We start from the raw sequence: 70893 nt of genomic DNA on the forward strand, positions 1-70893 counted from the left end.
ATGAGTGCCCTCATGGACATGGGAGTCAAGTAGGTTTTTCTTCTTTTAGTGATATTCTTCACCTTCTAGTGTGGGAGGGAGAAGGGATGAGAGAGAGAATGGGAATGGTGGGAGGGAAGGGTCCTGTATCCTGCATCTTGTGTGGACTCAGGGACTTGATTCTCCAACCAACCTAATTTCTTTCTTCTTGTCACCTATTTCTGCCCTCCTGCAGCCCATTAGTTCTCAGAATCATAGAACTGTAGAATATGGGGTGTGTGAAGGTGCCCATCAGGACCATGGAGTCCAGCTCCTGGCCTTGCACAGAACAGCCCAAGGGTCACACCAAGTGCCTGAGATTGTTGTGCAAATGCTTCGTCAACTGTGTCAGGCTTGGTGCTGTGACCACTGCCCAGGGGAGCCTGTTCCAGTGCCCAAGCACCCTCTGGGTGAAAAACCTTTCCCTGATATCCAAACTAAAGCTCCTCTGACTCAGCTTCCTGCCGCTTCCTGGAGTTCTCCCAGTCTGGCAGATTTTCCTAGATGTGGTGACCAGTGGGGAAGTGAAAGTGCCTGCAAAGGCTGAGGGTAGAGCCTTGTGCTTTTGTGGGAAGAGGGACAATTGCAATTGCAGCTGTGAGCAGTGTTTGGTATTTCACAGCACTAACCACAGAGGCCCTGGGAAAACCACGTCTCCTCATGATGCCATGAACCTGAGAAATGAGGAGGGTCCTTGCTGGGGCGTGGAGCACATGGGGGGCAATCTGCTGGCTGTGGCACAGCCTGCACAGAAGGTGCAGCTCCTGCCAAAAGGAGTCCTGTATGACTGTCCTGGCCACTGAACTCTACTGCTTTACTTACCTCAGTTATTATTAGAATTTGCAGTCGTCCCATGGTTGGTGTCACCACAAACGGCAACAAATACACACATTTCCTTTCTGTGCCAGACACGAAACACCGCTTTGTATTTCAAAGGAGCCCTTGCAGGGAGATCAGGAAGCTCTAACTGGGCTCTTTAGGGCCCGGGCCATGGCAGGAGTTTTAGGCGCAGGACTGTGTTCTGAGGGGCTCTGGGGCTGCGGGGGATGAGAGGAGATGAATTCCCAGAAGTGGCTGTGCCGGGCATCTGTGGAGTTGGGAGCACTCAGGGGATCCGGGAACGCTTTTGGGGGGTCCCGAATGGGCGCTGAGGGGGCGCTGAGGGATCCTGGGGGGTCTGGGGGAAACTTATGGGACAGATGGGGGCGGATCCCGGAGGGGGTTCTGTGGAGCGCAGGGCATGACGGGCATTGTAGTCCCGCCTCCAATGGGGCTCAATCTGGCCGCGGGGCATGACGGGAGTTGTAGGCAAAAAGAAAAGATGGCGCTGACCCTAGGCACAGCCTCCAAGTCTCCGGTCTCCAGCGTTAATTGGCTGCGGGCAGTGATGGGCGGGGCATCGGCAAATGGGAGGTGCTGGAGGTGGGAACAGCCCATTCAACCTGTCCAGTCACTCCCAGTACAGCCCAGTTCATCCCCAGTAGAGACCAGTACAACCCCAGTACAGCCCAGTTCATCCCAAGTGGAACCCAATTACAACCCCAGTGCCCCTCCAATCCTTCCCAGTACGGCCCAGTCCCTCCCAGTACACCTGAGTTCATTCCCAGTTCCCCCCCAATGTCATCCACAGGGTGCCCCAGTGTCCCCAGCCTTCTCCGCAATGTCCCCAGTGTCCCCATTGTCCCCAGTTTGTCCCAGTATCCCCCAGTATCACTCATGGCTGAGGTTTTGCAGGCCCAGGCAGGCTCAGCCCTGCTCCACCATGGGATCCCATGGGACAGGGCACGCTGGGATTTGCCCCTACAGCTTCCAAGTGTGTCCAGGGAAACTGCAAGGAGAGGGTGACCTCTGTCAGTGGGACCCCTCTGTGCACAGGTACCCCCACTTCTGGGGTGGCTGTGCCACCTCCCCCAGGCACCCCCAGCCCTGGGAACCTGGAGCAAGTGGAAACCACAAATTTGCAAATGGTGCCTGTGCCTGTAATGCAAAGAGAACTGCAGTGTGAAAAAGGAATATTGTTTATTTTCAGAGAACAGCAACAGGAATGCAGAACATTTTTACATTGTAAGAATATTTGTAACAACAACAATCCATTGAACATATATACATTTTGTAACAACAACAATCCAGAGAACCTATATACGTAAGAACATATCTAGCAAAAATATATGAAATATATTTGCAGAAGTTGAAAAAAAGCCCTAAATCCTCTATCCTGAAGAAGACAAAAAACTGTAAAGCGTATGTACAAAAGGGTGGCATCTCTATCTGGGACTTCCATCGGTCCTGGAAGAAAAGCAAGTGCCATGGTCACGGCAGTCAGGCACAGAGGGCTCTTCCATGTGTCCCCAGGCTGGCACACGCTGGCCCAGCAGGACTCTGCTACCAGAACTGAGCCTTGCTGGGTCTGGGATGGAGCTTGTGCGGCCCAAAGCGAGCACAGGACCAGCTGGGGATGGCCTCCGGAATCCAGTGCACAGGGTGCCACGTCCCTGAGCAGGGACCAGCCCAGCCCCAGCCTGGCAGCAGGGGACCCACTTTGCCTCTGGGGACCACATGCCTGTCCTGCTGCTGGCATTGGTCTCTATCCCAAGATCATGGCTTCTTCCTCATCTTTTTCATCAATGTCCATGTCCTCTACGTAGTCTTCCATTTCCACTTCCATCTCTTCTTCCACATCCACATCGACCTCCATCTCCTCCTCTCCAGTCTCTTCTTCCTCCATTACCACATCTTCCACTGTATAAGTCTGCATATCCACCTCCATCTCCTCCTCTCCAGTCTCTTCTTCCTCCATTTCCACATCCTCCACTGTATAAGTCTGCATTTCCACCTCAATCTCCTCCTCTCTGTCGGTGACAGCCTGCAGAGGTGGCAGAACCTCAGAGTGGAGTCCCTGTCCCACACCATGCCCACAGAGCTCCAGCCCACCTGGGCAGTTGGGGGTCTCCACCTCCATGCAATGCCACCATACCTTCCTCAGGACAAATGGGAGCATCCTGTAGGGATGGGTGTCAAAATCCAGGCACTAGTGAGCTTTCAGGACTGATGGGGGTGGCAGGGGGCAGGTGACAAGGAGGGTGACAGCAGTGGGCAGGAGCAGAGCGAAGGGTGCGCTGACACAACGGCCAAGGGCTGTCTTGTGCTCTTTGCCGGGTGCTGGCAGTTCCATTTGGAACGGGGGAGGTGACATCACAGTTCCCAGGAGTCCAGGGCCAACCTGAAGTGGACAATGGAGATCATAGAATGATGGGATCCCTGAATGGTTGGGCTTGGAAGGGACTCTGAAGACCATCTTGTTCCAAGCTGAGCAATCTTTCCCCAGACCTTGGGGGAGCCCTGTTCCCAAGGATGGGGCATCCACAGCCTCTGTGCACAGCCTGGGCCAGTGCCTCCCCACCCTCAGTGTCAAACAGCAGCTTCCTTAGATCCAGCTTCAATCAACCTCCTGCAGTTGAAAGCCGCCCCCCTTGTCCTGTCCCCACAGGCCCTTTTGAACACTCTGTCCCCTTCTTCCCTGTGGGACCCTTCCAGTCCTGCACAGCCACAGTGAGGCCCCCCCCAGTGTCTCCTCTTTCCAGGCTGAGCATCCCCAGCCCCACTTGGACAGCAGTCAGTTATATCAGGGGCAGTAAAGGCTGAAGGGTAGCAAAGAGCATCAGGAACTGAGAGATGGAAGCTTTAGGCCCAGGTTTGCCTCTAAATGTACAAAATTAATAGCAGTGGAGGGGAAGATGCTGAGACACTGGCTCTGTTCTAACTGGGGATTATGTTTTTTTTTTCTTTTCTGTCATGCTGACCCAGGTTTTTCTGTTTGAAAGGAAGCTTGGCACAATGTCCACTGTCTTCTCCATTTGTGAAACACTGAGCAGAGTCTGGGCAGGCTGATGATGCAGAACAAAACCTGCAAATATACTGGTGATCCTGGGCCTAAGGATGCAGCTAAACCCAGCCAAAAGTAATTTCTGGAAAGTCGAGCCTGGTTTACATTTTCTTCAGTTTGGCTATGCCATCTTAACCAGTCATTTATAAAAAAGCAAATAAAAAGCTGAAACAAAATGGACAAAATCCCAAACAAACAAACCCACGCAAACCAATCAAACTGATCAAAAACCACAAATCCCAAATAAAAACCAAAGGGAATGAGGAATTAGTAGAGTTGTGAGGATATCACAGCAGGCAAATGGCTGCTTCCCACAGGATCACCATAAAAAGCCACATATAACAGCTGCTCCAAAATATACCCAACAGGAGAGCTATAAAAAGTGATACATGGCAACTTTGGGGGCAGCTCCACATTAAAGTGAACGATGAGCAGTGGTACAGATCCAGCATTCCCCACCCTCCAGGCTGCTGTTGGCTCCCGTTGAAAGACCCTTGCAGGACTGTGGCCCCTCTCAGTGCTGTGTAATTTGCACAAGGATAGATCTTGTCTGCTATGCAGGAGTGTTCCCAATAAACCATGCTTCTCCTGACCTTAACTTTTCTGGATTTCTACCATATGATACAAGAAACTTTGAAAAAACCAAAACACCTTGTTGGGAGGCATTTTTTCCTTTCTTCAGAGCGCCTCTTTCTTTTGTTCCCTCCAGAGCCTCTCACTTAATTTCTGCTGGTTTTTGGAGCATGTGCTTACCTCTTTCCTGACCCCCCTGGGCTTGTTTTGGCTCTGGCTGTCATGGACACTATTAATTGTGGGGTTTTTCCCTCCATCTATTTCTGTCTCTTCAAGTGGTTTACCTTCATTTACCTGTTGGAGTGATGGATTTTTCTCACCCTTTATTACTTAGTGCTTTTTCTTCATTCTCTAAAACCAACTTCTCACTTGCCCTGTGGCTGTTAGATGCCATTATTAGGAGCAATAATTCTTTCTCTCCTGCTTGTCTGAGCTCTCACAGGGAGCTGAGAGCTCTTTGGGGTTAAACCTGACTCACTTCAGCGCCTTCCTTGGTGCTGCCTGTGTACTTGGACACTTGAAGGGAAAAAAGTCTCGGTGTGGAGATTACAGCTGGGAAATGATGGCTCTTTTGAAGAAGACAAGAATGCTGTTGCCAATCTTTTCCAGGATAATCTGAGCACCTTGTTTTGGGGAGAAACAGGCTCTGATCAGCAAAGAGGTGGCTGTTGCAGGTACCCAGGTTTGGAGGGAAGGGTGCAGCTCCTGGGAGTGTGTTTGTGGGGGGCTATAAGGTTTGTGTGGGCTCCCTGGAGCAGTGGGAACACCCCACTGGGAAATGCACATCAGGAAATGGGTGCACAAAGGGCCTGAAGTGTGACCAGCTTTGGTGAAGGTTTCCATAGGAAAAAAATATTTTTAGTGGATTTTGGACAATTTGAGGCTCCTTCTCATGTCCTTTGCCTGATGAACATTCCCCCTTTGCAAGAGCATGGGGAATCCTGAGCTCACACAATAAAACTCCCTGATAATTATATTTTTTTCTATTTTTCAATGTTGTCATCCCAGCAGGAATCAGAGTAAGAGAAGATGTGTGACCTGGCTGTTTTTAACTTTGTGACAGGATTAATGCCATGGGGAAGCTGGTGAGAAGAGCATCACTGCTCTGTCCTTAATTTTCCAGCACAACTGAGGATGATTTAAGAACTGAGGCACAGTCAAGACCTTTCCTCCTCTTGTGCTCATCAAGCAATCACTGCCTCATCACACCTCAGCTTCAAACACCTGGTTTGCATCTGGCTGACCTTGAATGCCCTGCCTGGATGGCAAGAGGAAGAGGTGGAAGTGTAAAAGATTGGGATTTGATGGGTGAGCTGTGAAATAGTGGCTGGTGCAGGCTGGTTTTGGGTAAATATTGTATGCTGTGCCATGGAGGATGAGAGTAAATAGATTAAAGAGGAGATGAAAAGGGCAAGGCACCTGGTTAGCTGCTGTTAAAGAAAATGTTGGAAAAATAGACATGTAAGAAATATGTCAGAGATGGTCATTAACTGCACTGCAGGGTCAGAGCTCCTTTAAGAATTGGCCATGTAGTGAATACCAGAAATGATTTAAAAAGTCCTTAACGGCTGAGGGCTTTTACTGAATGATTGGGAGAAACAAAGGAATACTGTTTCTGGCAGAACTTTTATTATCATTTAAGCATGATCCTCTTTCTCACATAACAGCTGCTTGGAATAAACTGAAGAATCTTCTCCATTACCCCTGGCAGGAGCTGGATAAAGCTTTCATTCAGGTAAATTTTCATCCAACATATGTCTCTAGAATAATAAATTTAATGGGAGACATCAAACCTATTGTCTGAGTAAGGATTCTGCTTAGGGCAAGAAAAAAGAGTAATTAGGAGTGGACAAGCCATGAATTAGAGTGGGGAAATTATAATTGATGCTGGTTTAGGGGAATGTTTAACTAAGCTAAGATAGAAGTCTACCTTCATTGCAGGCTAAGCTTTATAACAGAATTCTACTAGAGGAAATTTAGTAGTCCTGGGCTCCAAACAGACCTTTAGATACAAGTTTACATCTGGTTTGAGAAAACTCAGGGCTTGAGCAGGATTTTATGGCTTTGCTCTTGACCCTTGGGCTATAAATGCTCCTGTAAAATTCATGCCAAAGTTAGAGCTTCTACAAATTTCTAAGAGTTTCAATGGAGAAAGGTCCACCTGGACTTTGGGGACAGTTTCTCAGAGCAGAACATTTCAAGTGCTATTAAACTGCATTCAAACTCCCTTTTATTGGGGCATAAATTTCACACCCTGCTCCATCAGTCTGACACGTCCTTTGAGAAGAGACAAACTTTACAAGCCACTTTAAAAATAATTTCACTGACAGGTTTGCAGCTCTGAGAATGTTAATAAACTGAAATGGCTTTTCACCCTGCAGTAGCTCCCAAGTAATTATGATTGTCTGTAGGCAGACTAATGAAAGCAGCTGTTAACAACCTAATGACAATTTGAACCAGCCCTCTGCTCCACAGACACATCCCTTTTCTGTCCCTGCTTTTCCTGCATCCAGTGCTTCCCAGAGAAGTTTAGTGTTGCTTGATGGTCAGGTAAAAACAGCTTTCTTTTGTAGGAGTGGTGCTGCTCTTCTCTGAGGTGGAGCTTCACCTGGGCTGCTGCCATGCTGGGCTCACCCCACAAAGTCCAGTTCTGCAGGAGCTGGGCAGCATGGAGAGCTTTGATAGCAGAGCATGGCAAAACTGGAGTGGGGGGATTCTGGCTCAGTGTGCCCCTCAGTACCAGACAGCATTAGTTATTGAAAAATCTTGAGTTCAAAGAGAAGATGTTGCTGTTTTGGCTCTAATTTTAGCTTGCTTTCAATACAGTTTTCCCTGGCACTTCAGATACTGTTTTTCTCTTGCTTTCAATAGTCTGTCATTCCAGGTGACCTTTAAAGGTCCCTTCCAACCCAAACCATTCTGTAATTCTTTGGATACATGATGAATAGCAACATGTGTTTTACTCTCATTACGGATGATATTACATCATGTCTGGCCTTTTGGGGCTCTTCTCCAGGACCTTGGGACTACACTCACTCCTATTTGCTCTTCATTGTGTTTTTTTTGCTTACCAGTGAGCATTTTCAGTTCTGCCACCCATGTTTAGAGCAAGGTTTCTGTGACTCACTGCACCAAACACCAGGTCAGTCCAAAAGAGCATTAGGAAGTATCCAGATATATTTCCCCTTCTTCCTTCTGGGTACATGCTACTGTTTTGAGCACACTGGCTTTCTGAGCTCCCTCACATGTCTTGATCCTTTTCTGGATAACCAGAGGGGTATGAGGATTAAATCCTGTCTCAGCTCTGAGGTCTGGCTTTTCAAAAGTCCCAGTCATCCTCTCCTACTCATCTCATCCTGGCCTTGCTGGAAATATTATCCCTTCATGGCACTGTTGTTCAGCTTTGGGGCATTCTGGCACTGCTTTTCAGTGAAAGTTTTGGAGACTTTAAAAGGTTTCCTGATGTGGGAATGACAATCCTCAATGCTAATGCTTGTTGGGGGTTGCAGTTGCCTGAGTTGTGAAACCTCCTGAAAAACATTGTTTGTTCTTTTTTGCTTGACTTTTCCTTGACTGTTTTCATCAACAGATTAGGAGGTTTGGGATGTCTTTTCAAAGTGAATTTCAATTATTCTCCTGTCTGGCATTTCAAGTAGTTTGGGGTTATTTTCACCAGCAGCTGCTTACAGTCCAATGAGCTGACTGCCTTTAATTAACCATAATATATTCCAGGAGAGCAGAATAACAAGGGAACAAAATCAAATGGGCACAACTCTGTGACTGAACCTGGACTTGCCCTTTCCCAGGTGCAGGATCCTGGGCAGCCCTGTAACCCTTTGCTGGCCACTTTGAGCTCTGCCATGCAGTGCCTTGGGTTTCTGGGGAGGGCAAAGCATCCAATCCCTCAGCTCCAGGTTCACACTTGTACAGTCACCTGCAAACCCAGAGGCCAGTGGCTATTTCTGTCTGTGGGATTTGCACACTGGAGCTTTGCTTTTGAAGGTTTGGGCAGCCTGGCTGCTCAGGGAGGGATCTCTCTGCCTTAAGGGTCTCTGAGCTCTCTCCTCTGTGTGAGGGGCTTGAATCTGTTCTTTCCTCACCTCCTGATCTGCAGGTTTCTTGGTGGAGGCTTTTGCAGACAGGAGAACATGGCAGGAGTGCTGGAATGAAACAGTTATGTCTGGAGTCTAGCTTTAGGTAGTTGATTCATCCCTTAGCTGCTGGGCCTTAAAATTCTTTAAACTCCACATGTCATCTCCTCATACCAGCGTGGGACTGAGACAACACTGAGCTTCTGGGCTTTTCCTGTGTTAGCAGAACAAACTATTGCACTTCTAAACTGTGCACATCAGCACTAACTGTTATAAATGAGAAGCTTGACTAGGCCAATATTCAAGCAACAATCAATTTATTAATAAATATGGTAAAGTATGAGCAAAACAGAGATGGGTACAATGGGGGAAGTTTTCCCTCCAACTGCTCGCCGATATTTGGGGCTTACAGGTATTTATAGGGGTACTCAGAAGCTTTCTCAGCAGTTTGTGTTCCAATTTTTTACTCATCAGCAGTTTCTATTGCCAATTTTTACATCACAATTCTATACACTATTGTGATTTAGTTTTTCTTCAGGATGCATCCCAAAAAGGAGGATCCCCAGATGGTGTTGGTAGTTTCCGAGATGTTGGTCCAGTTTCTGCAAGAATAAAGACGAATCCCATCTGGTGAAGTCCAGCTCCCCAGATGTGGGCCCACCTTTTCAATTACAATGACTATAAATCTCATAACAGTGATGTCCAGCTTCCGTTGGTGACAATTATGAATCCTTGAGATGATGTTCATCTTCCTTTCTCAAGCTGTTTTTCTCGGTTTTTGTTAAGATGTGAGATAAGCATCTTTCCTTTATATATATTCCAAAGGTATAGTTTCAAGGATACAAGCAATCTTCTAAAATTATACTTCAAAGGTTATTATTGCAGCACTCTTTAAGGCCTGACTACAAGCAAAAAGCAACATCCTTAATGCTTTAATTCAAGTGCTCCTAAATCAATCAAGGTTAATTGAAAACAAAAGACAGGTTCAAAGGCCTTCTTCCATGCTTGACTTTCCTCAGTTATTGTTAGAATTCGCAGCTGTCCCATGGTCGGTGTGCACACACATCGCAATCCCAAATACACACATTGCCTGTCTGTACCTGACACCAAACACAGCTTTGTATTTCACATACCCTGAGGCTTCACCCCACTCATTACAGACATCAGGGGGAGCTGCTTATACTGCTCATCTCTGCCCCTGGAAGAGAGGCATTCAAAGAATGAGATGCCCCATAGGATTCTGGTTGTGTGCTTTCCTCAAAAACATGGTGAGATGAGGTGTGTAGGACTCATTTCTTCAGAAGGGCAGGAGAAACCTCTGAAGGCCTCCCATAAAGGGCCTCCTTACCCAGCAGTCTGACACAGATTTGCTTCTGAAGAGCTTTGTAATTTGTCCTTATTATGCTCTATCTGTGATTTAATGAAAGCCTCTTTCTCTACTGTAATTGAGCTCTTAATCTCATCTGAAAAGCAGAGCACAATCCCTTCAGAGATGGTGTTTGAGTAACAGCCTGTTTGTGTTTCCTCTGCTGTGCTGCTGCTCATGGAGCTGCTCACTCCTCATTTAGAAGCAGAAAATAAACAGATTTCTCTGAGTCAAATACACCAGTGATGCTACACAGAGTAGGTTTGAATAGAAAACTCTTCCACTGCCCAGCTGAGCAAGCAAGATCTTCCCTGGTTCTGCAAAGAATATGAAGAAGGGAGTTTTCCTTAGTGAGCACCTGAGGCCTCATGCAGGTGATGCTCAGCAAGAGGCACCTGGGCATGGCAGCTGTCAGCTAAACAATTGGCTCTGGGCAGGTAAGAGTTGGCAGGAGGTAACAGTGGAAAGTCAAAACAACAGGATGCTGAGAAACATGTAAGAGGAATAATGACCATGTTAAAGATTCAAAAAGCATTTTTACAAAAATCCACCAAAATGTCCTGATTTTGCTCAGTCTGACCTTCCTAAAAAGCATTTTGCAATCAGAATTAGGAGTTGAGAGACACTCAAGAAGGCTCAGCAGAAGATTTTTCATTGGGACCTTAGTACATGTCTTTTACTGTGCTGTAGTTTGGAAGGAGGCCCCGAGCTCCAGCTGCAGCCTGGGGAGACCCTGTAGACAGAAACACTCCCCAGAGCTGCTGTGGGACTGACCCAGAACCAGAATCTGGAGGGAACTGTGTCCAATACTTCCCACTAGAAAACACTTGAAGCTTGATCCACACTTCTCAGTTCAGAGCACAGGCAGTGCCAGGAGTCACCAGTTTGCTGCTGCTCTGTTCAGAACTGGTGGCTGTGAGTGGCAGAGCTGTGGGGTGAACAAGCTGATGGCTTTTTGAGGCACACAGAACCTTCCATCTCTACTGCCCTGTCCCCAGGAGAGAGTAGATTTTCCTAGAGAAATACCTGGAGAGTGGGAAGGATGCAGAGAAAATCATTCCCTGCCAGTGGATGCTGTGCTTGTTGCAAACACAGGAGTTGCATCTGGTATGAGTCCTTGCTGCCAATTCACAGGGATCCCAGGCTGAGATCAGCTCAGCTCTGTCATTTGCCAGGAGATTGAGGATCACACATTCTGTGATGTTCTTGTTAGCTAGCAAGGGCCTCCTGAAGATAAAGGGAAACTCCATATCTCTCCTGAGGAAGACACCAAGGCTGTCACCATGGAGACGCGATGAAGGAGAGAAAGTTAAAAGATATGGACTCTGGCTGGCTCACAGAGTGACGTGGCTCCCTGATCACCTACTGAGAATTTTTTTTCTTTCTTATAACCAATGGGCAATGAAGGTGTATTTTCAATGAATGTAAATATCTTGAAAAAGTATAAAAGCAGCATGTTGCTATAATAAATCTCTCTTGCTCCCTTCTGATGGAGTTGTACTTTGTGCTGTGTCGTGCTCTATAACGACACATCCCTGCCCTCCTCACCTGACTGAAAGGCTGAAGTTTTGCAGGAATTGTGGTGTAAGGCCACCAGAGGTGCTGTTGTGGACCCGAGACCTTCCTAGGGTCAGGTGCTGCCTTCCTTCCATTTGAGGAATGAACAACATGAAGAGTTTTTGCAGGTGTTGGGCAGGGCGTATGCCTGGCCCCAGGACACTGCAACACTTCCGCTGGGCACCGGGATCCAGGGTGCTGCCTTGGTGGCTCCTGCCCGCTGCCGGTGCTGGTGGCAGGATCAACTGGTACCCGTGAGTTTGCAAAAGGAGCGATTTCCCCTCCTCCCTCCTGTCCAAGGCCGCCATGGCCCCTGAGGGGATGGAGCTCGACCTGGGCGCCCCCTGCTGGCCGGGAGTGCTCCCTGCAGCGCCCCCTGCTGGCCACGGTTATAACTGCCACAAAAACCAACAGCCCTGAGCGGGAGGGAAAGTTCTGGTTTTGTGTTGATTATTCTGTTCTGGTTTATAAATTTCCCAGTAAAGAGCTGTTATTCCTTTTCCTATGCTTCTGCCTGAAAGCTCCATAATCTTTGAAATTTAAAAAAGTTTTAGGCATAGGTCTTCTTTCCACTCCAGGAAGATTCCTACTTTCCTTGGCAGATATTTCTCCTTTCAAGGAGTTGCCAGCTGCTGGGTTCCAGTGTGGATGTGACAGACACCCCAAGAGGAGACGGGGTCAGACACTTGGCCACTACATGCTCTGCCTTTTAAGCCAGTTGGGCTACCAAGGGCCCTCTCCCCAGCTGGCACTTCTGGTCACCCGGCCACTCAGGAGCTGGCTTTAGCAGAGCGTCACTCTGTCCCCAGTGTGCCACAGCTGACAGACTGATGGACAGACAGGGACCTGTCTCCAACAAAGCAAGGCCAGACCCACCCTGCCACACACAGGTGTTCCAAAATGTTTCCAGACATCAAACTTTTCCGGTCGCTGACACCCTGCCCTGTGCCATGGGCTGATCCCTCTGCCCTGGCAAAGGGGGAGAATCTGGAACCCCCACCGGGCCTTTGTGACATCCTTGTGTGGGGAACACAGCAGAGGAGGAGTTTGGGGCAGGGGAGAAGAGAATCCAGAGCCTCCTGAAGGCTGCTGTGGCCATCAGAGCAAGGAAGGTCCAGGGCCCTACCAGGTCCCTCTGGTGGAGGAAACATGCTGGGGGAAATATCTGGGGTTTTTTCCTTTTTGGGGGATTTCCCAGGAAATCGTTCCTTTTGTAATAATTTGGATCCTGACCCATGTTGCTGTTGCTGTTGGTTTTATTTTCTTTCATTGCTGTTTCAGGAAATTTTTCTTTTCCCAGTCCTTTGAAATCCTGGTGCCCCCACAGGGAGGAAGAGGGGCAGTTTTGGTGGCAACACACACACAAGAGGGTACCCATGGGTGGGAACACCCAGTTCCCCCAGTGTCACAGCACATTCCCATAGATATCATTGGGCTCCCGCAGTCGCCCCTGGGGTCCCTGCAGTTCCACGTAGGTCACCTGGGGCTCCTGGAGTGTGGTGGCACAGGGGAACGCTGCGAGAGACACGGGCTATGGGATCTGGGTGGGGTGACACTCGTGGGTGACGTGTCCCTCTGCATGTGTCCCCTCCATACTCACCCGCTGCCCTCTTGGTGTCCACGACGCGGGTGTACAGCACCTCCCCCTCATCTGGGGGGGCTGGGGGATCCAGGGGGGCCCTGAGGGAATAAAGGGGATGTGGGGGAGGGAATGGGACATCTTGGGAGTTTGGGTAAAATGGGAGAGTGTGGTTAGAGCCCCCACTCACCTTTCCTGATTCTTCCTGGCAGCTGAAAAGGAAAGAGGGGAGGGGTGTCTGTGGGATCCCCAGGGCTCTGACCCCTCTCAGGACTCCTGAACCCCCACAGGACCCTCAATTTCCCACAGGAACCCACAATCATCCCTGAAGTGTCCCAGAATTCATGAACATCCCCAGTGCCCCCAACCAACTCAGCCTCAAGGACCCACAGCCCAGCAGGGACAGAGAGCCCAAACAACACCAGGGCCCCTGAAAGAAACCCCAAAATCCCTGCAGGACCCTCCAGCACTCCCCAAACCCTACAGCACCAAGTCAAGGTCAGAATTCTAGGGCTGTGGGAGCCACGTTATGGTTCCCCAACTCTGGGAACCTCTACAGCACCCTAGGACCCATTCCCTCTATTGTCACCCACCCCCACGGTGCCACCAGTGCCAGGCCACAATGACACCCACGAGCAGGAGCAGGAACAAAAGGGCCCCACCGACCCCTGCGGCCACTGTAAGAAACAGAGGGAGACACATCAGGGTCACCCATCACCCCGGGGGTCCTGCAGTCCCTGGTGACCACGTGTGACCCCACCTGTGCTCCTGTGTGTCCCTGTGTCCTGTGGTGTCACCTCCAGGACACCATGGGTGATGGTGGCATTGGCCACAGGCACTGTGGGGACAGAGACAGGGCTGAGGCCACAGGGACGGGCTGGCAGCCTGTAGGGGGGTCTAGAGACAGGGGGAAGATGGGTGTGATGGGGATTTCGGGGATGGGATCACACCAGAGAGGGATGAGAGGACACAGGGCAGAGGAGAGGAGACCCAAGAAATGTGTCAGAGGGACATGGAGGTCCCCAGGCAGGGGACCCCAGGAGGCTGTGGGTGCTTCCCGTACCCATCCCCGCACTCACTGCGCTCTGTGATGCGGAGCCGGGTGCTGCTCTTCTGCACAGACCGCCCGCCCTAAGAGGGCACCTCGCAGCTGTACTTCCCTGAGTGGGAGACCCCCATGGCAGGCACCAACAGCTACAGGGATCCCTGCAAGCCCCCCACCACCTGCCCATCCTGATAGAACAGGAGGGAGAGTGCAAGTGGGAGCTTGGAGCTGCATGGGGCTGGGGGTGCAGAGGCAACTGAGAGTCAGGGAGGACCCTCTTGGTGGGCTTGGGGGACCCTCCAGCACCGGCATCAGAAAGAGTTCAGGGAAGGAGAGGAGAGGTGAGGAGTGTGAGTCAGAGGGCACTGGGAAGTGGCTTTGGGTTGTCAGGAGATGGGAGTTCCAGCCGTGGGGGTGCTCACCGTGCACTGTCACTGTCACTGCTGCTGAGCCTGACGACCAAGACCTCACCCAGCCCTTGCAGCAGTAACTGCCGCTGTGTTTCAGCTGGAGAGGGGACAGGGACAGCTCGGTCACATTAAGGGACCTCATCAGAATATTCTCATCCTTGAAAAATTGCACGTTGGTGACCGGGCTGTTCCACCGGGCTCGGCAGCGCACTGTCACCGTGTCCCCCTCCAGCAGCGCCCGTGCTGGCACCTGCAGCACCAGCTCATCTGTGGGACAGGAGGGTCCCATCTTACTGAGGGGCTCGAGATAGGTCAGAGGTGGGTCCCCATGGCACTGGGGACATCTGGGTGCACTGGGATGCACTGGGATGTCCCTGTGTGCATGGCACAGGCTCCTGCCACCTGAGCGGTGTGAAGCCACCCAAGGAGTGGAGCCCACCCAGACCTGCCAGGGGCCACCCAGATCATTTAAGATCCCCTCTCACCATCTAAGACTGTCACAGGGGGGCTGAGCCCACTGCCGGGTCTGTCACACGTGTAGGTGCCACTCTCTCTGACATTGAGGCAGTTGTGTTTCTCCTGCCACCAGCGCCACCCGTCCTTGTACCAGGTGGTGTCACCGACGCTGCCCGTGCCCTGGCAGGTCAGTGTCACCTGGTCCCACAGCACTGGCGGTGTCCAGGGGGGCTCCACAAGGAGCTGGGTGGTCTGGATGCCTGCAGGTGACAGGGGACACCAGCCTGGCAGGGCCGCCATGGTATGGGGACAGCGGGGTGTGACCATGGCATTCCCCGAGGACTCACCAGCGAGGCCGAGGGTCTGTGCTGAAAGGGAGAAGGGACAGGGCTCAGTAGGGGTCGCACCATAGCGGCAGTGGCACCCAGGTTAGGGTGTCTCCAAACTAACAGTTCTTGTGGGAGAGTGTGTCTGGGTCGTCCTCAATACATTTGAAGAGGCCAGGGGACATGTCTGTGTCACAGCCACCCGTGCACCACATCTCTTTGGCACAGACACCTTGGGAACAGGGACACCAAGGCCACCCTGGGCTGAGGCAGAACACGGGGACACTCTGGGGATGAGGACACCACAGACACAGCCCATGCTGGCCCAGGTCGCCCCCAGGAGCTCATGATCCCATCCCCATGATCCCATCCCCATGGCCACATTCTTACGGTTCTTTTCCCCTTCTGTCCCTGCATCCCAGTTCCCTTGTCCCTATCCCCAGAGCTACCTGAGCCCAAAAGTGCTAGTCCCCTCATTCCTGTCCCCACATCCCCATCCCCAAATTCCTGCCCCTTGTTCCTGTCCCCAAAGCCACCCTACATCCCCAGTCCCACCAAGGTCCACTGTAGGTAACATGGACTGGCTCTGCTGGCATTGGGGACCTCAGGAGACCCCGCAGCCCCCCTGTGCTCCCTCCCCTCCCCATCCCCAGGGTTTCAGGCCTGTGCCTGGGGCACTCACCCCACAGGAGCAGTGCCACCTTCCCGGCCATCCCGGTGTCCCCAGCCATGTGGACTGGCTGTCACTTGCTGCTGTGGCCACCGCTCCCCTGGCTGGCGGCTCTTCGGATGAAGGGGAAGGAAGCGAGGTCACATCCGTCCCCACGTGGAGGTGGCCCTTGGTGGGGGCAGGGTGACCACAAGATCGGGAAAAGGCTGGGTGGGACATGGGATTCCCAGGAGTGGGGGGCTCAGTGGGTTTGGCAAGGCAGGGTTGTGGTCCCTGGAGAATGGGAGTGCTGCGTAGGGGGACTCACTGGGAATGGGAGTGCCATGGGAATGTGGGTCCCCAGAGCTGGGGGGGGGTCACAGAGATAGGAGTCCCAGGGGAACATGGGCTCCAGAGATTTGGGGTCATGGCATGGGGGAATGTTGGGTGCTGGGAGAATCAAGGTCCTGGGGGAAGGAGGATTTCAGGAGATGGAATGAACAGGAGAGGCTTCCTTGGAATGGGCTCCTGGGCCATGGTGATCCGTGGGGAATGTTGGTATTGGATGGGCTTGCAGAGAGGGTGGGACATAAGGAATGGGGCTCTCATGGTTGGGTTCCCAGGGCAATGGGGGTGTCAGGGATGGGCAGTTGCTGGGTGGGCTGATGGGTCACAGCTCCTTCCCTGGCTGCTTCAGATTTTGGGGTTACCCAGGGCCCAGCACAGACCCCACAAGGCGCCTGTAACCAGAGGGTCACCCCAGACTGATTCCGAGGGGCTCTGGGTGTCTATCCCACCAACCCTCAGTGACTTTTCCTCTCTTCATTTCCATTTCCATCAATTTACCCCTCAATTTCTCAAGCCCCCAGTTCATACATTGATGAACCTGGAGAGGCCCTGAGCAGGGAAGCGTTTGGGGGAAGCCCAGGGTGGAGGAAGCAGGGGTGAGGGGTCTGCAGGGAGGGCTGGGGAGGCTGTGCAGGATGGGGGTATCTGGCTGTGCCTCCCCTAAAATTGCACTTTGTCTCTCCTGCAGCAGAAGGAAGAAAGGAAGAGGCCATTTGTCACCTTTGTCACACGGGGGATGGGTTCTTTCCTGGGGGGGCACAACCAGGGTGCTCCGGTCCTGGGGGGATCCTGTCCCAGGGGGAACACATGGTGGCCAAGGGGGTCCTGTCCTGTGGCTTGGCAGGACCCTCTGGGAGGGTCCAGACTTCTCCATTCTTGCTTGTCCCCTGCAGGATCTGAGCTGGCAAGAGCAGCCAGGGAATGGAGCCCAGGGCAAGAAGGAGATCCCAAACTCCTGCTCCTTGAATCCAGTGGCCATCCAAGGGTGGGGCCCAGCCATGGCCCAGCCCCACTGCACAGGGATGGCCATTGCCCAGCCCTGCTCTGGCCAGCCAGGACCTCAGGGTTCCCCCACCCCCTTGGCTTTGATTCTGGCAGCTTTAGAGCTGCTGCAGAGGTGAGAATTCTGTGGGGGAAAAGGCCTGCCTGTGGTTTACTCAGCCCTGCAAGAAGCACAAAACCCAAAGGAAGGCCAAACAGTGGCTCTGTGAGGGCCTTTGATGGTTTTCAGAGCAGGGCTGGCTGGAAACCCCCCCTGCAGGGGCAGCTGCAAGGGAACCAGTCCGGAAATGCAGCAGCTGATTATATGTTCCTCTAGGTAAGAGACTGAGAGAGCCTCAGAACTACTGCAAATCCCACATCAATCTGCTCAACAACTTGACCTGGACCCTCCTTCTTAAACAAAAAGCTGCAGCCTTCTGGAACCTCATGGAAAAAAGGTTTGGTTTCAGACCATAGCTGCCAAATAAGAGGGAAAAGTGTGGAAATATCAAGCAGTGGATCTGCCCCATGGCTGTCGTGGAGCTCTGGGGAGTGAACCAGTCTGGATTCCAGGTGTCCCCAAAGCTGCTCCATCCCCGTCCTCCTCACCTGAGTGACAGGCTGAGGGTTTGCAGGAATTGTGGTGCTGTTGTGGACCCGAGACCTGCCTGTGGTCAGGCGTTGCCTTTCTACCATTGGGGATCATGGACAGCGGTCGTGGGTGATGGACAGGGTGTGTGCCTGGCCCTGGGACACTGCTACACTGCCACTGGGCACTGGGATCCAACCTGCTGCCTTGGCGGCTTCTGCCCACTGCCGGTGGTGGTGCTGGGATGGATTGGTGCCTGTGAGTTTGCAAAAGGAGCGATTTCCCCTCCTCCATCCTGTCCGAGGCCGCCATGGGCCCTTAGGGGATGGAGCTCGACCGGGGCACCCCCTGCTGGCCGGGAGTGCTCCCTGCAGCGCCCCCTGCTGGCCACAGTTATAACTGCCACAAAAACCAACAGCGCTGAGCGGGAGGGAAAGTTCTGGTTTTGTGTTGTTTGTTCTTTCCTGGTTTATAAATTTCCCAGTAGAGAGCTGTTATTCTTTTTCCTGAACTTCTGCCTGGAAGCTCCATCATCTTTGAAATGAAAAAAAGTTTTAGGCATGGGTCTTCTTTCCATTCCAGAAACGTTCCCACATTCCTTGGCAGATATTTCTCATTTCAATGAGTTGCCAGATCCTGTGTTCCAGCATGGATGGAGCAGACACCCCAAGAGGAGACAGGGTCAGTGACTTCGCCACCTCATGCTCTTCCTTTGAACCCTGTTGGGCCACCAAGGGCCCTCTCCTCAGCTGGCACTTCTGGTCACCCGGCCACTCAGGAGCTGGCTTTGGCAGAGCGTCACACTGTCCCCAGTGTGCCACAGCTGACAGACTGATGGACAGATGAGGCCCAGTCTCACATAAAGCAAGGCCTGACCCACCCTGCCACACACAGGTGTTCCAAAATGTCTCCAGCCATCAAATGTTTCCTGTCTCTGACACCCAGTCCTGTGCCATGGCCTGATCCTGACTGCCCTGGCAAAGGGGGAAGCTCTGAAACACCCACAGGGCCTTTGTGACATCTTTGTGTGGGGAACACGGCAGAGGAGGGGTTTGGGACAGGGGACAGGAGAATCCAGAGCCTCCTGAAGGCCGCTTTGGCCATCAGAGCAAAGAAAGATCGAGGGCACTGCCAGGTTCCTCTGGTGGATGAAATGTACTGGGGGAAACATCTGGGGACGGTTTCTTTTTCTGGGCTTTCCCTGGAAATTGTTCCTTTTGTGACCCTTTGGACTCTGAACCTTGTTGCTGTTGTTGTTGGTTTTATTCTCTCTCGTTGCTGTTTCAGGAAATTTTTCTTCTCTCAGCCCTTTGCGATCTTTGTGCCCCCATGGGGAGGGAGAGGGGCAGTTCTTAGCAGCAGCACACACATGAGTGGGTGCCCATGGGTGGGGACCCCCAGTGCCCCCCAGTTCCCCCTAGTCTCACAGCACATTCCCGTAGATGTCACCGGGTTCCTGTGGTCGTCCCCGCAGTTCCGCGTAGGTCACCTGGGGCTCCTGGAGTGTGGCGGCACGGGGGGACGCTGCGAGAGACACGGGCTGTGGGTTCTGGGTGGGGTGACACTCATGGGTGACGTGTCCCTCTGCATGTGTCCCCCCCATACTCACCCACTGCCCTCTTGGTGACAACGACGTGGGTGTACAGCACCTGCCCCTCATTTGAGGGGGGGCAGGGGATCTGAGGGGGTCCTGAGAGAATAAAGGGGATGAGGGGGAGGGAATGGGAGGTCTTGGGAGTTGGGGTAAAAAGGGAGAGTGTGGTTTGAGCCCCCCACTCACCTTTCTTGATTCTTCCTGGCAGCTGCAAAGGAAAGACAGGAGGTGTGACTGTGAGGTCACCTCGATTTCTCACAGGACCCCTAATCATCCCTTCCAGATTCATGAACATCCCCAGTGCTCTCGACCAAATCCGCCTCAAGAACCCAAAACCCAGAAGGGACAGAGACGCCCCTAAACACCCCAAGGGCCTCAGAAAGTACCCCCAACATCCCTGCAGGACCCGCCAGCACCTCCCCACACTCTACAGCAACCCCAGACACTTTCACAGTTTTGGGGCTCTGGGTGCTACCCTAGCACTGCCCAATTCTGGGGGCCGCTACCACACCCTGGGACCCCTGTCCCCCCATTGTCACCCACCCACACAGTGCCACTGGTGCCAGTCCACAATGACACCCACGAGCAGGAGCAGGAACAAAAAGGCCCCACCAACCCCTGCAGCCACTGCAAGGAACAGAGGGGGACACATCAGGGTCACCAATCACCTTAGTGATCCTGCAGTCCCTGATGAACTTGTGTGTCCCCACCTGTGTCTCTGTGTGTCCCTGTGTCCCTCGGTGTCACCTCCAGTGCCAGCTCTGGGCTGAGTGCCCGGAACACGTGATGCTCCTCTGCCTGGTTGGTGGCCATGCACTGGTAGGTGCCTGAATGTCCCACATTGGTGGCCCTGAACTCCAGAAGGGGACCCCGAGCCACCTCCTTCCTGTTGTGCAGCCAGGTGAAGGTGACAGGGGCTGAGCCCACCTGCACCGAGCAGCACAGGGTCACAGGGTCACCTGCATGCACCGGGTGTGACAGGGGACCAGGGGTGATGGTGGCATTGGCCACAGCACTGTGGGGACAGAGACAGGGCTGAGGCCACAGGGAGGGGCTGGCAGGTGGTGGGGGGGGATAGGGATGGGGGGATGGATGTGATGGGGGATTTCAGGGATGGGGTCACACCACAGAGGGGTGAGGGTGTCCGGCTCGGCTGTTGTCTGTCTCTGCCCAAACACGCGTGAGATGGGTTCGCTCCAATCTGGCTTCAAAAGACGAGGCTGGACTCTCAGGTTTTTGGTCTTCAAGGTTGTTTATTATTTCTTATCTACAAAGTTTTCCCTCTGCCCAGCCATGATCGGACCACCAAGGCAGCCAAAGGCACTCTGACTGCCCATGAGGCAGTCGTGTCTTTTTATAACAAAACCTATGTAAATCTTATTTACCTTTTGTCCCCAGTACTTATCATTCTTATTAGTAAGTGTACCTTCACCAAGAACCTATCAAAAAATATCTGCGTCACACATAAAATGGAAGACATGAAGAAGTAAGAAGAACCACAAGGTAGGCCCAAATTCCTCCATCTTGTCTCCATAACCCCCCTGTACCAAAATCTTAAAACCTTTGTTTTACCCTGTAATTATACTATTTCTATACCATTTAAACCGCAGTGATTCTCATATCCTCATATGCAGGTGGCACTTCGCTAGAGGGATCAAAGTCAATCCACCAGGCACTTTGGCAACATTCCAAGACCTGCAAGCCCCCCCAAGGGTTCTCTCGGTAGGTCTGGACATCCGGAGCAATGTGCTGAATTCCCACATGAGGGGACACAGGGCAGTGGAGAGGAGACCCAAGAAATGTGTCTGGGGGACATGGAGGTCCCCAGGCAGGGCACCCCAGGAGGCTGTGGGCGCTCCCCATGCCCATCCCCGCACTCACTGTGCACCGTGACGCGGAGCCGGGTGCTGCTCTTCTGCACAGCCCCCCCTGTCAGAGGGCAACACGCACCAGTAATTGCCTGAGTGGGAGACTCCCATAGCAGGCACCAACAGCTGCTGAGACCCCTGCGGGCCCTCCACCACCTGCCCATCTTGGTAGAACAGGAGGGGGAGTGCAAGTGGGAGCTTGGAGCCGCAGGGGTTTGGAGGTGCTGAGGCAGCTGAGAGTCAGAGAGGACCCCCTTGGTGGGCTTGGGGGACCCTCCAGCACCGGCACCAGAAAGAGTTCAGGAAAGGAGAGGGGAGGTGAGGACTGTGACTCAGAGGGCACCGGGAAGTGGCTTTCAGGTTGTCAGGAGATGGGAGTTCCAGCCATGGGGGTGCTCACCATGCACTGTCACTGTCACTGCTGATGAGCCTGACGACCAGGACCTCACCCAGCCCTTTCAGCGGTAGCTGCTGCTGTGTTTCAGCTGGAGGGGGGACAGGGACAGCTCGGTCACATTAAGGGACCTCGTCAGATTATTCTCATCCTTGAAAAATTGCACCTTGGTGACCGTGTCCCCCTCCAGCAGCGCCCGTGCTGGCACCTGCAGCACCAGCTCATCTGTGGGACAGAAGGGTCTCATCTTACCGAGGGGCTCGAGATAGGTCAGAGGTGGGTCCCCATGGCACTGAGGACATCTGGGTGCACTGGGATGCACTGGGATGTCCCTGTGTGCATGGCACAGGCACCTGCCACACCAGCAGTGTGAAGCCACCCATGGAGTGGGGCCCACCCAGACCTGTCAGGGGCCACCCAGATCATTTAAGATGCCCCCTCACCATCTAAGACTGTCACAGGGGGGCTGAGCCCACTGCCGGGTCTGTCACACTCATAGGTGCCACTCAGGGCAACAATGAGGCGGTCGCGTCCCTGTTGCCACCAGCGCCTCATGTCCTTGTACCTGGTGGTGGCACCAGTGGTCCCCAAGCCCTGGCAGGTCAGTGTCACCATGTCCCACAGCACCGGCAGTGTCCAGGGGGGCTCTATGAGGAGCTGGGTAGTCTGGGCACCTGCAGGTTACAGGGAACACCAGCCTACCAGAGCCAGCATAGGCTGGGGACAGCAGGGTGGGGACATGGCATTCCTTGAGGACTCACCAGAGAGGCCGAGGGTCTGGGCTGGAAGGGAGAAGGGACAGGGCTGGGAGGGGGTGGCACCGTGGGGACAGAGGCAAACGGGGTACTGGGTGTGGGGGCTGTGCCCAAACTGTCCCTACTTGGGACATCAGTTCTTGTGGGAAAGTGTGTCTGGGTAGTCCCCAAAAGATTTGGTGAGGCAGGGGGACATGTCTGTGTCACAGCCATCCATGCACCACATCCGTGTGGCACAGACACCTTGGGAACAGGGACTCCGAGGCCACCCTGGGCTGAGGCAGAACATGGGGACACTGTGGACACCCCAGGCACAAGGACACCATGGACACAGCCCATGCTGGCCCAGGTCACCCCCACCAGCTCATGATCCCATCCCCATGATCCCATCCCCATGACCACATTCTTACGGTTCTTGTCCCCTTCTGTCCCTGCATCCCAGTTCCCTTGTCCCTACCCCAGACCTACCTGAGCCCAAAGGTGCAAGTCCCCACATTCCTGCCCCCAAATCCCCATCCCCAAATTCCTGCCCCCTGTTCCTGTCCCCAAAGCCACCCTACATCAGTCACCATCCCATCAAGGTCCACTGTAGGTCACATGGACTGGCTCTGCTGGCATTGGGGACCTCAGGGGCTCCTGCAGCCCCCTGTGCACCCTCCCCTCCCTATCCCAGGGTGTCAGGCCTGTGCCCAGGGAAGTGACCCCACAGGAGCAGTGCCACCTTCCCAGCCATCCCAGTGTCCCCAGCCATGTGGACTGGCTGTCACTCGCTGCTGTGGCCACCGCTCCCCTGGCTGGCGGCTCTTCAGATGAAGGGGAAGGAAGTGAGGTCACGTCTGTCCCCATGTGGAGATGGGGTCCTCAGGATGAGGGTGCCGGGGGAATGGGGAGTCCTGGGAGAATAAAGGCTCTAGAGAATGGGAGATTTCAGGGGATGGAATGAACAGAAGGTTCCTTGGGAATGGGGTGCTGGGCCATGGAGATGCTGGATACTGGCAGTAATGGGATGGGGGTCCCAGGGATGGGGGGATATAAGGAATGGGGCTCCCATGTTTGGGTTCCAAGGGGAAGGGGGGTACCAGGGATGGGCAGTTGCTGGATGGGCACAGGCATCTCATCTCCTTCCCTGGGTGCCTCAGATTTTGGGGTGACCCAGGGAACAGCACTGCCCCCATGGGCTGCTGGTTTCCTGTGCAGGCATCACATGGAGGTCCTCTGCTTCTGTTCCCTCCTCTGCCTTTGATGTCTTCTCTCTTTATTTCTCTTTTTTCCTTATTTTCCTCACTTTTGTACCAGGTCCCCTCACCCCCAGTTCCTGGCTCAGCAATCCAAGGGAGCACCTGACCAGGGAAGGGGTTGGGGGGACGAAGGGGAATGGGAAAATGGGGAGCGGGGAGTGCAGGGAAGGGCCGGAAAGCTGTGGAAGATGGAGGTGTGGGGCTGTGCCCCCTCAACACTTTCATTTTCTTTTTCCTGGACAAGAAGGAAGAGGCTGTTTGTGCTCAGTTTCAGATGGGGAAGGGGGGGGGGGGGTGTCTGTCCTGGGGGGGCACATCCAGGGGGCTCCTGTTCTGGGAGGATCCTGTCCCAGGGGGTGACACATCCTGGAATGGGGTAACCTTTACCAGAGGGTGGCGGTTCCAGAAATGTCCCTGCACATTCCTGGCCGGGAGCCTGTCCCAGGGGTGGCACATCCTGGGGACCCCTGTCAATCCAAGGGTGGGGCCCAGCCATGGCCCAGCCCCACTGCACAGGGATGGCCATTGCCCAGCCCTGCTCTGGCCAGCCCCAGGTGGCAGCCAGGACCTCAGGGTCCCCTCTGCCCCCTTGGCTTTGATTCTGGCAGCTTTAGAGCTGCTGCAGAGGTGAGAATTCTGTGGGGGAAAAGGCCTGCCTGTGGTTTGCTCAGCCCTGCAAGAAGCACAAAACCCAAAGGGAGCCCAAGCAGTGGCTCTGCAAGGGTCTTTGATGGTTTTCAGAGCAGGGCTGGCTGGAAACCACCCCTGCAGGGGCAGCTGGGAGGGAACCAGTCCGGAAATGCAGGAATTGATCATTTTGTCCCTGTCCCCAAGGGACTGACAGACCTCCAGAACTACTGCAAATCCCACACCAATCTGCTCAGTAACCTGACCCAGACCCTCCTCCTTCCTGCCTTGCCATGGGTGGACAGTGGTCGGATGCCCTGCACCCACCACAGCCGCTCCCTCACTGCCCTCTGCACCTGGATGGGGAGAGAAAATTGAGCAAAGGGTTCCTGGGTTGAGACAAGCACCAGGAGAGATCACTCATCAAATCCTGTCATGGGCCAAACTGCCTCAGATTTAGAGATATGAATTGAATTTATTGCTGTCAAAATCAGAGCAGGATAAGGAGAAACCAAATAAAACCTTCAATACACCTTCTCCCTGTTATTCATAACTATGTAGTCATTGGCTTTCTCTATTATATCGCTTTTTGCCAAACATTTTGATACAATATAGTTTGTAATCACTTTTTTACAGCTTTTGATACACTACAGTTTGTCAGCCTTTCTACCCTAATCACTGTGCAGAATATATATTTCAGTGTGATAAATATAGTTTAGGCTCTCACAAAATATCAAGATAGAGACAATGTGTTGTGTATTACAACATTAACTGTTGCAGAAGTAGCTAATGCCTTTACTTGTGTAACTAAGTGACAATGGTGAGAATAACTCAGATAATTTCATTGAAATAACTAATTTTGATTGAATGTACTTGTGGAATATCTCATCTGTATGATAAGAACACACTGAAAACTAGCAAGTAAAAAAACATCAAAAGAAAGACTGCAAAGAGGAATTTACCACTGACCCTTTGCTTATCGAGAACTGTCAAACCACAAAACAGGGGGGCCTTGTGAGAACATAAAAGATATACATTTACTCTGCAGTATGGCATGTACTTTATGAAAATGAATCAAGGGCCAAACCAAGCAAAAGAATTCTTGGAACATGTAAACTGGAAAGAAAATTTGAATATGTGTAACCCTCCTGATTATGTATTTAACCAATAAAATGAAAAGTTATGTAAGACGAATTGTTGTAGTTAACGGTGTGCCTCTGGCAGTTGTCAAGCACCCAGCATGCTGTTTACTGATCCTTGTATCTGTTATTAATAATTAACAAATTTTAAAGTGTGAGCCTTGTTTCTCACATGGTTTAATCAAAAGCTGCATTTTGTGTACAATAAGAGTTAAAGGGGTCGTGTGGCCCCCTGGCACTGGGAGGGGGAATGAGGAGCCCCATGGGGTGCTGTGAAGAGGAAGAAGAGACCCCTGAGGAGAATCAATGCTCCCCAGTGCCCCCCAGTGCCCCCAGTGCCCCCAGTGTCACAGCACATCATTGTAGTGACAGGGGTCTCACTGTCCCTCATAGGTTCCCAACAGCTTCACGTTGTCACATGTGAATCCTGAGGTGGGGCAGGGCCAGGGGACACCTGTGGGGGCCATGAGAGTGACACCAGTTGTGGGGACCTGGGTGGGCGGTGACACCCGTGGGTGATGTGTCCCTGTCCCCTCCCTGAATTCTCCCACTGCCTTCTTGATGGCAACATTCACTTTCTTTTTCCTGCAGCAGAAGGAAGAGGTCATTGGTCTGGTTTATAGAATCCTTCTAACCGTTGTTCTCCCAACAACTCCCTTACAAGAAAAACACAAACAAATCCCAAAGAAATGAGACTTTTTGATTCCTTTTAGGATTCCATTGGTGCATCCCACACAGCATTTCCTTTGGATAACAGAGAGGGGGGAATCTCCCTGAGTGTCCAACAGCTCCATGGGATTGTTCCCTGCCTGCTGGGCAGCAACCCAGCCCATAAGGCAGCCTTTTGTTGGGTCATCTTTAGGAACTCTCCCCATTCTGCTGATTCCCACCCTAAAACTTGATTGACTTCCCATGCAGGAAGGGCAGAAGCTCTGTCCATCCTTGGGACAGTGCAGTGTAATAAATGGGCAAGAGACCGTTCTCCTTTTGATGCCTTTATTAAAAGTGATCAGCTCAGGATAGGGGCATTCGGCAGGTCTGCAGCTCCTGTCGCTGTTTCCAGGGTGACTCAGAGGAGGAGGAAAGTGGAGCAGCTTTGTCCCTTGAGGGGCAGAGCTGTGGGTCCCGTCCTCACGAGAGTGCTAGGGTAATACCCGTGCTTTCTGCCGGCCAGTCCCGGGGTCCTCACTCGCGCTGTGGTCTTCTCCAGCTAGGGTGAGGGGCGACCGAGGCTTCCAGCATTCCTGCAGGCTCGGAACTCTGTTCTTGATACCCAGACCCCGCTCTACTCTTAATTGAGTTGGCTCGTTGTTTTTGGGGGTTTATTAGATGAGTTTGGGGGTTTTCACCCCCGTTGCACCTTGGGTCTAGGATTCATTTACATGTTTTGATATCGCGCTCCCATCCCATCCAGAAACAGTCGTTTACCTGTCTCAGGCAAGGTGATACTGGTACAATACAGCGTTAACAACTACATTAGCATATCAATCTGTTGGGGCTGCCAGCACTTGGGAGACAGTGGGCTACGCCCAGCAGCTCTCCCTGCAGGGAAGGGACTCGGGGCCAGTCTCTTCCCCCCCGCTTTGTCACCCCCGGAGTGCCCCCTCCCCCTTGGTACCCGTGCCCCATGGTGGGGGCAGCCCGCTGCTCCCAGGACACTCCCGGATGGGCTGCTGCCCGCTGACACGACCCTCGGGGGCTCCCCCGGCCCCACCGGGACCCGTGCTGGGGAGGGGCCGCTTCACATCATCCCCGGCCTCGGCGGGGTAAACTTCGCAATCTAAGAAAATGGATAACCTTTTTCTTGTTCATAACACACAGCAATCTCTGGGAATGCCCGTGTGTGCCTCAGGGTCTGATTCCCTGGTAAATCCACTCCAGCTTGCCCTGAATTTCCCTGCCTGGCCACTCCCTGCTCTGCTGTGACACCCCTGTTCCCCTGCCCCTCATGTGCAGCCCCTGCTCAATATTTCCACACTTTTCCGTCTCTTCTGGTGTGCACATCCAGACCCCAAACCTTCCTTCCTGGAGGTTCCAGAAGGCTGCAGGTTTTGTTGAAGGAGGGCCCAGGTCATGTTGTTGAGCAGATTGCTGTTTTCTTTGCAGTAATTTTGTGGTTTTCTCAGTCCCTTGGGCAAAGGGACAAAATGAGCAATTGCTGCATTTCCGGGCTGGTTCCCTCCCAGCTGCCCTTGCAGGGGGCTTTCCAGCCAGCCCTGCTCTGAAAACCATCAAAGGCCCTCGCAGAGCCACTGCTTGGACTTCCTTTGGGTTTTGTGCTTCTTGCAGGGCTGAGCAAACCACAGGCAGGCCTTTTTCTCCCCCAAAGAATTCTCACCTCTGCAGCTGCTCTAAAGCTGCCAGAATCAAAGCCAAGGGGGCAGGAGGGACCCTCAGGTCCTGGCTGCCACCTGGGGCTGGCCAGAGCGGGGCTGGGCAATGGCCATCCCTGTGCAGTGGGGCTGGGCCATGGCTGGGCCCCACCCTTGCATGGCCACTGGCTTCAAGGAGCAGGAGTTTGGGAGCTCCTTCCTTGCCTGGGCTCCATTCCGAAGCTGCTCTTGCCGGTTCAGATCCAGCAGGGGACAAGCAAGAATGGAGAAATATACACACCACCTGGAGTTGCCATACCCCAGGACAGGACCCCGTTGCCCAGCACATGCTTCCCCCCCTGGGACAGGATCCCCCGTGGAAAGAACCCACCCACCCCCGTGTAACAAACATGTCAAACAGCCTCTTCTTTCTTCTGCAGGACAGAGAAAGTAAATATGCGGGGGGGGGGGGGAGGGGGGTGAAGCTGGACACCCCCATCCTGCACAGCCTCCCCAGCCCTCCCTGCAGACCCCTCACCCCTGTTTTCCTCACCCTGGGCTTCCCCCAACTGGTTCCCTGCTCAGGGCCTCAGCAGGATCATCAAGACACAAACTGGGGGTTGTGAAACTGAGGGGTAAAATGATGGAAATGGAAATAAGGAGGAGAAAAAGCCCCTGGGGGCTATAGGGACCCAGGCCCAGACCTTGGAACCTACCTGGGATGACCCTCTCAAAAATACAAGCGCCCTGGGGGGAATTTGCTGGGCCCTGGGTCACCCAAAAATCTGAGGCACCCAGGGAAGGAGCTTTGACCCATGAGCTCACCAAGACACTGCCCATCCCTGGTGCCCCCATTCCCTAGGGATCCCAATCATGGGAGCCCCATTCCTTCCATCCTCCCTTTCCTGGGACCTGCATCCCAGTACGGCCATTCCCCAGGATCTCCATGGCCCATCACCCCATTCCCAAGGAACCTTCTCCCATTCATTCTATCCCCTGAAATGCTCCTTCCCCCAGGACATGGATTCTGCCAGGACCCCCATTCCCATGAGAGCTACAATTTTCCAGCATCCCCATCCCATGACTCCAAATCCCTGGAGGCCACATTCCCCTGAGATTCCCATCCCTGACTCCCCGTCAGCTCTGGGAACCCCCATTCCAATGGCACTGCCATTCCCACTGACTCCCCCTCTTCAGCCCCCCCCATTCCCCAGTCACCCCATCCCTGGGACCCCCCCATTCTCCCAGACACCCAGCTCTGGGTCAAAAAACCCACTGAGCCCCCACTCCTGGGAACCTCATGTCCCACTTTTTCCCATCCAGCCTTGTCCCCAGCCTGTGCCCAGCTTGTAGCCACCCTGCCTCCACCAAAGGCCACCTCCACGTGGGGACGGGTGTGACCTCGCTTCCTTCCCCTTCATCCGAAGAGCCGCCAGCCAGGGGAGCGGTGGCCACAGCAGCAAGTGACAGCCAGTCCACATGGCTGGGGACACCAGGAGGGCCGGGAAGGTGGCACTGCTCCTTTGGGGTAAGTGCCCTGGGCACAGGCCTGACCCCCCTGGGGATAGGGAGGGGAGGGAGCACCGGGGGGCTGCTGGGACCCCTGAGGTCCCCAATGCCAGCAGAGCCAGTCCATGTTACCCAAAGTAGACTTTGGTGGGACTGGGAATATAGGGTGGCTTTGGGGACAGGAATAGGGGCAGGAATTTGGGGATGATGATGTGGGGGCAGGAATGGGGGAACTGGCACCTTTGGGCTCAGGTAGTTCTGGGCTTAAGGGAGGGGACAAAGGAAAGACATGCAGCAACAGAAGGAGATAAGACCCGTGAGGATGTGGCCAAGGGGGTGGGATCATGGGAATGGGATCATGAGCTGGTGGGGGTGACCTGTGCCAGCACAGAGTCCCCACGCCTGAGCATGTGTTGGCTGCTGTGTCCCTGTCCTGGAGACCTCTGTGACACACAAATGCCCCCACTGAGATTTTTTGGAGAAATCCCACATCCAGTGCCCCTGAGCCTCTGTTCCTGCCCTGAAACCCCCTCCCAGCCCTGTCCCTTCTCCCTTTCAGCACTGACCCTCGGCCTCGCTGGTGAGTCCTCGGCAGATGCCATGTCCCCACCCTGCTGTCCCCAGCCCCGCGATGGCCCTGGCAGCCTGGTGTCCCGTGTAACCCGCAGGTGCCCAGACCACCCAGCTCCTCGTGGAGCCCCCCTGGACACCGCCGGTGCTGTGGGACCGGGTGACACTGACCTGCCAGGGCTCAGGGAGCGCCGGTGCCACCACCTGGTACAGGAACAGGCAGCGCTGGTGGCAACAGAGACCACAGGACTGCCTCATTGTCACCTATAAGGGCACCTATGAGTGTGACAGACCCGGGAGTGGGCTCAGCCTCCCCATCAATGTCTCAGATGGTGAGGGATGTTTGGTTCTCCCCAGCCTGGCACCCACAGGGACCCCGAGGGCTCTGGGTGGGCTCTGCTCCATGGGTCCCCTCCTGGTGTGACCAGAGCCTGTCCCCTGCTCTGGGGATATCCCAGAGTCTCCCAGTGTGAGCAAAACCCTGGGGGTAATGGGGACCACTGCTGCACTGGGTGTGACCCATGGGGAGATCCTGGTGACATGGGGACCCTCCAGATCCCTGAGATGTGACAGGACCCCCCTGTCCCCCAGGCTCTCTGGTGCTGCAGGTGCCGGCACGGGTGCTGCTGGAGGGGGACACAGTGACACTGCGCTGCCGGAGCTGGAAAGACAAACCGATCACCTCGGTGTCCTTCTACCATGAGGAGGAGGAACTGGGAGTGTTCCCCAATGGCACCCAGCTGTCCCTGTCCCCTCTGCAGCTGAACCACAGTGGCCGCTACAGCTGCAAGGGCCAGGTGGGATCCTGGGGGTGGCAGGAGTCAGCGCCAGTCACAGTGACAGTGCACGGTGAGTTTCCCAAAGCAGCCACCCCAACACCCCCACAGCCCTTCCTCAGGGACTAAGGGCCAAAAATCCCCCTTCCCTCTCCTGTCCTGAGCTCTCCCCTGTGCCAGTGCTGGAGGGTCCCCCCGAGCCCACCGAGGGCCGCCTCTGACTCTCAGCTGCCTCACCACCCACGAGACCCCTGAAGCCCCAAGCCCCACTCCTGCATGTGTTCTACCGGGATGGGCAGGTGGTAGGGAGCCCACAGGGGTCCCCACAGTTGCTTGGTGCCCACCATGGGAGTCTCCCACTTGGGGAATTACAGCTGCCAGGTGCGCCTTGAGGGGCGCCCGTGCGGAAGAGCAGCACCAGGCTCCGCGTCACGGTGAGCAGTGAGTGAGGGGATGGGCACGGGAACCCCCCATTGCCTGCTCAGGCCACCTTGGGTACCTCTTTGCCCCCCATCACATCTTTCTTGTGTCCTTCTACCTCTCCCCTAGTCACCTCACCCCTCTCTGGTGTGACCCCAATTCTGACATCCCCCATCACACCCATTCCCACCCATCCCTATCCCCCCACACCGGCTGCCAGCCCCTCCCTGTGACCTCAGCCCTGTCTCTGTCCCCACAGTGCCTGTGGCCAATGCCACCATCACCCCTGGTGTCCTGGATGTGACACCGCAGCACACAGGGATGCACAAGGACACAGGTGGGGTCACACATGGTCACCAGGGAGTGCAGGATCCCTGGGGTGATGGGTGACCCTGATGTGTCCCCCTCTGTTTCTTGCAGTGGCTGCCGGGGTCGGTGGGGCCCTTTTGTTCCTGCTCCTGCTCGTGGGTGTCATCGTGGCCTGCCACCGGTGGCACTGTGTGGGTGGGTGACAATGGGGGACAGGGGTCCCAAGGAGCTGGGACCTCAGAATTGGGGAACAATAGGGCAGCACACACAGCCCCGGAATTATGACCTTTTCTGTGGGTCCTGTAGGGTTTGGGGAGGTGCTGGAGGATCCTGCAGGGATGTTGGGGCTTCTTTCAGGGGCCCTGGGGGTATTTGAGGGGGCTCTGTCCCTGCCGGGCTTTGGGTTCTTGAGGCTGAATTGGTTGGGGGCACTGTGGAGGTTCATGAATTCTGGGAGACTTCAAGGATGCTTGGGGATCCTGTGGTAAATTGAGGGTCTTGTGGGCACTCAGGATTCTTGAGAGGCCTCAGGGCCCAGGAACCCCACAGTCACCCCTCCCCTCTTTCCTTTGCAGCTGCCAGGAAGAATCAGGAAAGGTGAGTGGGGGCTCAAATCACCCTCTAACCTTCACCCCAAACCCCAAGACCTCCCATTCCCTCCCCCACATCCCCTTTTTTCCCTCAGGTCCCTCCCGGATCACCCAAGCCCCCCAGAGGAGGAGGAGGTGCTGTACACCCACGTCGTGGTCACCAACAGGGCAGCAGGTGAGTATGGGGGAGACACACACAGAAGGACATGTCACCCATGAGTGTCACCCCACCCAGATCCCACAGCCCATGTCTCTCACAGCGGCCCCCCATGCCACCACACTCCAGGATCCCCAGGTGACCTATGCAGAACTGCGGGGACTCCAGGGACGACCACAGGAACCCGGTGACATCTACGGGAATGTGCTGTGACACTGGGGGCAACTGGGGGGAACTGGGGGGAACTGGGGGGAACTGGGGGTCCCCACCCATGGGCACCCACAAGTGTGTGTGCTGCCGCTAAGAACTGCCCCTCTTCCTCCCCGTGGGGGCACAAAGATTGCAAAGGGCTGAGAGAAGAACAATTTCCTGCAACAGCAACGAGAGAGAATAAAACCAATAACAACAGCAACAAGGTTCAGAGTCCAAAGGGTCACAAAAAGAACAATTTCTACGGAAAGCCCAGAAAAAGAAACAAACCCCAGACATTTTCCACAGCACGTTTCATTCACCAGAGGAACCTGGCAGAGCGCTTGATCTTCCTTCCTCTGATGGCCACATCAGCCTTCAGGAGGCTCTGGATTCTCTTCTCCCCTGCCCCAACCCCCTCCTCTGCCATGTTCCCCAAACAAGGATGTCATAAAGGCCCTGTGGGGGATCCAGAGCCTCCCTCTTTTCCAGGGTGGGTGGGATCAGGCCATGGCACAGGACAGGGTGCCAGAGACAGGAAACATTTGATGTCTGGAGACATTTTGGAACACCTGTGTGTGGCAGGGGTGGGCCAGGCCTTGCTTTTGGTGAGACAGGGCCCATCTGTCCATCAGTGTGTCAGCTGTGGCACACTAAGGACAGTGTGACATTCTGCCAAAGCCAGCTCCTGAGTGGCCGGGTGACCAGAAGTGGCAGCTGGGGAGAGGGCCCCTGGTGTCCCAACAGGGTTCAAAGGCAGAGCATGAGGTGGCCAAGTCTCTGACCCTGTCTCCTGTTGGGGTGTCTGTCCCATCCACACTGGAACCCAGGAGTTGGCAACTCATTGAAATGAGAAATTTCTGACAAGGAAAGTGGGAATGTTTCTGGAATGGAAAGAAGACCCATGCCTAAACCATTTTTTTTCATTTCAACGATTATGGGGCTTTCAGGCAGAAGTGTATTAAAAGGAATAACAGCTCTTTAATGGGAAATTTATAAACCAGGACACAATAATCAACACAAAATCAGAACTTACTCTCCCGCTCATCACTGTTGGTTTTTGTGGCAGTTATAACCGCTGCCAGCAGGGGGCGCTGCAGGGAGCCCTCCCGGCCAGCAGGGGGCGGCGCAGGGAGCACTCCCGGCCAGTAGGGGGCGCTGCAGGGAGCCCTCCCGGCCAGCAGGGGGCGCTGCAGAGAGCACTCCCGGCCAGCAGGGGGCGCCCCGGTCGAGCTCCATCCCCTCAGGGCCCATGGCGGCCTCGGACGGGAGGGAGGAGGGGAAATCGCTCCTTTTGCAAACTCACGGGCACCAATCGGTCCCGGCACCACCACCAGCAGCGGGTAGACGCCACAAAAGCAGCAGGTTGCATCCTAGTGCCCAGTGGCCGCATAGCAATATCCTGGGACCAGGCACACGTCCTGCCCATTGCCTGTGACCTCTTTCCATAATCCCGAATGGAAGGAAGGCAGCGCCTGACCCCAGGCAGGTCTCGAGTCCACAGCAGCACCTTTGGTGGCTTTACACCACAATTCCTGCAAACCCTCAGCCTTTCACTCAGGTGAGGAGTACAGGGATGGAGCAGCCTTGGGGACACCTGGAATCCAGACAGGGTCACTCCCCAGAGCTCCACGACAGCCATGGGGCAGAGCCACTGCTCGATATTTCTATACTTTTCTCTCTTATTTGTCAGCTGTAGTCTGAAACCAAACATTCTTTCCATGAGGTTCCAGAAGGCTGTAGGTTTTGTTCAAGCAGGAGGGTCCCGATCATGTTGCTGAACAGATTGTTGTGGGATTTGCAGTACTTCCGGGGCTCTCTCAGTCCATTACCTAGAGGAACAAAGGATCAATTGCTGCATTTCTAGACTGGTTCCCTCCCAGCTGCCCCTGTACGACAAGTTTCCAGCCAGCCCTGCTCTGAAAACCATCAAAGGCCCTTGCAGAGCCACTGCTTGGGCTCCCATCGGGGTTTGTGCTTCTTGCAGGGCTGAGCAAACCACAGGCAGGCCTTTTCCCCCCACAGAATTCTCACCTCTGCAGCAGCTCTAAAGCTGCCAGAATCAAAGCCAAGGGGGCAGGGGGGACCCTGAGGTCCTGGCTGCCACCTGGGGCTGGCCAGAGCAGGGCTGGGCAATGGCCATCCCTGTGCAGTGGGGCTGGGCCATGGCCGGGCCCCATCCTTGGATGGCCACTGGCTTCAAGGAGCAGGAGTTTGGGAGCTCCTTCCTGCGCCGGGCTCCATGCCCTGGCTGCTCTTGTAGGCTCAGATCCTGCAGGGGGTGGGCTAGAAGGGAGAAGTCTGGACCCTCCCAGAGGGTCCTGCCCAGCCACAGGACAGGGCCCCCCTTGGCCACCAGGTGTCCTCCCTGGGACAGGATCCCCCCAGCACAGGAGCACCCTGGATGTGCCCCCCCAAGAAAGAACCCATCCCCCATGTGACAAAGGTGTCAAATGGCCTCTTCCTTCTGCTGCGGGAGAGACAAAGTGAAAGTGTTGGGGAGGCAGAGCCAGACACCCCCATCCTGCACAGCCTCCCCATCCCTCCCTGCAGACCCCTCACCCCTGCTTCCCCCACCCTGGGCTTCCCCCAACCCCTTTCCTGCTCAGGGCCTCTCCGGGATCATCAACATCTGAACTGGGGGCTTGTGAAATTGAGGGGTAAAATGATGGAAATGGAAATGAAGAGACAAAAAATTCACTGGGGGTTGGTGGGACAGAGACCTAGAGCCCCTTGGAATAAGGCTGGGGTGACCCCCTTGTGGGGGGATTACTTGTGGGGTTACTTGTGGGGTCTGTGCTGGGCTCTGGGTAATCCCAAAATCTGAAGCACCCAAGGAAGGAGCTGTGACCCATCAGCCCACCCAGCAACTGCTCTGTGATAGTCTGTCTGAAATTTCTCTCATTTGTCTCATGATTTTCATCATAAAAAAGGACAGAAACTGAGACCACCCCAAGATCCTTTTTGATATCCGGGTTTGACGAAAGTCTGCCAAGCTTACAAGGCCAAGACGTAACTCCCAGCCTGCCAAGTAATTGTGCAAACGAGCACCTTGACCCGTTTTGCAACAATAAGCCTTGGAATTTCCCTGCCTCTCAGCTTGGATGGACTCTTTTCTGGAATAACCTTTAAGTGGTCCCCACAGAAGACCCTTCATCTGTTCTGCAACCACCGTGACTGACTGACTGAGATGGGAGAAGTCTCTTCTCCAAGGACTGAGACATGAAACCCTCACATAAAGAAAACTCATTTTCTTCCCAAGGATTGAGACTGAAACCTGGGGGGAACTGGTGGGGGGAACAGAACAGACTGGGATGTTTGCTTGCGGGTGCAGACCATGATGTTTGCTTGTGGGTAGTGATTATTGGGACTATTGGACCAAGAAGGAAACTATTGCATTATTCCCCCCCCCCCCCCCCCCGCCCCGACTTTTGCAATCTTCCATAGGATAAAAACCCCCAGGTTAGCTAGTGCAATTCGAAGATCTTCCCCGCTCTTGGAACAACTCCTCGACTGATGGAACCTTGACTGGACTCTGAAGGACCCCGTCGCTTCCACGGGTGGTAGCTATAGCCTCCTCTTTTCTCTTTATCCCCCTATTTTTCCAGATGCTTTCCCCACTTTCCCTCTTTTCCCTCACACGCATTTTTGCTGTAATCATTCAATAAAGTACACTGTTTTGATGGTTACTGCAAACCCCCTTTGCCGTGTTGGTATTTTGTACTGAGAAATGCTTTGGAAACAAATCATCACGAAATCCGTCAATAAGGACAGTTTGTGACATGCCCATCCCTGACACTCCCATTACCCTGGGAACCCGACTGTGGGAGCCCCATTCCTTATGTCCCACCCTCTCTGCAAGCCCATCCCAGTGCTGACATTCCCCACTGATCTCCATGGCCCAAGATCCCATTCCAAGGCACCCTCTCCTGTTCATTCCATCCTCTGAAATCCTCCTTCCCCCAGGACCTTGATTCTCCCAGCACCTACCATTCCCCAATGCCATGACCCCAAATCTCTGGAGCCCAGGTTCCCCTGGGACTCCCATCCCTTTGTCCCCCCAGCTCTGGGGACCCCCATTCCCATGGCACCCTCATTCCCAGTGACTCCCCCTACTCAAAACCCCCATTCCCCAGGGACTGAACCCTGCCTCCCCAAACCCACTGAGCCCCCCACTCCTGGGAATCCCATGTCTCACTTTGTCCCACCCAGCCTTGTCCCCAGCCTGTGCCCAGCTTGTGGCCACCCTGCCCCCACCAAAGGCCACCTACATATGGGGACAGACGTGACCTCGCTTCCTTCCCCTTCATCCGAAGAGCCGCCAGCCAGGGGAGCGGTGGCCACAGCAGCGAGTGACAGCCAGTCCACATGGCTGGGGACACTGGGATGGCCGGGAAGGTGGCACTGCTCCTGTGGGGTGAGTGCCCTGGGCACAGGCATGACACCCTGGGGATGGAGGGGAGGGTGCACAGGATAGCTGCGGGGTCCCCTGAGGTCCCCAATGCCAGCAGAGCCAGTCCATGTTACCCACAGTGGACCCAGGTGGGACTGTGACTGATGTAGGGTTGCTTTGGGGACAGGAACAGGGGGCAGGAATTTGGGGATGGGGTTTTGGGAGCAGGAATGTGGGGACTGGCACCTTTGGGCTCAGGTAGCTCTGGGGATAGGGACAAGGGAACTGGGATGCAGGGACAGAAGGGGACAAGAACCATGAGGATGTGGCCATGGGGGTGGGATCATGAGCTGGTGGGGGTGACCTGGGCCAGCATGGGCTGTGTCTGTGTTGTCCTTGTGCCTGGGGTGTCCACAGTGTCCCCGTGTTCTGCCTCAGCCCAGGGTGGCCTCGGAGTCCCTGTTCCCAAGGTGTCTGTTCCACACGGATGTGGTGCACGGGTAGCTGAGACACAGACATGACCCCTGGCCTCTTCCAATCTTTTGGGGCCACCCACATGCACTTTCCCACAAGAACTGATGTCCCCATAGGGACAGTTTGGAGACACCCTAACCTGGGTGCCACTCTCCCTATGTTGCCACCACTACTGAGCCCTGTCCCTTCTCCCTTCCAGCCCAAACCCTCGGCCTCTCTGGTGAGTACTCGGGGGATACCATGGCCCCACTCTGCTCTCCTCACCCCTGCGCTGTGGCCCTGGAAGGCTGGTGTTCCCTGTCACCTGCAGGTGCCCAGACCACCCAGATCCTAGTGGGGCCCCCCTGGACACCAGCGGTGCTGTGGGATACTTACCTGTGAGACAGAGTAGAAATTTTCCAGGGTAGAAATACATTTTGATTTAGGTGAAATGTCCATCCTTGAATTGTCTGTAGCTTGCTGTTTAGTCTCACTGCCTGTTCTCTTGAAGGGCCTGTGATTAGAGAGACTGCTTCAGCCGAAGGACAAGAGATAAAGGGGGGAAGAAGAGAGCAGACAGAGCAAGGCAACCTGACCCAAGAGTTCCTTCTGAAGAATTAGTAGCAAATGTCACATGAAATCAGTAGAATGAATATGTATGAACCTGTTGTGAAATTATATGCATATGTATTTGAGAGAGCCATAAAAAGAGACCTGAAGTTCACAGAGGTACACTTGCCTTTTGAGGGGAGTAATCCCCGCATGCGTCCAGCGCTGCAATAAACATACCGACTTTACAACTTTCACAAATTGTGGAGCTTTTTTGATCTCTTCCACAAAACAGTAGAGACACCTGTGATCTTACTGATGACCTCAGTGGGAATCTGATGCCATCTATCTTGCAACTTTTCTCCCAGGAAGTGGATCTCTCGGGCAAGTCCTTTGACTTTGCTCTTCTGGATGCTGAAGACAGCTTCCAGCAGACTCTGGATGAATTTCTCTCCTTTCTCAAATACTTCCATTGTCGTGTTCCCCCACACAATGATATCATCGATGTGCTGCAGATGTTCTGGAGCTTCACCCTTTTCCAGTGCAGCCTGGATCAGTCCATGGCAGATGGTGGGGCTGTGCTTCCACCCCTGGGGCAGTCGGTTCCAGTTGTACTGCATGGCCCTCCAGGTGAAAGCAAACTGAGGCCTGCATTCTGCTGCCAGAGGAATGAAGAAAAATGCATTGGCAATGTCAATAGTGGCAGAGCACTTTGCTGCCTTGGACTCCAGCTCGTACTGGAGTTCCAGCATGTCTGGCACAGCAGATGCTGGTAATTGGCACTTGTTGCTCTTTCACCTTCTGGAGTCCTACTGCAGATGGTTTTCTGATAGTCCAGGCAAGGTGTTCAATGGCTTCATGTTCTCATCCTCTGCAGCAGCTATGCCAAAAGCCCATCTGAGTCCATTTGGGTCTTTGTAATAGCCATTCTGGAGGAAGTCTATGCCCAGAATACATGGGGCCTCTGGGCCAGTCACAATAGGATGTTTCTGCTCTTCCTTTCCAGTCAGGCTCACCTGGGCTCCCAACAGGGTCAATTGCTCTAATCCCCCCATCACCCCAGCAATGGAAACAGGTTCCGCCCCCACATCTCCCAATGGCATTAGGGTACACTGCACACCAGCATCAACTAAGGCATTGTATTTTTTGTGGCTCTGATGTGTCAGGCCATCGGATCCACACCGTCCAGAAAATCCGGTTTTCCCGTGCCTCTTCCTGGCTAGAGGCAGTGCCCTCCTAGCCTTGGTTATTATTTCTTTCCTGGGCATACACAGTAGAGGTTTCTTCAAGGGGATCTGACAGATCATACCCAGCAGCTCGGTCATGGGAGGTTGAGGCTGCCTTCACTTTAGGGGAACTCTCTCGGTTAGTGTTTCCCTCCTTGAGCTGATGCACCCGTGCTGCCAGGACAGAAGTGTATTTCCCATGCCACATTCCCATGTCTTCCCCATGGTCATGAAAGAAGAACCACAGGTCAGCCCTTGGGGTGTACCTCTCTCTCTAGCTGGGGGATGCTGGGCTCTGACTTTGGGGCCTGTGACTGGCACAAGTGCTGCACTGATCTTCCTCTCCTCCTCCTCCATCTCCCTCATCTCCTCTTTGATCAGGTCCTTGATCACAGCAGAGACATGAGCCTGCATTGGGCTATTGATCATACTCTCACAATTTCTAAGCTTGTTGGTGACAGAATCAACTGTCTCTCAGTAGTTTTCAGCATTAATCTTTGCAATGAAGGTGGTGTATTGGGATGGCCCCAGATTTGCCAGACTCCACAGCATTTGCCCTGTGCACCTGAGCTCATCAGGGTCATTATCATGCTGTCCATCCCTCCCAAAGAGTACCTCCAATACTGCCACTTCTCTCAGCTGTTGGATCCTTTCCTTAAGGGTCTTCCAGCACATTCTATGGTGGTGCTCCTGCATTCCCTCCCTGTGGACAAACCCCTCTCTGACAGTCATTAAAAGCTGCTCTCAGAGGGAAAGGGACCATGACTCTCTTACAAATACCTGATTCACACCTGAGACCTGGGTCAATAGTTCCAAATTCCTTGCCTCACCACCATCCAGTTGCACTCCTGTACCCATAAGGTCCCAGACCCGGATTAACCAGGTTGTATAAGCCTCACGTCCCCATCATACAATGTCTTTGTGCAGTTCACCCACAGGGACTTTCGTACATCAGGGACTCAGTGATGATCTCAACCATTGGTTCTCCTTTGGGTTGTGAGGGCCCTCCTTTCATGTCCTTGTCTGGGTGCTCTGATTTCTTCTTAGGTCTCCTTGTTTCCACAGGGGCGAATGCTGCTGGCTGTGACTGCCTTTGCAGTTCAGCTGGAACCTGGACAGTTGTAACATCTGTGGGCTCCACTGCTGCACCATCAGACTCTCTCTCTTTGAGGCAGGGGGAGGGTTTCTCAACACGTGGGGAAATGTACTCCTTCAGCATCTGGCCCATCTCTTTCACCAGAACCCCCACCCAGTCTGGGTGGTTCGTTTCTGAGGTGGGCTGTGGGGCAGGGTCAATCTCGGGGGCAGCAGCATCCCTTGTCTCTGGGGTAGGTGTCAGTGTGGTTATCCATGTTAAACTTCCCTTATCTCTGAATGCTAAATAGAACAGGCTTACCAGCAACACCAGCAACTGTATATCATTAGCATTTTGAGTTGATCTGGACCCTTTGAAAACTGGTGGGGCAAACTCAAAGAGCTGTGTGAAGGGTTGGGAGAAAATTTCCCCCAGTGTCATTTCCTCAGCAAGTACCATTATTAAAGAAACCCCAAACCCACACATTGTGTGATAGCTCTGAATCCATGTGCCTGCCTTCCAAAGGAAGTTAAAGATCCATGAATTCCTCACCTCATTAAGCCATAAAGCAAACTGGATAATGGCCACAGCAGCCCTATTTATGGTTAGCCTGTGTTCCCAGGGATTGCCGGGGTGCTCCTGATGGGGCAGAAGGAAGAGCTCCAGGCCCTCCCTGAGGGTGAGTGAGGGCAGTGGGCTGTCAGTGGGGGTTGGCCAGGGAGCTGCAATCCCTGCCCAAGCTGCGGTGGGCTTCACTCCTTGTGGGGACAAGGGGTGGCGTGGGCAGAGCTTTCAGGGACATAGGTGAGGGGATTCATGGTCAGCACCTTGCAGCTGATCCCCTTGGCCACTCCTCTCCTGTGGCCATGGCAAGAGCTGGGTGGGATGGCCCTGGCAGGAAGGTCTCCTTGGATTCCTGCACATCCAGGTTCTGACTGTGGCTCTGCTCCTCTCTCTTCCAGCCCTTCAAGGCCTGAGTGAAGACAACAGCCCCTCTCACATAAGCACATTGATACAGATGATGTTTGAGGGAAGAGCTGCAGAACTACTTTCATCTGCTGGCTCAGAAGAACCAGTATCTCTTGAAGACCTCCAGATCCCTTGGAAGGTGAGACCACATGGAGACCAGAGGAGACCAGCTGGAGCTCCAGGGCATAGCTGATGATTAGCACAGTTGAACTTGTGGGAATCTCCCATAGCTCCTGCCTTCTCCCTCCCTGTTGACAGCTTCCTGCCTCCAGCCCTCAGACCCTGCCCATCCCCTTTCTTCTCTCCCAGCTCATCCCTTTGCTTCACCTTCCATTAATAAACAGTTTGGCTTCTTCGCTTTACCTGCATCTCTCTGGAGCTGGAGCGATGCAAATCCGGAGCCCTGGGACACACAGGCCCTTCTTGCCATTCTCTTCCATGCTGTGTTTTGTGCACAGACACAGAGGAACAAGGGCAGATCAGGCTGGAAAGGTCCCTGTGCTGGAGGTCCAGTTCCACAACACTGTGGAGCTACAGATCTTGCTGTGCACCCTGGAGTCCCTGGGCTTTGGAAGAGCCAACCTGAGGATGCTCTGAACCCAGCGGTGAGGGACTCCATGGCAAGCATCCACAGAGGGCAAAGAGCTTGGAATGCTGGAGGGTTTCAAGAACAGCTTCCTGAAAGCACAGCAGTGCTCCATCTCTGCACAGGATCAGGAAGAGGGCAGAACCAAAGACCATCTGGGCTTAACAGAGAGCTTTGGGAGTGCCTAAGAGCAAATGAAGCAGCTGCACAGTGCCTGAGACTCAGACAAACAACTGTGCCAGTGCCTGGAGCGCTGTCAGGCAGTGCTGGGATCCCGGGTGTGGTTCTGGTCCCTACAAGTGAGGAATGGCAGCCCCAGGCTCAGACCCAGTCAGAAAGCCAACCAAGTGAGACCACAGGTGTAGCGGACACTGAGATGGCTAGGGCCCTGTGGAGGATGTAAGCCTGAGATAAGCAATTGCTGAGTCAGAATAGCTAAGCCTGGAGTCCTCACTTAGGTCCTCTGGCCTAGCTTATCGCTCTGTGACCCTATAGGCTAGTTTCCCTAACCCTTACAATTGGTCAGTTTTCAATCTCTCCTAACCCTATATAAGTAGCCATCCTGGCCCATTCTGGTAGAAGAGCTGCTCGTCGGAACCCTTCGCGAACTCCCTGCAAATTAACCATCATGGAATCTCTGAGGCTGCCTTCTCCTCTCTCTCCATCTGCTCTGTGGATGCCACTGAGGCCAGCATCTTAGCAAGCAAAGAGCTGAAATTATAAAAGAGCTGAAAATCACTAAGAGCTGATAATCACTGAGCTTGCTAAGATGTCAGGCTAAAGGGCACTTAGGCCTCGGACACTCGGCCTGCTGAAGGCTGAGCTGCCCGGCCTGAGACTGCTCGCCTGAAGGAACCCTGGACCCGTCTCGCTGTCTGGCTAGAAGAGACCCAGTGGCAGTACACAGACAGGGAGGGCAGCCTTCCAGTTTCTCGTGGGCATGGCCGCAAAACAAACCCTGCTGCTTCTTCCTCCACCTGTGTTTGGGGTGTGCTGGTGGCAGAGCCAGCCAGGTTGTGCTCTGCGTTCCAGAGCCTGTTGGGAGCGGGCATGAAAAGCACTGTGTGCACAGCAGAGAGTGCTGGAAGGTTCTGGCAAGAGCGTCCTGTGGGGACAGGGCTCTGGGCTCTGGCTGGGAACAGCCTGGTTTTGCTGCTGTGACCGCAGACAGAAGCTGAGGCAGGTGAAGAGGGAGCGGGCAGCTTGTGTTTGTAGAGGGCCTGGGGCTGCACCTCTGAACCTCCACCTGGAAACACACTTGGGGGAATACCAGCTAGAGCTAGAGTGCCTGTCCTGAAAGGACCTGGAGTCATTCAGCCTTGCCAGCTTTTCTCAATAGTGTGTTGGTGTTCCCCAGGAAAGCTACACATTTGGGAAAATGCCCTTGGAGGAAAGGGGCTTGCTTCTCAAGGAAAGTGCTTCCCAGGGAGCTTCCAGTGATGTGGGAAGGATGATCCAGGAGCCCTACGCCTGGCAGCCTGAGCTTGCCACCAGGGAAGGCCTTGGAGCAGATCCTCCTGAGTGCCATCCCACGGCACGTGCAGGGAACCAGGGCATCTGCTGGAGGGTGGGAAAGCTCTGCGGAGGGACAGGGACAGCTGGGGGTCCTGGTGGGGTGTTGAGGGCTTCTGGGCAGGAGTTTGTGGGTGGGGTTGGTGTTGATGGGGTGTTGGGGAAGGAGTTGTCTGGAAGGTGAGAGGTCTAGGCTGGAATTTGAGTCACTTTGAAGGCAGCATCTGTGGTTTGGCACAGCTTTGGTTACAGAGGGCATAAAGAATATCTGTGACTCTTCCTGTTCAAGGTCCTGATTCTCCTGCAGGGAACAAGAGGGGAGAGCTGTACTTTACTGGCCACTTGGATATCTGTACCAGGGGGAGGATTAGCCATTTGCCATCTACTTGTTTGTTTGGGCTACTTTTGTAACTCTGAGTGGACTTTCATTCCTTGAGAGCTTTTAATCTTTAAGAGAATTAGGATATTATCATCCTTTCATAGAAAACCGTTTGCAAACCAAAGAATTGCCTTTTTCTTGCCTCTGTGTAGTGTTACATTCTGTAAAGTGAATCTCAGTGGATGATGTTAGGGCAAATGTGTTGCTGCTTTGAGATGGGAAGCAAAATTCCAACTCTTCACTTTCTCAGGCCATCCCAATGAATTTGGGAAGTTTGCAACTTTTTGAAACTACTTGAGTTGAGCAATGGGAAGTAAAGCTTTCCTGAAGTGAGGATTCTTAAACGCCAGATTCTTCTGTGCCTTCACTGCTAAGGTGTTTTTGTGCTAAAGGAGATTATTTCAATGAGAAAATAATTTCAGCATGGAGTGAGAGCTTCTGACAGAGACCAAGTGCTGCCAGCAGTTGCTCCAGGTGCTCCTGCCAACAGCCCCTGCAGGAAGGAGCACAGCCCCCAATGCACGTGGGGTTTGGCTCCCTCTGGCACAGAAGCCCCTGGGAGCACAGGTCTCTGGAGCAGGAGATGGGCACCAGCGCTGCCAGGGCTCAGGGGGGTGGCAGGTCTGCTTGGGTGGGTGGGCCCACCTGCCCAGAGGGCTCAGAGCTCCCCAGCCCATTCCCCTGTACAGCCTGGTCCAGGTGTCTGACCAACAGAGAGTTACAGGGCCCTCTTGCTGCTCTCTTTGACAGCCCTTGCATTCAGCCCCCGAGCCTGCTGCCATGCTCCCTCACTGCCCCTCAGGAGCCTGTCCCCACAGGGCTGGGCTGCCTGGGTGCTGCTGGCCAGGGCCAGTGGGCAGAGGCAGAGCTGGCAGCCAGCTCAGATCCCCACTGCTGCCCAGGCCACGGTGCTGTGTCTGAGACCCCCCTTGAGACAGAGCTCTAACCCCACAGAGCTGCTTTGACCATGTGGAAGACCATCATGTCCTCGCCCAGGACTGCGGAGCCAGTGCTGCTGATACTCCTGGATGTGCTGGGCAACTGGCCAGAGCACAGCACCTGCACGTCTGATGGGGACAAAACGGATGTCTTTGTCCTGGCTGTGAGTTTCTGAAACTGGCCTTTGCTGGCTCCAAGGCCGCCTCTCCAGCAGCTTTCCATCCTCCTTCCCCCACTGCATCTCCCTCCCTCAGGTGATGGGCTGAATCCTGGCCTCGGGGCAGCTTCAGGGGCACCAGGCCCCGTGCTCCCCCTGTGTCTCCCTGGGCCTCTCCCTCCTTTGCTTAGGCCCTGCCACATGGACACCTTGGCACTGAGCGCTGTCTCAGGGGACTTTGTCCTTTGCAGGCAACTGTGGTGATGTGGAAGATCCTCCAGGTGCCCTGTGTCCCACATATGGTGACGGTGTATTTCCTCCCACGTATCTGTGCATGTGCTCTTCTAAGTGTTCTTCAGCACTCTGGATATGCCAGAAGATGACAATACCTTCTGGAAGGGATGCCAGGAAGAGCATGGCCTTGCCACCAGCCCTAACAGGGGCTCCATCCCACTTCTCCTATCCCTGTCATGTCCCTAGACAGGAGCCAGTGCTCCCAGCGTGACCTGGGCTTTGCTCTGCATGCAGGTTTGCAGTGCAGACCCTCAAGTCCCTGCTCTGCCGAATGCAGCAGGAATATGTAGTGGTGGCAATGGAACGCAATTGTGGCTGGGACACACTGCTGTGCGCTGACACCCACCACTGTGCCGTGGGTCTGCTGGCCAGGTGAGACCCCCTTCTCCCCACTGGCTCTGACATTTGTGCTCTGTGCCCAGGGTGCTTCTCACAGTCCCTGTGGTCATGGGCCAGAGGGCCTTGTCACCAAGGGATGGCCAAGCAGACTGGAAAAGGCTGGGAGAGGAGGGTGCCCACAAGGAGCTGCCTCCCAAATAGGCCAGGGCCCCTTGCAGGATGCTGGGGAAAGACCAGACCTCTGTGAGTCAGTCCTGAAAAAAGTTTGCCCCCTGGACCACAGTCTTGGTTCCTTCTTCTCTTGCCAGGGAGATGTGCTGTGTCTTCATCCCCTTGTGTTCCCGCATCGCTCGCTACCTGCTCCGGCTGCTCAGCACACAGGAGCCACGCTGGGAGCTGCCCGCCCTGGCCTTCCTTGTGGAGGTGAGCCTGATGGCCAGCGCTGCCTCGCTCAGCTGCCTCCCAGCTCTCTGCACTCTCGGAGCCGCAGTTCCCTGGGACGGTGCCCACGCCCTGTGCTGCTGCCTGGGCACAGTCCTGTGCAGTTCTGGGATCCTGCCAGCCGGGTCTCCTGTCACTGCCCTGTGCCTTTCAGGTCCTCGCGTGCCTGGATTTGAGTGAACGTGGTGCTAACAGAGTCCTGCAAGTCTTGTCAAGGCAGCTGCAGAGCGAGTGCAGGGAGAGGCGTCGCCTGGCACTCAGGGCCCTTCTCGATCTCATTGAGGAGCCCTCTATGGTGAGAAGGGGGCAGCGGCTGAGGCTGAGCTGGGGAATGCAGTCACTTGGGTTTGGCTGGGCTTTGGGTGCCGGGGCAGCTGCTCCCAGCTCTCCTGCCTCCCAGTTCAGCTGCCCAAGTGCTTCGGGACAGACCTCTGGCCTCCAGGCCCTGCAGCAGCAGGATGGCGTTTCACAAACTTGTGTTCCGCACAGACCAAAAAAATGTGGAGCCTGACTGAAAGTCTTGTGAAGCTCCTGTGGGACACAGATGGAGAGATAGTTAGCATGACAGTCATGCTTCTCAGCTTTATCATCTTGGACAATGACATGCTGATACCCAGCCCCATCACACTGCAGCTGCTTGAGGCGCTCCTGCCACTCTTTGACCACGTAAGGCTCGCTGCCCCCAGCCACGGCCACTGGCTGCTGCCTGGACACTTTGTGCCCTGTGGATTGGCAGGCCTGTGCCAAGATGAGCCCCATGCACGCAATGCTGAGTTTTATTTTTCTTCCTTTCATACAGAACAATAGCCAGGTGCAGCTGCTCTCCATACTGCTCTTCCAAACATTGGTGACTCTTCCACTGGAAAAGGGAAAAAAGGCCCTGAAGACACCCTTGTGCCAGAGCCTGCTGCCACTCTTCTTCCACTGCCATAATGACAATCAGCTTGTGGCACAGGTGAGGACTCATGGGCTTCTGCTGTCCCCCTAGCAGGGGGCTCGGCTGCCTCCTGCACTGGCGCCTGCCGGGCTGCAGCCTCCTCCAGGCCTTGGCATTGGGACACGGGTCCTGCACCCTGGGCTGTGGGGCCATCTCCCCATCTCTGCTGCTCTCCAGGCTTCTCGGGAACTGCTGTTTTGTGTGGCCAATTTCCTGAATAGGAGGGATCTTGAAAGACTGGTGAAGAACCAGAAGCTGTGGAATTTCACTGAGTGCCTGGTAAGGACAGCTTGTAAGGCCCAGCCTCAGCCTGGAGAAGCCCCCAGAGCGCGGTGCTCAGAGTGCGAGGCTGGCAGCTGTGCCCCTGCCCGCTGCTGCACCCAGAGGCCGCACGGGCTCTTCTCCAGGCTCCGGTGGGCCCGAGCCGGGGGCCGATGCAGTCCCGGCCCGGTGGGGCTGTGGGGCAGGCCGGCACCGCGTCTCCCCGGGCAGCAGCCGGCCCTCTGCCCCCTCCAGAGCCCGGCGCCAGCGGCTGCTGGCCGCGCCTCAGGGCTGTGCGGGCAGGGGAGGCCGGGGCTGGGCGCAGGCAGCGCCCGCCCGAGGGGCTGAGCCCGCGCCAACCCTTCCCTCCTGCCGCTCTCTCCAGCTGGCAGAGGACAGCAGCAGAGCGGCCGAGCACCTGCGCTGGGCCCTGCCATACCGGCAGAGCCCACAGGAGTCCCTGCGAGCGGCGGCCATCAGGTTCATGGGTGAGCCACGAGCCCGGGCTCCCTCCCCGGCCCGCCGCAGCTCGGCCCCAGCCCCGCCTGCTGCCCCGGCAGCGCCAGCCGGGCCCGGCGCCGTGGAGCCCCGCCCGCCCTCGGCGCTGCTGCCGCCCTCTGGCAGCCGTGCCCTGGGCCGGCAGCGTGCGGCAAGGGCCGGGCTGAGCCCTGCCGGGCCAGCAGGGCGTGTGGCCACAGCGCCGGCAGCGCCGCTGGCAGGGAGCTGTGCCGCTGGCGCCGTGACAGGCTCTGTGTTCCCAGGGATGGCCGGGCAGCACCTGAAGGGGAAGAAGGAAGAGCTCCGGCTCATCTGCTACAGTGAGTGAGGGCAGCGGGCTGGCAGCGGGGGCTGGCGGGGGGAGCTGTGAGCTCTTCCCCGGCTGCGGAGGGCTCTGCTCCCTGTGCGGCCGAGGGGCGGCGTGGGCAGAGCACACAGAGATTTCAGGGCCACGTGGGGGATTCGTGGCCAGCAGCTTCGGGCTGGCCTGTTGGTCCCTGCTCCCTCCTGGCCATGGCTAGAGCCGGCTGGGATGGCCCTGGCAGGGGGCTCTACTCGGGTCCCCTCAGGTCCGGGATCTGACTATGGCTCTCTTCCTCTCTTTCAGCCCTTGAACACCTGACGGAGGACATCAGCAGTGCCGTGTCAGATGTGGCACTTCAAACATTGTATGTTCTCCAGTCACTACAGAGTGAGCGATCTTCTGTCTTCCAGAGGCTGCAGGATCAGCTCCTCAGGGCATGGAGGACACGGCCTCATCTGTCAGGGCTCGGCTGTCTGCCCTGCTGGAGCTCTGCAGAGACCTGAGCCCAGAGGCTCTGTCTGCTGGGGCCACTTGAACCAGTGGGAATTTTCTATTTCTTTGAGACTGTTCTTCTTTTTGTTTTTTCTTTAGTATATAGAGTGTGTTGTAATACACAGACTCCCAGGATCTTTCTTTTGCTTCCCAGGGTCTCCAGGGCATAGGGGAAGAGGGGAAAAAGGGTGCTTGGGCTCGGCAAGCTGTCCAGGCATGCAGTGTAGCAGAGAAAATAGCCAGAAGCCTCTAGGACTTTGGTGGTTCTGCTGAAGCCTTTGTGCTGCCAACAAGCGGGTTGTCAGGGGCCAGAGCTGTGGGTATCCCTGTGAGAGCGGTGCCTGGAGATGGCCACAAGCCCTGTGCCAGGCAGGAAGCGCCATCCGTGTCCTCCTACCCGTGTGGTGCTGGCTGGATTGCTGAGGGTTCCAAGGTGCCTCTGGATGGGGCTGCTCTGGAGCTGCTGTGGGGCTGCGGCGCTGCTGCCGGGCAGCTTGGCCGGGCTGGGGGAGACCCTGAGGGGACAGGGCCATGAAGGGATGAGGGGCTGAGGGAGCCCTGACAGGACACGGCAGTGGGGAGGCACGAGGGGGATGTGTGAGGGAGTGGGAGGCTGTAACATTGGCTGGAGGGGGAGTGAGTTGGAGACCGAGACCACTCATCTCGATGTTCATGTGGCAAACAGAGAGCATTTATTCTCAAGCCCTTCCTTCCAAAGGGCCTTTGAAAAGCCCACTCTGGATAATTTCATTGCTCTGATCTCTATGCTTTGTCAGACTCTGGGCAGTGAAATTCTGCAGCCTTGGGGGAGATGTGACAGGGCGAGGCCCCTGTCAGTCAAACCAGGGGCTGGTGCAGTCACACAGCACTAGCCAGCCTGCACTGTGACACACGGCAACAGAGTGCAAGGCACAGCTCCGGGTGCTCCCCAGGAACCTCAGCTTTGGGAGCACTGTCTGCCCCAAGCTCCAGGGGCTGCAGTGGGAGCCCCACTGGGCTCTGCCCTGGGGCCATCCTGCTGGGACAGCTGGAAACAGGGAGCATTCCCTTGCCACAAAGAGCCAAGCCAGGGCTGCAGGGCAGCTGCTCCAGCCCAAACTGCACTGTTGTGTGCTGTGCTCTGGGGTTGGGGCTCCCTGCACAGGGCACTGGACTGGTGTGCCAGAGGAGACAGAGAAGCTTCAGCTTTGGCATCACTGAGGTGGGTGGGTGGGCTGGGAAGAGTGGGGAGACTCAAGGAGATTCAGAGAGCTCATCCTGCTGCAAGGACAAGGAAAAAGGGAAGTGGGAACTCAGCAGTGAACAGGCCTGAGGGCAGGAGAGTGACTCTGAATTACACTAAAATCCCATTGACATCTGAGACATTGCTGCTTCTCAGCCAGTGACAGGAAGAATCCCCTAAGCCTGGGGCTCCCTCTTCCCTGTTGTGAGGGACATCAAGGAAGGCAACAGTGTGATGGAGACTGCAATGGGCTGGGAACTCACTGCGGGAAAAGAGGGAGCAGTTGGAAAGTAAAAGAGAACTTTTCCTGGGGGAGTGAACTGTTCATAGAAGGGCTGAGCTACAGCTTGAACAAGCTGAGAAATGTCATTTGGGGTCATCCCATTTCAAAAGTTATTGAACAAGTTTAGTTTTTGAGGGGTGTCATGTTTTCACTTGGAGGTGAACACACTGCCAACTTGAGCTGTGTTGCCAAAATGCTCAAGTGAGTCTGTGCTGCAGGTCCCACCATTTCTTCTTTGGCAGATTCTGGCCCGGTGCTGAGCTCCAGCAGAGCCCTGGCAGAGCCCAGAGCAGCCTCAGCATCCGCAGAGCCCAGCTGCAAGGAGAGAAAGCAGAAACCGCCCGTCAGCTCAAGGCTCCTGTGCCCTTGTCCCAGCCACCCGCGGTGCCCAGGCCATGCTGGCCATGCTCAGAGCGGTGCCCAGAGCTGCCCATCACTGCTGCCTTTGGCAGCAGAGCAGGAGGGCAGGACATGTGCCCAGCCTGCAGCCAGCCAGGGCACATCCACCTCCTCAGCAGCCGCCCAGAGCAGGATGCTCCTGTGCTCGCTGCCATCTCCCAGAAGCTCTGATGCAACCATGCCAAGCAGACGGGGACCCACCTCACGCCATCCCCTGCTGGAAGAAAAGCTGGTCCCAAACGATGTCCTCAGCCTTCTCCTACTGCACGGCCCATCCATGCCACAGATGATCCCAAGCACTTCCTGATCCAGACTGGAGCCCACCTGGAACGCTTCCTCTAGAAAAACAAACAACAAATTATTGAAAATAGATTACAGACAAAAAGGGAAAACAAGGTAAAAAATATTATCTCTGCCAGGGGCTTGAGAAAAGTCCAACCCCTGCATGCCAGGGAAAAACCCACCCACAGGTGAGGGAAGCCCAGGCTTTCTCCCTTCCCCTCTGCACTGCCCCCCACAATAACGGTGATCCCAAAGCAAACAAGGGCAGTGGAGCAGCCCAAGCCCTTCCTTGCCTGCCCAGCAAAGCAGCCCCTGCACAGGTTCTGGAGTCCCACCTCTGCTCCTGCCATGGGGTTTGTTTGTGTCGGGCTGGCTGCCCCAGCCCCAGCCCCAGCCCGGGGCACGGTGGATGCTGGGGGCTGTTGGCAGGGCCAGGAGCCCACTCCCATTTCATACCCAGCCCAGCCCATTCCCCCAGCCCTGCCAAAAGCAGCTGGGCAGCCGACTGAAGGATCAGCTGCATCTGCCTCCAGCAAAGGGGAAACCTTTGGTTCCTGGCCAGGCTGTGCAATGCCCAAATCTGGGAGCATCCCCCTGCGTGTGGACTCATCTGCAATTTCGCTGTGGAGCCTGGCTTTGGAGAAGGTGCCAGAATTGAAGTCCATCATCTTCAGATGGCCAGTGGCCAGGTCCAGGAAGAGGTTGCCATCCCTGATGTCGTCTTCGCTGTCTCCAGAAGCAGATGGCCCACCTAGTACAGCTTCTCCAGGGGCTCATTCTCCTTCCCTGGGGTGAGACCAGGCTCTCAGGGTTCTGCCCAGGGCCCCAGCTGTCAGGGAACCAGGACAACCAAATCAAGTTGTTGTGCTACCGGTGCTGGGCAGAACAGCTCAGCTGCAGCACAAGGGCTGTGTGTTCCCATCTGATGAGCCCTGGGCAGTGACACAGGCAGGACAAAAAAGGACAAAAAAGTCTGGGTTCCTTTGCTACTCATGGCCAAGGCATGTGTGGAGCTGGAACTTACCAGGGACCTGCATCACAGTGTGCCTGTGGCTCTCTCCCTTCTTCTAGGGCAGATGAATATCCTGCATCCAAGGATCACAGAGCAGCTCTTCTAAGGAGGGCCTTTCCACGTCCAGCATGGATAAACACCTCCTGATCAGATCTTGGCACTCTGGGCAGAGAAACCAGAAACCGCCGGTCACTTGGAGAAGGCTCCTGTTGGCTTTGCCCCACTGTTCCCATGCCCAGCCCATGCTGGATGTGCTCAGAGCTGGGCCTAAACTTTCCCATCCATTCCCTGTTTTGGAGGAGAGCAGGAGAGAAGGACATGTGCCACCTCCTCAGCAGCTGCCAGAGCGTGATGCTCACGAGCCTGCTGCTGTCTCCCAGCACTGGTATTCCCCCCATGCCCAGAGATGAGGATCCACCTTGAGAGAGCCTTTGTGGCAGTGAGAGCTGATGGTCCCAGCTGATCTTCTTTCCTGTCCTGAAGGGGTGCTCCCCGCAGACCATCTGGTGCAGCAGGATGCCCAGAGACCAGATGGTAGCTGGCTTGCCATAGTACGAGCCAAAGTGGGTCCATTCTGGGGGGCTGTATGACCGTGTTCCTATGGAATACAGATGGAGTTCAGCAGGGGGATGCTGCTGCTCCCAGAGCCTGGCCCCACCCTCCCTGGGCCTGTGGGGGCTGCCCCATTGGCACACCGGGTGACCGCTGCCCTCTCGCCAGCACCTGGGACTTGTGTACAGACTTCAGGTTGGAAAGGAATCCACTGGTGTTGGAAGAGGGCAGCAGAAGCCTTGGCAAGGTCACACCATGACAAGGAAAAACCCACTTAGTGCTGGGGAAAAACCATGCCTTCATCCTCCCTGCCTGCATTGCCCCAAGAAACATTATGAACCCAAGACAAACCAGGTGAGTTGAGCAGTCAAAAGTCCTTTCTCACCTGCACACAAAACTGGCTGGGGCACAGGTTCTGGCAAACCCTCTCTGCTACCCCCACCCACGGGTGTTTTTGTTGCCGGCTGCCCCAGCCCCAGCCCCAGTCCTGGGCAGAGTGGTGGGCAAAGGCTGCCAGCAGGGCTGGAAGCTGGCTCCCCACTCAGCCATGCGCAAAAGCAACTCAGCCGAAGACTCAGAGCTATGAAGGGCAGCAAAAGGGAGAATCCCCGCTGCCACACCCAGCTTGGGCTATGAGATGTTGGGCCATGAGATGCTGGGACCAGGAGCAAACCCCTGCATGGGCTCACCTGCAAAGTGAATGTAGGCTGTGTCTTGCAGGTAGGTGCCACAGCCAAAGTCAATCAATTTGGCCTGCCCTGTGGCCAGGTCAACCAGGATGTTCTCTGGTTTGATGTCTCTGTGCAGGACCCCACAGCTGGTGCAGTGCCGCACGGCCTCCAGCACCTGGCGGAACAGCTCCCGCGCCGCCTGCTCGGGCAGGAACCCCCGTGCCCGAATGAAATGCTGCAGGTCCTGAGAGCGCTCCGGCCGCTCCATCACCATCAGGATGTCGTTGGGGAGCTCATGCCATTCCAGCAGCTGGACCACACCAGGGAAGCCAGTGGACACCTTGGCCAGCAGCACGATCTCCAGGGGTGCGCTGGTGCCGTCGGGCTGCGGGAGGAGCACGATGCCGTCAGTGGGGCTGATGCCGTGCCGGGGCTCGGCAAGCCTCAGCCAGGCCGGGATGCTCTGCGCCCTGCGCTGGCCCCACGCCCGCTCTCCCTCCAGGCGTCCTGGTGGCTCCCACCCTGCCGGGCCTCAACTCATCCCCGCCCGGCACGGCCCGGCTTCTCCCGCTGGCCCCGCTCACTCACCAGCTTGTCCCAATGCCGGACGCAGTTCCGTGGCACCCTTTTGATGGCCACCTGCAAGCCAAGGGAAGCAGCAGGTTCAGCTCGCCGTCCGCGCTGCCCAGCCCCATCCTCTGCCCTCTTCCTCCTCCTCGTCCCCCCCTTCTCCTGCGCCCGCCGCCGGCCCCGCCGCTCACCGGGGCGCCGTCCGAGAGACGCGTGGCCGCGAAGACGCTGCCGAAGCCGCCGCGCCCCAGCAGCGAGCCCACCCGGTACTGCTGCTTCAGGCCCTGCTGCGCCTTCCCTGCCGGCGGGACGCGGCTGGCAGCGCTCGGCCCGGGGCCGGCAACGGCCCCCGAGCGCCCCTCAAGGGCCCCGGGCCGGCCATCCCCGGGCGTTCGCTCCCTGCAACGGGACAGCGGCGGCTCGGGGCCGGCGGCCGCGCTGCCGAGCGGCGGAGCTCGGGCCGGGCAAGCCGCAGCGGAGGCGGCGGGAGCGGCCGCGCCGCCTGTGTCCTCCGCGGGCCCCGGCAGGAACCGGGGCCGGGGCCGGGGCCGGGGTCGGGGCCGGTGATGGGGCCGGGGCCGGGGCCCGGGCCGGGGCCGGGCTCGGGCCAGGCGGAGCCAAAGGGAGGCGATGCCGCCCCATCCCCAGGATCTGATGCCCGCCCGGCAGCGCCACCGCCAGTACGGCCAGAGCCGGCCGGAGGCGAGACCGCGGCGGGACGCCCGGGGCTGGGGCCGGGGAAGCCCAGCCCGGGGCCGGGGGCGGGCCGGGGGCATGGCCCGGCCAGGCATGGAGAGAGAGAAACTGGGAGAGGAGGGGCCGCCGGGGAAGGGAGACCGGGAGAGGGTGCGGGACTGCAGGAGAGGAGAGGAGAGGACAAGAAAGAATCTAAAATGTCGCTGCTATCGCTGCTGCTGCCGCTGCTGCCGCCGCCGCCGCTGCTGCTGCAACTGAAGCACCGGGGCCGTTTTTCCCCGTGTCCGTTTGTCCGTTGCCTGCTCACCCCCGCGCCCAGCCCAACGCTCCCTGGGGGCAGCCCCTGAGCCTGTCCAAACACGGGAACTTTGCCGTGTTCAGCCCAGACCCAGAGTCTGCACTCCTGCACAGCGGCACAGGAATCCCCTCGGTCGCTGCTGTGCATTGTCCCTGCTGAGGGTCAAACACTATCGGAACGCATTCCCTGAATGCAGAATTTGTACCTGACCCACAACTGCACTTACCTCTCCAGCATTGCTCTCCAAGAAAACCAGGGGAAGGCAAAGTGTGTGTAGCTCATGGTATTTGACAGTGTCTAAAACCTGCCAAGTCATGGATCTTTGAGGTGAGATCCATTTGGAATTAATGGGATGGAGAATTAGTGCAAGATGGAAAAGGGGAGCATAAAAATAAATACAGTAAAATGTCTTGGATTTGTTCTCCCCATTTTAATTTCATTTCTTACAAGCTGTTTCAGTTTTCCCATCATCTTCTCCTCAGTCCTGTTTGCTCTTTCCAAGAACCTTTCCTGGAGAACGAGGTGCAGCTTCTGTCACAAGATGTGCCACCAACTGCAGCTTCTCTTGGCTTTCCACACCGTGCGTGCAGCACGACTCTTTCAGCAAAGAAAGACTAAGTTTTGAGAACTTGACAACTTGTTCTTTCTTTTCCTTGTGGGCTGGGCTGTTGTGCCATTGGTCAGGTTTTCATTGTTACTGTTCTACCCTAAGAAACCATGACGGGCTCCCAGGAATTGTTAGGGAATGCAAGCCTGACTGAATGCCGAGAGAGAATCTCCAGAGCTTGCAGCCAGAAATGGAGAGCTGTGTGATAATCATTCCGTCATCCCCATGGACACCTTGAAAGCGATCTAGAAGATGAAAATGGGCTGGCAGATGGAGTTTGTTTCTTCGTTCAGTTCCACTGCTTCTACATCTCATGCAGTGATAAAAATCAATTCATGGAAAGCAGCAGAACAACTGGACCTCTCAGGAGATGAGTGAAAGAATTTGTAGAGGACAAATGCAGGGAATGACCTGGTGAACTTTGTCTGTAAGAAGGGTCATTTTTCCTAATAATTTCCAATCCATTCCCTCTGCTATTTTCCTTCTTAACAAGGCCATTTTCACCCCAGATTCCCCATGAAATGGGAACCCTGAGCTTGTGGAAGTGCCTGAAAGATTCCCTGTTCCTCTGCAGGGAGCCTGAGGCTGAAGCAGGAGCCTGAGGCCTCCCTGGGGCAGCCTCCTCCGAGCTGGAATTTGTGCCATGCTGGGAGAGGAGGAGGAGGAGGGGGAGAAGGCTGGCGCTGTGTGGCAGGAGCAGGAGGTTTGGGCCGCAGGACATTCCGTCTGCGCCGCTGCCCCGCAATGGGCGGCCGTGCCCGGGGCTCTGGGCCTGGCCCCGCGTGCGCTGAGCTCCCGACACTGCGGGAGCTGCCCGGGCTGGGCTCAGCTTCCCGCTGGGACTGGGCAGCAGGCTGGGCTCCAGCTGGGATCAGCAGCAGCTGGGAATACTTCTGGGCATCTCCATTTGCTGCTGCTGCTGCTGCTTGGAAGAAACAAGGAAGGGAGTCAAGAAGTTCTGGTTTTTCTTCATCCTGGTGGATTTTTTCATTTGACTTGACACTTGAGAGGCAATTTCTGTGATGGCCTCTGTCAGTTGATTCTATTTTAGCAGCAGCAGAAACAGGGCTGTGTTTTTGCACTGCAAATGTTGCCTTTGAGGCTGCTTTATTCTCCTTGACTTTGTGAGTATTCAAGATCTGCTCATCATGGTGCCTGCAACAAAAAGCCCAAGTTCCCTGTCATGAAAGCACTCTGGGAAGAACTGATCGAAAAAGGCAGTTGCCGTTTTACAGATAAAATTCAAGTGGTAAGCAGGAGAGGGACAAGAGCATCCAAGATCTCCAATTCCCAAGGCAAAGGCGCCAGCAGCCTCCTGCTGTCCCCTCAGGGTGAATAAAACAGTGCTGAAAACAGCGCTGGAATCCGATCCTGATCCTTTCTTGCTCTGCAGGCTGGGTCAGGGCAGCTCTGGAAGTGTGGTGCAAAGTCTGATCCTCAATCTCCTGGCAAATGACAGAGCTGAGCTGATCTCAGCCTGGAATCCCTGTGGATTGGCAGCAAGGACTCCTACCAGATGTAACTCCTGTGTTTGCAACAGGCACAGCATCCACTGGCAGGGAATGATTTTCTCTTCATCCTTCCCACTCTCCAGGTATTTCTCTAGGAAAATCCACTCTCTGCAGGGGACAGGGCAGTAGAGATGGAAGGTTCTGTGTGTCTCAAAAAGCCATCAGCCTGTTGACCCCACAGCTCTGCCACTGACAGCCACCAGTTCTGCACAGAGCAGCAGCAAACTGGTGACTACTGGCGCTGCCTGAGGTCTGAACTGAGAAGTGTGGATCAAGCTTCAAGTGTTTTCTAGTGGGAAGTATTGGACACGGTTCCCTTCAGATTCTGGTTCTGGGTCAGTGCCACAGCAGCTGTGGGGAGTGTTTCTGTCTACAGGGTCTCCCCAGGCTGCAGCTGGAGCTCGGGGCCTCCTTCCAAACTACAGCACAGTAAAAGATATGTACTAAGGTCCCAATGAAAAATCCTCTGCTGAGCCTTCTTGAGTGCCTCTCAACTCCTAATTCTGATTGCAAAATGCTTATTAGGAAGATCAGACTGATCAAAATCAGCACATTTTGGGGGGTTTTTGTAAAAATGCTTTTTGAATCTTTACGATGGAGGGGTTTTCACTGAGGTCATTATTCCTCTTACAAGTTTTTCAGCATTCTGTTGTTTTGACTTTCCACTCTCACCTCCTGCCAACTCTTACCTGCCCAGAGCCAATTGTTTAGCTGACAGCTGCCATGCCCAGGTGCCTCTTGCTGAGCATCACCTGCATGAGGCCTCAGGTGCTCACTAAAGAAAACTCCCTTCATCATATTCTTTGCAGAACCAGGGAAGATCTTGCTTGCTCAGCTGGGCAGTGGAAGAGTTTCTATTCAGACCTACTCTGTGTGGCATCACTGATGTATTTTTGACTCAGAGAAATCTGTTTCTTTTCTGCTTTTAAATGAAGAGTGAGCAGCTCCATGAGCAGCAGCACAGCAGAGGAAACACAAACAGGCTGTTACTCAAACACCATCTCTGAAGGGATTGTGCTCTGCTTTTCAGATGAGATGAAGAGCTCAATTACAGTAGAAAAAGAGGCTTTCATTAAATCACAGATAGAGCATAATAAGGACAAATTACAAAGCTCTTCAGAAGCAAATCTGTGTCAGACTGCTGGGTAAGGAGGCCCTTTAGGGGAGGCCTTCAGAGGTTTCTCCTGCCCTTCTGAAGAAATGAGTCCCACACACCTCATCTCACCATGTTTTTGAGGAAAGCACACAACCAGAATCCTATGGGGCATCTCATTCTTGGAATGCCTCTCTTCCAGGGGCAGAGATGAGCAGTATAAGCAGCTACCCCCTGATGTCTGTACTGAGTGGGGTGAAGCCTCAGGTTATGTGAAATACAAAGCTGTGTTTGGTGTCAGGTACAGACAGGCAATGTGTGTATTTGGGATTGCGATGTGTGTGCACACCGACCATGGGACAGCTGCGAATTCTAACAATAACTGAGGAAAGTCAAGCATGGAAGAAGGCCTTTGAACCTGTCTTTTGTTTGCAATTAACCTGGATTGATTTAGGAGCATTTGAATTAAAGCATTAAGGATGTTGCTTTTTGCTTGTAGTCAGGCCTTAAAGAGTGCTGCAATAATAACCTTTTGAAGTATAATTTTAGAATATTGCTTGTATCCTTGAAACTATAGCTTTGGAATATATAGAAAGGAAATATGCTTATCTCACACCTTAACAAAACGGAGAAAAAAAGCTTGAGAAAGGAAGATGAACATCATCTCAAGGATTTATAATTTCGACCAACGGAAGCTGGACATCACTGTTATGAGATTTATAGTCATTGTAATTGAAAAGGTGGGCCCACATCTGGGAAGCTGGACTTCAGCAGATGGGATTTGTCTTTATTCTTGCAGAAACTGGACCAACATCTGGGAAACTACCAACACCATCTGGGGATCCTCCTTTTTGGGATGCATCCTGAAGAAACACTAAATCACAATAGTGTATAGAATTTTGATGTAAAAAATGGGAATAGAAATTGCTGATGAGTAAAAAAATTGGAATAGAAACTGCTGAGAATGCTTCTGAGTACCCCTAAAAATACCTGTAAGCCCCAAATATCGGTGTGCAGTTGGAGGGAAAACTTCCCCCACTGTACCCATCTCTGTTTTGCTTATACTTTACCATATTAATTAATAAATTGATTGTTGCTTGCATATTGGCCTAGTCATGCTTCTCATTTATAACAGTCAGTGCTGATGTGCACAATTTAGAAGTGCAATAGTTTGTTCTGCTAACACAGGAAAAGCCCAGAAGCTCAGTGTTGTCTCAGTCCCACGCTGGTATGAGGAGATGACATGTGGAGTTTAAAGAATTTTAAGGCCCAGCAGCTAAGGGATGAATCAACTACCTAAAGCCAGACTCCAGACATAACTCTTTCATTCCAGCCCTCCTGCCATGCTCTCCTGTTTGCAAAAGCCTCCACCAAGAAACCTCCAGATAAGGAGGTGAGGAAAGAACAGATTCGAGCCCCTCACGCAGAGGAGAGAGCTCAGAGACCCTCAAGGCAGAGAGATCCCTCCCTGAGCAGCCAGGCTGCCCAAACTTTCAAAATCAAAGCTCCAGTGTGCAAATCCCACAGACAGAAATAGCCACTGGCCTCTGGGTTTGCAGGTGACTGTACAAGTGTGTACCTGGAGCTGAGGGAATGGATGCTTTCCCCTCCCCAAAAATGCAAAGAGAACTGCGGTGTGAAAAAGAAAATTTGTTTATTTTCAGAAGAACAGCAACAAGAATACAGAACACTTTTACATTGTAAGAATATTTGTAACAACAACAATCCAGAGAACCTATATAGGTAAGAACATATCTAGCAAAAATATATGCAATGTATTTGCAGAAGTTGGAAAAAAGCCCTAAATCCTATATCCTGAAGACGACAAAAAACTGTAAAACGTATGTACAAAAGGGTGGCATCTCTATCTGGGATGTCCATCGGTTCTGGAAGAAAAGCAAGTGCCATGGGCACTGCAGTCAGGTACAGAGGGCTTTTCCATGCGTCCCCAGGCTGGCACACGCTGGCCCAGCAGGACTCTGCTACCAGAACTGAGCCTGGCTGGGTCTGGGATGGAGCTTGTGCGGCCCAAAGCGAGCACAGGACCAGCTGGGGATGGCCTCCAGAATCCAGTGCACAGGGTGCCACGTCCCTGAGCAGGGAGCAGCCCAGCCCCAGCCTGGCAGCAGGGGACCCACTCTGCCTGTGGGGACCACATCCCTGTCCTGCTGCTGGCATTGCTCTTTATCCCAAGATCATGGCTTCTTCCTCATCTTTTTCATCAATGTCCATGTCCTCTATGTAGTCTTCCATTTCCACTTCCATCTCTTCTTCCACATCCACATCCACATCGACCTCCATCTCCTCCTCTCCAGTCTCTTCTTCCTCCATTTCCACGTCCTCCACTGTACAAGTCTGCATTTCCACCTTCATCTCCTCCTCTCCGTCGGTGACAGCCTGCAGAGGTGGCAGAACCTCAGAGTGGAGTCCCTGTCCCACACCAGGCCCACAGAGCTCCAGCCCACCCGGGCAGTTGGGGGTGTCCACCTCCATGCAATGGCACCATACCTTCCTCAGGACAAATGGGAGCATCCTGTAGGGATGGGTGTCAAAATCCAGGCACTAGTGAGCTTTCAGGACTGATGGGGGTAGCAGGGGCAGGTGACAAGGAGGGTGACAGCAGTGGGCAGGAGCAGAGCGAAGGGTGCGCTGACACAACGGCCAAGGGCTGTCTTGTGCTCTTTGTTGGGTGCTGGCAGTTCCATTTGGAACAGGGGAGGTGACATCACAGTTCCCAGGAGTCCAGGGCCAACCTGAAGTGGACAATGGAGATCATAGAATGATGGGATCCCTGAATGGTTGGGCTTGGAAGGGACTCTGAAGACCATCTTGTTCCAGGCTGAGCAATCTTTCCCCAGACCTTGGGGGAGCCCTGTTCCCAAGGATGGGGCATCCACAGCCTCTGTGCACAGCCTGGGCCAGTGCCTCCCCACCCTCAGTGTCAAACAGCAGCTTCCTTAGATCCAGCTTCAATCAACCTCCTGCAGTTGAAAGCCATCCCCCTTGTCCTGTCCCCACAGGCCCTGTTGAACACTCTGTCCCCTTCTTCCCTGTGGGACCCTTCCAGTCCTGCACAGCCACAGTGAGGCCCCCCCAGTGTCTCCTCTTTCCAGGCTGAGCATCCCCAGCCCCACTTGGACAGCAGTCAGTTATATCAGGGCCAGTCAAGGCTGAAGGGTAGCAAAGAGCATCAGGAACTGAGAGATGGAAGCTTTAGGCCCAGGTTTGCCTCTAAATGTACAAAATTAATAACAGTGGAGGGGAAGATGCTGAGACACTGGCTCTGTTCTAACTGGGGATTTTTTATTTCTTCTTTTCTGTCATGCTGACCCAGGTTTTTCAGTTTGAAAGGAAGCTTGGCACAATGTCCACTGTCTTCTCCATTTGTGAAACACTGAGCAGAGTCTGGGCAGGCTGATGATGCAGAGCAAAACCTGCAAATATACTGGTGATCCTTGCCCAGGGGATGCAGCTAAACCCAGCCAAAAGTAATTTCTGGAAAGTCGAGCCTGGTTTACATTTTCTTCAATTTGGCTATGCCAACTTAATCAGTCATTTATAAAAAAGCAAATAAAAAGTTTAAACCAAAACACAGAAAAACCTAAATAAACAAACCCATGCAAACCAATCAAACAGATAAAAAACCCCAAATCCCAAATAAAAACCAAAGGGAATGAGGAATTAATAGAGTTGTGAGGATTTCACAGCAGGCAAATGGCTGCTTCCCACAGGATCACCATAAAAAGCCACATATAACAGCTGCTCCAAAATATACCCAAAAGGAGAGCTATAAAAAGTGATACATGGCACCTTTGGGGGCAGCTCCACATGAAGGTGAAGGATGAGCAGTGGTACAGATCCAGCATTCCCCACCCTCCAGGCTGCTCTTTGCTCCTGATGAAAGACCCTTGCAGGACTGTGGCCCCTCTCAGTGCTGTGTAATTTGCACAAGGATATATCTTGTCTGCTATGCAGGACTGTTCCCAATAAACCATGCTTCTCCTGACCTTTATTTTTCTGGATTTCTACCATATGATACAAGAAACTTTGAAAAAACCAAAACACCTTGTGGGGAGGCATTTTTTCCTTTCTTCAGAGTGTCTCTTTCTTTTGTTCTCTCCAGAGCTCTCACTTCATTTCTGCTGTTTTTGGAGCATGTGCTCACCTCTTTCCTGACCCCCTGGGCTTGTTTTGGCTCAGGCTGTCATGGACACTATTAATTGTGGGGGTTTTCCCTCCATCTATTTCTGTCTCTTGAAGTGGTTTACCTTCATTTACCTGTTGGAGTGATGGATTTTTCTCACCTTTTATCACTTAGTGCTTTTTATTCCATTCTCTAAAACCAACTTCTCATTTGCCCCATGGCTGTTAGATGCCATTATTGGGAGCATTAATTCTTTCTCTCCTGCTTGTCTGAGCTCTCACAGGGAGCTGAGAGCTCTTTGGGGTTAAACTTGACTCACTTCAGCGCCTTCCTTGGTGCTGCCTGTGTACTTGGACACTTGAAGGGAATAAAGTCTCGGTGTGGAGATTACAGCTGGGAAATGATGGCTCTTTTGAAGAAGACAAGAATGCTGTTGCCAATCTTTTCCAGGATAATGTGAGCACCTTGTTTTGGGGAGAAACAGGCTCTGATCAGCAAAGAGGTGGCTGTTGCAGGTACCAGGTTTGGAGGGAAGGGTGCAGCTCCTGGGAGTGTGTTTGTGGGGGGCTCTAAGGTTTGTGTGGGCTCCCTGGAGCAGTGGGAACACCCCACTGGGAAATGCACATCAGGTAATGGGTGCACAAAGGGCCTGAAATGTGACCAGCTTTGGTGAAGGTTGCCACAGGAAAAAATATTTTTAGTGGGATTTTGGACAATTTGAGGCTCCTTCTCATGTCCTTTGCCTGATGAACATTTCCCCCTTTGCAAGAGCATGGGGAATCCTGAGCTCACACAATAAAAATCCCTGATAATTGTATTTTTTTCTATTTTTCAGTGTTGTCATCCCAGTAGGAATCAGAGTAAGAGAAGATGTGTGACCTGGCTGTTTTTAACTTTGTGACAGGATTAATGCCATGGGGAAGCTGGTGAGAGGAGCATCACTGCTCTGTCCTTATTTTCCAGCACAACTGAGGATGATTTAAGAACCCAGGCACAGCCAAGACCTTTCCTCCTGCTGTGCTCATCAAGCAATCACTGCCTCATCACACCTCAGCTTCAAACACCTGGTTTGCATCTGGCTGACCTTGACTGCCCTCCCTGGATGGGAAGGTGAAGAGGTGGAAGTGTAAAAGATTGGGATTTGATGGGTGAGCTGTTGAATAGTGGCTGGTGCAGGCTGGTTTTGGGTAAACATCGTGTGCTGTGCCATGGAGGATGAGAGTAAATGGATTAAAGAGGAGATAGAAAGGGCAAGGCACCTGGTTAGCTGCTGTTAAAGAAAATGTTGGAAAAATAGACATGTAAGAAATATGTCAGAGATGGTCATTAACTGCACTGCAGGGTCAGAGCTCCTTTCTTAATTGGCCATGTAGTGAATACCAGAAATGATTAAAAAAGTTCTTAAGGGCTGAGGGCTTTTACTGAATGATTGGGAGAAACAAAGGAATACTGTTTCTGGCAGAACTTTTATTATCATTTAAGCATGATCCTCTTTCTGACATAACAGCTGCTTTGAATAAACTGAAGTATCTTCTCCATTAGCTCTGGCAGGAGCTGGATAAAGCTTTCATTCAGGTAAACTTTCATCCAATATATGTCTCTAGAATAATAAATTTAATGGGAGCCATCAAACCTATTGTCTGAGTAGGGATTGCACTTAGGGCAAGAAAAAAGAGTAATTAGGAGTGGACAAACCATGAATTAGAGTGGGGAAATTATCATTTATGCTGGTTTAGGGGAATATATAACTAAGCTAAGATAAAAGTCTACCTTCATTGCAGGCTAAGCTTTATAACAGAATTCTACCAGAGGAAATTTAGTAGTCCTGGGCTCCAAACAGACCTTTAGATACAAGTTTACCTCTGGTTTGAGAAAACTCAGGGCTTGAGCAGGATTTTATGGCTTTGTTCTTGACCCTTGGGCTATAAATGCTCCTGTAAAATTAATGCTAAAATTAGAGCTTCTACGAATTTTTAAGAGTTTCAATGGAGAAAGGTCCACCTGGACTTTGGGGACAATTTCTCAGAGCAGAACATTTCAAGTGCTATTGAACTGCATTTAAACTCCCTTTTATTGGGGCATAAATTTCACACCCTGCTCTATCAGTCTGACACATCCTTTGAGAGGAGACAAACTTTACAAGCCACTTAAAAATAATTTCACTGACAGGTTTGCAGCTCTGAGAATGTTAATAAACTGAAATGACTTTTCACCCTGCAGTAGCTACTAAGTAATTATGATTGTCTGTAGGCAGACTAATGAAAGCAGCTGGTAAAAACCTAATGACAATTTGAACCAGCCCTCTGCTCCACAGACACATCCCTTTTCTGTCCCTGCTTTTCCTGCATCCAGTGCTTCCCAGAGAAGTTTAGTGTTGCTTGATGGTCAGGTAAAAACAGCTTTCTTTTGTAGGAGTGGTGCTGCTCTTCTCTGAGGTGGAGCTTCACCTGGGCTGCTGCCATGCTGGGCTCACCCCACAAAGTCCAGTTCTGCAGGAGCTGGGCAGCATGGAGAGCTTTGATAGCAGAGCATGGCAAAACTGGAGTGGAGGGATTCTGGCTCAGTGTGCCCCTCAGTACCAGACAGCATTAGTTATTGAAAAATCTTGAGTTCAAAGAGAAGATGTTGCTGTTTTGTTCTAATCTTAGCTTGCTTTCAATACAGTTTTCCCTGGCACTTCAGATACTGTTTTTCTCTTGCTTTCAATAGTCTGTCATTCCAGATGACCTTTAAAGGTCCCTTCCAACCCAAACCATTCTGTAATTCTTTGCATACATGATGAATAGCAACATGTGTTTTACCCTTATTGTGGATGATATTACATCATGTCTGGCCTTTTGGGGCTCTTCTCCATGACCTTGGGACTACACTCACTCCTATATGTTCTTCATTCTTTTGGTTTTTTTTTGCTTACCAGTGAGCATTTTCAGTTCTGCCACCCATGTTTAGAGCAAGGTTTCTGTGCCTCACTGCACCAAACACCAGGTCAGTCCAAAAGAGCATTAGGAAGTATCCAGATGTATTTCCCCTTCTTCCTTCTGGGTACCTGCTGCTGTTTTGAGCACTCTGGCTTTCTGAGCTCCCTCCCATGTCTTGATCCTTTTCTGGATAACCAGAGGGGTATGAGGATTAAATCCTGTCTCAGCTCTGAGGTCTGGCTTTTGAAAAGTTCCAGTCATCCTCTCCTACTCATCTCATCCTGGCCTTGCTGGAAATATTATCCCTTCATGGGATCGTTGTCCAGCTTTGGGGCATTCTGGCACTGCTTTTCAGTGAAAGTTTTGGAGTCTTTGAAAGGTTTCCTAGTGTGGGAATGACAATCCTCAGTCCTAATGCTTATGGGGGTTGCAGTTGCCTGAGTTATGAAACCTCCTGAAAAACATTGTTTGTTCTTTTTTGCTTGACTTTTCCTTGACTGTTTTCAACAACAGATTAGGAGGTTTGGGGATGTCTTTTCAAAGTGAATTTCAATGATTCTCCTGTCTGGCATTTCAAAGGGCAACAGTGTTTTGTTTTTTTTTTTTTAACCAGCAGCTGCTTACAATCCAATAGGCTAACTGCCTTTAATTAACCATAATATACTCCAGGAGAGCAGAATAACAAGGGAACAAAACCAAGGGGGCACAACTCTGTGACTGAACCTGGACTTCCCCCTTCCCAGGTGCAGGATTCTGGGCAGCCCTGTAACCCTTTGCTGGCCACTTTGAGCTCTGCCATGCAGTGCCTTGGGTTTCTGGGGAGGGCAAAGCATCCAACCTGTTGTGAAATTATATGCATATGTATTTGAGAGAGCCATAAAAAGAGACCTGAGGTTCACAGAGGTACACATGCCTTTTGAGGGGAGTAATCCCTGCATACATCCAGTGCTTCAATTAACATACCGACTTTAGAACTTTCACAAGTTGTAGAGTTTTCAAACTGTTCCTCAAAACATTCTGTTGACCACAAAGAGACCATCTCTGTCCTCACAGGGCAGAAGGGATAAACAGACCCTCCTAGGTGCGCCCCGAGATCTTCCAGGAGGAGCTCCGCTCATCTCAGCTTGCCTCCTGCGGAGACAGACAAGGACCTGCTGGTGTGCAGAGGATTCGGTATGTATTAAGAGGGCCCCGGGGGATAGGAAGGATGAATAAGTCACTCAGAGACATCTGAGTGCTCGGCCTGTGGCCTGGTCAATAGAGCGACTGGGAGATGAGAGTTCACTGTCCGATAGGGCGGCCGCTAGCAACCCTGGGGGTGGGTTTGAGTGGACTCGCGTGTGTGTGTGTGTGTGTGTGTGTGGTGTCCAGACACTGTGTCGTTGTATAGTTAATGCATTGTGCAATTAATGTTAGTGTGTTTGTAATCGTGCGAGTGCATGGTGTACAAAGGGAGTATATCTACAGCGCAGGAGGGTTTCTACCCGCAACTGACAGGGCTGAGTGGGGCTGGAGGCACCAGCCAGGCGAGCTGTGAGGGCAGGGAGTTCCCTGTGGAGAAGTGGAACAAGTGGAGAAACGTCAGTGAAGGTATTTATTGTGTTTAGAAGTAGTGATTTGTGTAGATGGAGCACATTTTAACCGTGAATACGAGCTCAGGAAGTTCCTCTTCTGCCTGGTAGTTAGACTTGATCTCTAGAATTTTACTGTGTGCTGTTATTTTGATTGTGTCCAGGGTGTGTGAGAACCAGAAAAAGCTGATGTAGGTAAATGCTGAAGTATTGTATGCTGTGTTGTCTGTGTTGTGTTAAGAAAAGTGGGCACTTTGAGAGATATGCCCTTTCCCAGTGAGTTTGTGTGTTTCTTCCCCCACATTGTGCTAATTTGATACTCAAATTGTATAGTAGCATTTGTAGAAGTTTTAAGTATTTGTTTGCAACAAGTGTAGCATTTTACACAAAAGAGCTACAGTAGGGTGATTCATGTTTAACTGTAGTAAAACAAATTAAAGGAATTCCACTAATTCCCCCCCAGCAATTCAAGCCCTGACTCATCTGAATTTGAGATAAGAGAGGTGGTGTGTGTGTGTCTGTCTGTCTGTGTTTGTGGGCATATCAAACTTTTTGCTGTAACAATCACAGCCTCTTGCAAGGCAGTAAAGCGAGTGTCAGTAGAAGCAATGCTTGGATTAGATTGTGCAGGAAAAGAACTAGAAAATACTAGGATTTTGTAAACCAGAGTTTAGATAGAAGAGATGAATGAGTCCATCAGACTTCAGCTGGTAATACAGTAAGCTTAGACTGAGAAAACCGACATAGAGGTTAAGTGATAAACTCCAAAGTGATAAATGCCAAAGGAATAGCCTGCAGGCAGTTCCTGGGAGCTTTTAGTGCATTGAGAGGCTGGCACCTTGTGTGCAATGCAGAGGTGCTGATATTGCTGTTCTGCCACCTGGAGGTCTGTGTTGTGAGGAAAAACTGATAAAAGACACTGTGAGTGGAAACAAGATAGTATAAGAAGGAGATAATAAGAACTAACCGGAGCAAAGAAGCTCCTGACCTAGCCCCTTTGGGAGGGGCTCTTTGGAAGAAAGCTCCCAGTAGGGGCAGCTTAGAAAAGAAAGAGATTTATAAGACTTTATTGCAGTTACTGCTGTTTTAAAATGGGAAGGTAAATGAGATAGTCCCATATGTTAGTGTGGTTTTGTTTAAAGAAATCACCAAGAATGGCAAAGGGACTGTGAGATCAGACCGCCCTCAGACCCACTGGTCAGGCAAACTGAAATGCAAAGCGATTACAACTCGCAAAATGAGTACATATAACTTGTTAAAGGCTCCTCCTAAAGTAAAGGAGGATAAAGAAGACCTCCCCAAAAAAGAAGAAGACTCAAACTCCAAAGTTCACACCCATTCGCACCCATCCCCCTCCTAGCAGTCCAATTTCACCCAGCAGTCCAATTTCACCCAGGACTAGGAGGGAGCAGACCTCTCTACAAGAGGCAGTGAGACCAGAAGAAAAGAAAAGGGTGGAATTTTAGTTGATACAGGAGCCATAGATTCAGTTTTAAATAAAGCTTTAGTACCTGTGGAGAATGATTATGTTACAATGTGAGGAACAACTGGCCAGTCTGAGAAGGCATACTTTTGTAAACCTTTAAAGTAACATATGTACTTAGGAGCTTTTGTATATGCCCAATTCGCTGAACATTCTCAAATGAAGAGGTTACTCTGGAGGCAAATGATATAAAGATGTTAAGCTTATCATTTAGAGCCATTGAAATTAAGAAAAAACTAGTAAAGAGATATTAGAGCAAGTTTTTTCGGGGGTATGGGCCTCTGCTGTACCAAAGAAAGTGAAGAATGCCCCCCCATAGTAATCAAGCTTAAAGAAATAAAACAACCAGTGAGAATTAAGCAGTACCCCCTGAAAAGAAGATAGGGAAGAAATCAGCCCAATAACTGATAGTACTAGATTGAGGGCTGTCAATAAGATAATGAAGAATTTATACCCTGTGGTAGCAAATCCATATATTTTACTAACTTGTTTAACACCTGAGCTAATCTGGTTTACTGTTTCAGACCTGAGAGATGCCTTCTTTTGCCTCCCTATCCACGAAGCCAGCCAGAAAACTTTTGCATTCAAATGAGAAAGCCCTAAAAGCAGTGCAAAACCCAGCTCACATAGTCTATGTCCCTCAAGGCTTCAAATTCCCCCCACTCTGTTTGGGGAGCCACTTGCAAAAGATCTGGAGTCCTGGGAAGCTCTACAGGAAGGGAAGCTGTTGCAGTACGTAGATGATCTTCTAATAGCCACTCAGACGAGAGAAGCATGTGTGGCCTGGACAGTAAGCCTCTTGAATTTCCTAAGACTCCAAAGATACAGAGTATCAAAGAAGAAGGTACAGGTAGTGAAACAGAAAGTAATCTACCTGGGCTATGAGGTGAGTGCTGGGCAACAGACTTTAAGGCAGGCTCGCAAAGAAGCCATCTGCCAAACCCCAAAACCCCAGACGATAAAGGAACTCCGAACCTTCTTAGGCATGGCAGGGTAGTGCCAGCTGTGGATTAATAATTATGGACTGCTTGTCAAGCCTCTCTATGCTCTTATTGCTAATGGAAACAGAGATCTCCAGTGGACAAAGGAAGCCACACAGGCCTTTCACCAGCTGAAGAGTGCCCTCATGTCAGATCCAGCCCTGGGACTTCCAGATGTGAGTAAACCATTCTTTCTATTTTCCCATGAAAAACAGAGAATTGCCTTAGGAATACTGGCTCAGGACTTAGGTCCATAACGAAGGGCAGTTGCTTACTTTTCCAAGTAGCTAGATGCAACAGCCAAAAGATGGCCAGGTTGCCTCAGAGCTGTAGCAACAGTCATGCTGAATATTCAGAAGGCACGCAAGTTTACCCTGCGACAGAAAATGACTGTGCTAGTGTCCCATACAGTGTCCACAGTACTGGAAGTAAAGGGTGGCCAGTGGCTTTCACCACAGAGAGAAATACCAAGCCATCATGGTAGAGCAAGATTATGTAAAGATAGTGGTGACTAATATTGTCAACCCAGCTTCCTTTCTCAGTAGAAATCAAGGAGAAGCAGTACACCACAATTGCCTAGAGACCATTGGAGCTACCTACTCCAGCTGCCCAGATTTGAAAGACACTCCTCTGGACAATGCAGAGACCTGGTTCACTGACAAGAGCAGCTGCGTTGCCAATGGAAAGCGATGTGCTGAGTACACAGTAGCCACCTGCGGAGAGGTAACAGAATCTGCACCCTTACCAACAGGCACCTCTGCGCAGAAGGCTGAGATAATTGCTCTGACCCGTGCCTTAGAAATAGCAAAAGGAAAGAGGATAAACATCGACACAGACTCGAGGTATGAATTCAGAGTCGTGCATGCACATAGAGCCATCTAGAAAGAGAGTGGACTGCTGACCTCACAGAGAAAGAACATCAAACATGCAAAAGAGATCATCCAGCTGCTGGAAGCAGTTCAGCTGCCTGAAAAGGTAGCAATTGTGCATATTAGAGCACATCAAAAAGTGAGCTCAGAATTAGAAGAAGGAAATGAGCTGGCGGATAGAGAAGCAAAGGAAGCAGCAAAATGGGAGGTGAGCCCTAATTCCAGATAGACAAATTTCCCTTGAAAGTAAGGCAGAATATAATAAGAGAGATAGAAAATTGATTGAAGATAAAAAAAGGATGTATAACCAAGAAGGGTGGGCTGCCATTGAAAAGAAGCTGGTAATCCCTTCCCGTTTTTTGTGGTCACAAGTAAGGGAAGAGCACCAGAAAGCACACTGAGGAATAGATGCCCTATACACCTACTTGATTGAAAGAATTGTTGCTAGGAATTTATATGCCACTATTACTCAAGTGACCTGACAGTGTGATCTTTGCCTCCAGACTAACCCCAAAAATACCCCCAAGCCGAAACTCGGTCAGATTAGGAGAGGCCATAGGCCTGGACAGCAGTGGCAAATTGACTTTTCAGAACTCCCAAGGAAAGGGGGGGTATCAGTATTTATTAGTATTGACAGACACATTTTCAGGGTGGCCAGAAGCATTCCCCACCAGAACTGTCAAAGCTCGAGAAGTTACTAGAGTGTTATTACAAGAAATAATCCCATGCTTTGGAGTTCCAGCCACAATATCCTCAGATAGAGGATCACATTTCATTTCCAAAATAGTGCAACAGATTAGTAGCCACCTGGCTACTTCACACTCTGTACCCCCCCTAATCAAGAAGCCAGGTGGAGAAAATGAATCATTTAATTAAGCAGCAGATTGTAAGACTTGGGCAGGAAGTTAATCTACCCTAGCCCGAAGCACTTCCACTAGCGCTGTTGCAAATTTAAACTAAACCTAGAGCTAAAGAAAGTCTAAGTCCCTTTGAAATGCTTTATAGAACACAAAAAGAATGCCCAGTACATTGGAGAGGTAACACTGGCCACCTACATGGTGGCTTTAAGCAAACAGCTCAGAAAAATTGAGAAACGTGTGGCTGGAACTCAGAGCAGGGAGTTAGATGGGCCAGTGCATAACATATAGCCTAGAGATTATGTATATGTTAAACTGCTTGCAGAAAAGACTTTGGAACCACAGTAAAGAAGACCATTCCAGGTGCTTCTTGCCATCTTCACCACAATCAAGATCAAGGAGCAGAATGCCTGGATCCATCAGTCTCGAGTGAAGAAGGGCCCAGAAGCCCCCTTGGAGAGTGACACCAAGAGACAATGAACTGAGACTAAAACTCACTCAAGCAAAATGAGTATATTGCAGTCAAGGGTTGTTCATACTTTCACCTACAGAATTGTTTTGTAATTGAAGTCTTAAAATTAGAGAGTACCTCTATTCAAAGCGATGCTGAATGGCCTTGGTCCCAGGCTTTTAATCAGTATACTAGATCCATGAGAGAACTTTCTGAGATAAAAGATTTAAACCTGTCCACTGTAGTAATTCATAGAGATCAAGTATATGAAGAGCAAGAGTAGCAAGAACAAGAACTGCAGA

The 70893-nt window shown here is 53.1% G+C and overlaps 1 protein-coding gene across 1 annotated transcript; it reads left to right on the forward strand.

The window, feature by feature from the left end:
- Window positions 1-29902: 29902 nt before the first annotated feature.
- Window positions 29903-47948, forward strand: LOC311165839 (uncharacterized protein; the record flags this gene model as incomplete). The annotated part of the gene is given in 10 exon segments (XM_084227339.1): window positions 29903-29965; window positions 29969-30209; window positions 30469-30726; window positions 31494-31577; window positions 31689-31803; window positions 32068-32147; window positions 32233-32333; window positions 45785-45925; window positions 46745-46846; window positions 47934-47948. Coding segments are annotated over 10 exon segments (1200 nt in total).
- Window positions 47949-70893: the final 22945 nt, after the last annotated feature.

Source organism: Fringilla coelebs (assembly GCF_963513975.1).
Source record: "Fringilla coelebs genome assembly, contig: SCAFFOLD_30, whole genome shotgun sequence".
Classification (NCBI taxonomy): Eukaryota; Metazoa; Chordata; class Aves; order Passeriformes; family Fringillidae; genus Fringilla; species Fringilla coelebs.